Below are 72,089 nucleotides of genomic sequence, written 5' to 3'. Positions count from 1 at the left end.
GGGATTGCTCGTTGCAACCGAGTTACCTTGTTTGCTGTTATTAAAATTTTTATTGACAAACGGATATTAGTATGGCTGAGTTTCTAATATTTGTAATAAGTCCCTGAAAGCTGAAATAATTTCCTTTTTCTGTCCGGTGAGAACGGAAAGTCGTAATGGGCGCGGAAGTTTCGAGATGTATAATTGTATGAGCGCAGATTGACTATACGGTTCGGTCAGGTACCGGTTTCGTTGAACCATATATTCAAATAACTGGGTGACAGTTGGAAAACTGGAGTGTTCAGAATTGGGTAAACTAATTGGCTGGTCATTAAAGCCTCGCTGAGTCTCTTCCGAACAATATGTAGATAGAAAAGTATTTTGAAACTCTTCGACGGAGTGACATTGTCTCGCTATGGGTCTCATACGCATCGAATTTTCCTCCTCTAAAAAGCTACAGATAAATTCGTGCTTGTGTGTCACTGCCCAGTTTAGTGCCAGTGAAAATGAAAATTGCTGCACCCAATCAAGGAGATGCACATCCGTGCGGTTATTTCTGATTACCTTTAATTTCTTTACACATAGGAAATGTTTATTGACGAATCCTTCGCGTTGTAGGTTTCGAAAGGGTTCAGCGGCGTAAAAGAACTGATTGTGAGATGACTGGCTTGCATGAATGTCATGCACTCTTTACAGTATGCTCATGTTAATGTGAGGCTGAAAAGTAGGTGACCGTTGCTGCTGCAAGTTAGATTGAAAGTGATTACGTGGAGAAAATTTTCTGATAGTGTCTACTTCCTGATGTAAACTGTTAACTTTCCTATGTAGCGAACTGTTATGTCAAGCAACCTGGTTTAATGTTTGCTGCATGTACTAATATTCTTGGGATTCGGTGAACGGAATGGGAGCTGTGTCGTCTGTTTCAATTTCGGTTTGATTTTCAAGTTATAACACTACTGTGCGCTATAGCTATACCATAACCTTAAAGTTGGAGTCGGGTCGTGAAATAAAACTATATTATTAAAGCAGTTATGGTACAAAGCAGTGTTACCCTCTGAGAGGAATATTGTTATGTTGATCGTGTTGTACCTAACGGAAACTGCAGGACACATGAACATCGACGTTTCTAACGCACATTGCGGTCTATGGATTCCGTTCGCGGGCCACGTCTGGCTGAGGGTCGGCTACGTATATTGAAGCGCGCGGCGTTTGCCCCGCTTCGGAGACCTGGGAGTGTCGTGGCCACCTGTGGGGCTGGCCGCATCTCCTTAAACGTGCGATGCGCGCCCGTCTCGTGGCGGTAAAAGAACGGAAGTGGCTTATCGGAAGTGAAAGTCAGAATTACGTAAATATTTAAACAGTAAGAAACAATATTTTACCTAGCTGCGCTGTTCAAAGAATAAAGAAAACGGTCGCCAGTCTAATTAGGCAAGAGAATGAGTGACATTCTTGTTCAAGAAAACAGGTAGCAGTAACTTTAACCGACAAACACAGCCTGTACTTTGCCACACGCGAGTGCAATGAACTCTGGCACCTGAGTACAGTATGTTCACGTTAAGGTTTGAGTTAACACATCAGAACAAACTATTTGCATAAATATAACAGATAACAAAACACCTTATTACCTTGAGGACTTAGTCAAACTGAATGGTCTCAATAACGCTATTATTAATATTCACTGTAGAATCGTATATTGGACATAGTTTTAGTATTACTTTTCAAACAAATTCCTGTCCGACATGAAACATGGATATGGTTCACAGCAAATTTAGTTACTGTTTTGGATTACGTCTTTGACTACTAAACACCTTTCTACTTAGAATGAAAATTAAATGGAATTAACTAACATATTACTTCTCACTGTCTTTTGAATAAAGGAGTTACTGTTTTCATAGATAGTTGTCTTTCTGTTAATCGTTATGTAGCATGAGCACAATAGACAAACTGTGGATCCTGTTACGACATTAATATGCACTTTTAATACACATGAGGAACCCAATAATGTACAGAATTTGACTTGAATAGCAAGAGTAATTGAAACTTTCTATAAGCAAGTATTTTTGTGCATTTGAACTACTTTCAGTAGAGGGGGGCCTTAATCTTGACCATTGTACCAGAGCAAAATTAAACACACTTCCATTACATTAGTGAAACAAGCACTTAGCAAGCATGAACATATAACTCTCAACAGTTGCAGTTACGGTCTTTTACTGCATTGAAACATAAAATTGAGATATTTGTAAGATCCTTTCAAGAAACAATATTATGATAGCACCCTGTATTGCCATATTAATTTTAATACGCTTTTAATAAAGGACACTCGTTAATCACTTTAGTTCAAACGGAGAGGAACCTGAGAGGTGTTATGATAAGGAAAAAATGAAGGTAGGTACATAAATTCATTTATATATTACCTTATATTTCAGTACACTGTAACATCCTATGAGCTGATCCTTCACTGCACATTACTTTAGTGTACCATAACAGTGATTGAGTAATGTGGTGGCAATTGCATGTTGGTAGGTGGATCTGCAGGTAGAATTGTTGGTCTCTGGCATTTCTTGGTGATGATGATAGATACCAATTCCAGAATAGTTCCAGCTATTTGTCCATCCATCCGAGGCACTGGAAAGCGTCAGGAAAAGCCTCTCTCGGAACCAGCACAAGACACAACTTTTACTTGAGCAGTTGATGATATGAGACATCCGCAGTTTTATATGAAACATTTTTGCATTCAGTAAGAGCACAATAATTTCTAATTTTGTTCATATTATGAGAATTCGAGCAACAAGAAGAATAGCTAATATGAACTTCATTCTATAAATTTTAATGGGGGAATTTGAGAATTTGCGTGCATTAACATCGCAAGTGTAGCGTTCTCGCCACTCGCTTCTCGTTTCCAGTATTGCGGACGACTTCACGCCGTTTCGTCCAGGGTCAATGATATTTACGAGACCGGCACCGAACTTGTGACGTCACACTAGTCAGCTAATCCGCCACACTTCGTGAACGCGAGGCTCCGTGCAGGGCCGATGGGAAATCAATATTAAATTGAACATTTGTCCAACACAGGTGTTAATTTTTTCGTATGGTATCGAGAACTTCCAAGCACATAACGACGCATTCAGGAATTACTAAATTCGTCTGAAATATTTACTCGCTTCCCGCTGGAGATGGCTGCTGGCAGTCATAAGACCTGTAGTGTCACGTGCTGTGACACACGCCGCACGGCCTGTCTTTGTTGTGGGCCTCAGTTTCGCCAGCAGACTGCGCGAGTAGCCACTATGGCATGCACTGGGTCCCGGCAGCTTATCGGTGTGACGTGTGACGCTAGTTGCATAGCCGCTAGGAGATACTACTGGAGACCTCAGTGTGTTAATTGAACCATTCATTTCGTAGTGTTTGTGAGTGTGTGTCATTCAGTACAAAGTGGAACGCGCAAGTAAAGTGTTGAAATAAACGCGGTCGAAAAAAAAAAACAACTGAAAATCAGACGTTCAGAGCATGGAGACCGAGTAAATGCACCTCAAGGATGAAACACATGGATTAAAAACACTGGAAGTCACCAATGAAGATGATTTATAAACAAAAAAAGCGAAACTAGTACTGCAAAAATCTAACTGACCCCATTTATTCGTAAAAACAGAACATCTTTCCACGATGTTTGAAGCAATTGAGGAACGACGGAAAACGAAATAAATGACAGTTTCTGTACCTTTATATAGCTGTAAGTTAATGTTTGCTGTCTCATTGCTAGAAGGCGATATAACACACACTTAAAATGTTTGAAATGTACCTGTATCTGTGTACTAAACACACCAGAACTGTGTATTAAATTCCGGATATATGTGTTACCGGCCAAACCTGATTTTAGGGTGAACTCGTTCATCCTGCTACCAAGAGGATAAAACAGTTTAGCCTAGGTCGAATCGGTTTATCCTGTTTAGGATTTATATGCTTTGGATAATCTGGTACGTCCTACTCTGAACTAATTTTGCCTAGTCGGAACGCATGTCGCTACCTGTACGAACGGAGAATCCCCCAGTTATTTTCGGCTTGCCCTCGCTCTTCTGAACCGCTCTTCGCTCGCACTGTTCTTTTGTTTTAAACGGTCTGTTACATCGATGAGTGCGGGTGTTAAGTTACTGTTTGCGTTTAAAACATTTTATTACAATCCTAGTATAATTGTTTTGGGGCGTTTCATCATGGATGAGCCTTCGTGTAGTAGACAAGCCAATCAAAAGGTGTGGAGAGGAATGGTTATGGAGGAAATTTTGCAGAGCGAAAACAAAAAGGCTTCTCATTATAGTGTGTTATCAGTGGACGGATATGCGGATTTGTTTAAACAAGTAGAAGACGCGGGAAATTTGGAAAAAGAACATCATTACATAAAAGAAGACTGAAACTATTTTCTGTTTTGAAAATTGGTGATGTGAAAAAAAAATAATTGCCCGGTGTGAAGGGAATATATAATATTTTTGTTCTAGCTGATGAACTTCATGATGTGATTGACGCAGGTCATATAGCTGTAGGTCATGGTGGTCGCGATAGAATGTTAGTCGAGACATCAAAAAAATATGCCAATATCACAAAGGAAATGATATGCCTCTATTTATCAAAGTGTGATGTTTGTCAACAAAAGAAGACAAAAAAGAAAAGAGGACTAATTTCAAAGCGAATTTTCCATTCAGAAATGAACAGCAGATGCCAAGTCGATTTGACTGATTTTCAAAGACAACCAGACGGGAATTTTAAATTCATTCGAGTTTACTAAGACCATCTCACAAAATTTATTGTCCTTCGTGCGTTAACATCAAAGAGGGCTGAATAAGTGGCTTATCATTTGAATGACATACTCCTAACTGTAGGGGCATCGTGCATTCTTCAGTCTGATAATGGCAGAGAATTTGTCAATAATGTTACAACTGAACTCGCAAATCTTTGGTCAGAACTGAAAATTGTGCATGGAAAACCAAGGCACAGCCAACGTCCGGGTTTTGTTGAGCGTGCCAACCAAGACATAGAAAATACGATAGGTTTTTAGTTAATGGACAACAATTCGACGAAGTGGTAGGAAGGTTTAAGGTATGTCCAATTCATGAAAAATCGAGCTTACAGCACTGGCATAAAACAATCACCTTACAAAGCATTATTCGGAATGAAACGTAGAGTAGGACTTTCCACTCACTCCCTCGTTGCCTCAAGATATCATCTATGATATTGAGGATGAAGATGACCTAAAGAAGACAATCGAAGATGTCAGCGATGCTGAACAGTACGAAGAAAGTGATGATAATAACATTGTGAAAACTGACACAATTGCATTCAAAATGATAGAAAAACTGCGACAGGAAACTTAAAAAAACAAGCTAAAAGAATGAAAGCTTTCTCTGACAAATCCCATCCACCAGCTGACATTGGATACAACGTAACCATACCTATTCCATATGTAGATAAGGGCAGAGCTGACCTTGGAAACATAATTGGAGTAATACTTCAAAAGCCTGATGAGGGCCGCTACAAAGTTGGCACCAAACATGGCGTACTTCAAAAACGTTGCAGGTGTTATTTTATTACAATTTTCCATTTTTTCCTAATAGAAGATTAAAATATGTTTGTTTTAACTTCTTCTTTATGTTTGTAGAAGTGATTTCGACGTCTGAATTCTGAAGTCTTTCGATATGGGAGATATTAACCAGGATATTGAAATATCTTACGAACTACAGCCACAAAACATTCTGCTGGATCAGGACAAGACTTCGTGAAATGCAGCTGCATGAAAATCTCTACAACAAACAAATGCAGCTGTAAGAAAACCAAAGTACTTTGCAGTTTCAAGTGCCACCAAAAAAAACCTTTCAAAAATAAGTAAACAAGCAAATTGCATATAAGGTGATTTCGGTGGATGGATATATATAATTTGAACTAGTGATAGATGTGAAATTACTGATTAGTTAATTAATAACTTTAATGAATCATATTGACTGTTTTATTTCTATTCCTTTATTTAGTTTACTTTGAAAAGCTTATAGAAGATAAAAACAAGGTGAAACTAGTTCATACAAGGATGTGCCAGTTTATCCTAAAGCATGTAAATTCCAGCTAGGATAAACCGATTCGACCTAGGTTTAACTATTTTATCCTATCAGTAACAGGCTGAACGAGTCTGAGCTAGCCGAAACTAGTTCATCCTAAAATCGGGTTTGGTCAGTAAAATATGCACTTAAATATCGTAAATTAAAAATACATTAACCATACGCTTTAAAGCAACTTATTCGTATTATTCTTATGTTAGATTGGGAAAAGCAATGCAATATGGCTATAGTTTAAGAGAAAACTTAGTTAATATACATGTCATTCCGTTTTCGCTTCCGCTCTCTCACTCAGCGGTTAAATGTCATTCGGATCCTGACTAATCAGCCTAAATAAGAGTGAATTTATAGATTCCACATTAACCCTTGGGTGGGCGCGCTTGAGGCAGATAACCGCAAGATTTAGTTTTCTGTTAGTATCACAGATAGCGTTACAATTACGTCCACGTCCCGACACGGATTTGTTGTTCTCAACGGATGTCACCACTTGTTACATTTGCGCGATTCATGCTTTCAGCAGTTTAGTCGCTAATGTTGTTTGAAACGTGAGAGTTGCGTTTGCAGTGTGTGTACAGTTACGTGTCTTGCGATGTAAGTATTTTCTATACTCGTGTTTTTCTTTCGCCTCAACGCAACCTTTCTTTTATATTAGTATATAATAAATATTCGAATCGAATCAAAGTTTCAATATGCAATGTTTATTACTTTTTACAGTCTTGGAAATTGATTTTCTACAATATATTACTTTTAGAAATACATGTGTTTCCTTAGATCTCATAAAAGCGTGGAAATGAAGAAAAAGGTGGCATTTGACAGCCACCGTCTACTTGTGCGTCCTGAAGACTATGACAAAGTACTACGAGAATTGTCAGAAGAAGAATTACAAGAATTGTCAGGTTCATGTGAATCTGAGTCTGAAGGTGATGTTATGAAGAAGAAAACCACAACAGTGACTCCGAACCATCAACAGAGGAAACAGATGACCACCTGGTTGAAGAGGGGAGACAACAAACAGAGGATTACCGATTTTAAGTAGGAAAAGATGAAACACTTTGTACAAGTGAACCGCTTCCTTCATCTTCTGAAACCAAGGCCAAGAACATCCTAAATGTTTTGTCAGGTCCAAAAGCATGTGCTGAAATTACGGAAAAAGAAATTGTCGCATTTTACCTATCTATTACTGTTGGGATGATAATTTTTCCTTAGGTTAAAAATATTAAACTAAATGTGGTGCAAAAGCCGAAACGCACCCATTCATGGAAGTATGAAAGGCGTGCCCACCGAAGGGTTAATATAGGTCGTTTTCAATTATGTTTACAATTAAAATTATTCAGAATACCACCCAACCTCAAAAGTTGGTAAGGATGTCTACATTTTTCGAGACAAGTCAAATATGTATCAGGCTGCTAGAGGCGTTAAAGAGCTATCCTTACATGTCATCATGTTCTCACCACCAGCGCCACAAATGAGAATGGTAACGGTGTTTTATTCTCATGAGAAGTATCTCCTGGTACTAACACATATAGGTACCAAGTTTTATTGGCATTGCTAGAGTTGTTGCAGAATTATGCGCTACAAGACACACACTAATTTAAAATTAAAATTGTGGATGTATACTTTATTAGCTGTTTTACTGCAAATGGAAACCAAAGAAGTATTAGTATGGTTTACTGATGACTGATTTCGTTCTTTACATTGCGAAGTCTTGGTCACACTTCAGGTTGACGAGTTTTGTGGAATTTTTTTAGAAATTTGCATGGCTTTAGGTTTGTACAACCTGCCATGGTCGCTTCAGTATTTCTTCGACCAGGGTGACATTTATTGGAGCGTATGAAATGAAATCGTCATAAATTCTAAACGGTTCACGTTATGACGTTCAAACTGCACAGATGACTGCGGGGCATGATGAGAATTAGTATGTGCATACCTAAGGTTTGGTTTAGCAACGAAGCCCACTTCCATTTAGATGGATTCGTCAATAAGCATACCTGGCGCTTTTGGGGGACTGAGAATCCGCATTTCGAAATCGAGAAGTCTCTTCGCAATCAGTGTCCAGTCACGGAATAATCGGTGCGTTATTACTTGATGGCACGGTGATTACCAAACGTTACATGAAGGTTTTGGAAGATGATTTCATCCTCATTATGCAAAGTGATCCTAATATCCACAAGATGTGGTTGATGAAAGACCTCATCCAAGCAGGAGAGTGTTGATGTCCTGGAGGAGCACTCTGGGGACCGCATACTGTCTCTGGGGTGCACAAAGGCCTCGATTTCCCGCCATGTTCTCCGGATCTGAACACATGTGAATCCTTTTTATTGGGCTATATTAAAGACAAAGTATTCAGCAATAACTCCAAAACCATTGCTGAGCTGATAAGAGTCATACACGAGGTCATTGACAGCATCGATGTTCCGACACTTCAGCGGATCTTGCAGAATATCGCTATTCGTCTGCACCACAACATTCCCAATGATGGCAGGCATATAGAACATGTCATAACCTAAATCTGATTATATTTGGTAACGTTTACATGTTGATTAAAGTGTGTGCACACCGTACTTACTATCTAATTTACGTTTCTATTCATTTAGTTTAATAATTGTCAGCCTATACTGCTAGAAAAGTATCCCTGTCACGTTTTCCAAGTTTCCACGTAACAGCATCTGCTTGATCAGTTTTACTCTTGAAGGGGCTTAAACGCATTGCAGAACTGGCTTCAGGATTCAGGAACTTGAAGTCTTTCACTACTGTGCCACACAAATTAGGTGCTCTAATTTGAATTAGAAATACCATCAACACTGACAAATACAGCCGGTCCGGTATCTACCAACATACTTGCAACTGCTGTCAATATGTATATGCGGGTCAAACATACAGGAATGTCAGAACCAGGTATATAGAACATCTCAGAGCACTGAAAAGCAATAGCCCACACTCAACATTCGCAGACCACCTGATAGCACACAATCACCACCCAACAAACATTGAACCTGTCTTACACATCCTAAAACTACTAGCAGCTTATACCAAAAATTAACTATAGAAGGAAACTATCACATCCAGGAATCAGTAGACCAAGGAAAGAAAGTACTAAATGAATACGCATTACTGTGCAATGAAACCTTCAGTGTTGTAATTGAAGAACTATACAAATAATACCCACACCAAAACAACTCATGAGAAAATAGAAGTCTCTCTCTCTCTCTCTCTCTCTCTCTCTCTCTCTCTCTCTCTCTCTCTGCCCCAGTCCTGATCACACACACGCACAAGCACACGCACGCACACACACACACACACACACACACACACACACACACACACACACACACACATCCATGTTGCATAACTTTTCACCCCAGAATTCCCTCTCCCTCTCTCTCTCTCTCTCTCCCTCTGCCTCTCTCTCTCTTCCGGTTTGTACTTCACTAAACTAATATTTATGTCAAATCCTGTTCTACTTTTTCAGTAAATTTCATCTCACAAGGGAACACACACCAGCATAAATCACGCAAAGGTGTAAAGTACAAAAATATTTATGTCACAGACCATACTGCCTTTTTTGTAAATTTCATCCCTGTCATGTCAGCTACAGTATTACAGCTAATCACAGTAACAAAGATGCAGTCTGAATTACTTTTCCACAATGGTCAACTACTGGAAGAGAGCCGGTACTGCTTAACTAACAACTGACGCCTAAACATGATTGTGAGCCCTTAAATTAAATGTCACAATACCTAATATTGTTGGCAATTTGATCTCAGCCATACTTGAAGCTATTTTACACGTGGTACACTGATCAAACTATAATCACCCGACATTTCCAGTAATGCAGCACCTCACCAGCAGAATTTGGGGGAAGGAGGGGTGAGGAGAAGATAGTACATCATGATCTACAGTAGAAAAACATAACTGACGTTATTGCCTTACTAAGATAATTTTTTGAATTGGTTTTATATACCTGCAGTTACGTACCACTGGTGTTCTATACACCAGCATTACAGTTTCTGACCCTTTAGCAAATCAATGCATAACAAATGTGACACATTTAGAAAAGATCGTTCAGTCATCATACACTTGAACGTTATATATTCACAATATCCAAGAGGAACTTCATAATGCGTGAAATGGGAAATACATACCGGATGATTGTAATTAAACTTTTCTTATTTAACACATTTAACAAGGAAAATATGGGTACCAAACTTGGTAGCATTTATTTCCAGAGTATGGGGTGCATGATTCCTATGCGTCACAGCTCTGTCGTAAGTTCTAACTATGGTCACCAGCTGCCGCTATCAGCCAACGTGACTCATAGTTGCACACACGTAACCAGTCGCAATGCATTTGTTGACGTGTCAACATGAGGTTCAACAAAAAGAGCAGGGCCTTACTGGTGAAGCCTTATTATCAAAAGCCGGCCGGTGTGGCCGTGCGGTTAAAGGCGCTTCAGTTTGGAACCGCGTGACCGCTACGGTCGCAGGTTCGAATCCTGCCTCGGGCATGGATGTGTGTGATGTCCTTAGGTTAGTTAGGTTTAATTAGGTCTAAGTTCTAGGCGACTGATGACCTCAGCAGTTGAGTCGCATAGTGCTCAGAGCCATTTGAACCATATTATCAAAACAACAGCAGTACGGCAGCTGTACTTCGTGAATATCGCCGGCTGAAAGGATTACGGAATTGTCCTCTTTCACCACCTGATGTGCGGAGAGTCATGAAGTTCGAATCAACTGTAGAACTGGGCGTCGCTCCAGGAAGAGACCGACGACCGATAGCGTCACAGGTTGTTGATGCAATAGCTGTTGCAATGGCAGGCAACGGTGCGGACAATTCCCAATCGTTAGGCAGTGCGCGTGCTGTGTCACGACAGTTGAACATCACGTGGTCCAAGGTACAGGAGGTGCTTCGAACCATTCTCAAATTGTATCCATACAAGATCCATATCGTGCAGCAATTTGCACCACACCACGTACAACGACGTGTTGACTTCGCTCTCCTGTTTCTCGCAAGGATTGAAATTAACGAGGGCTGGCCCTGGATAATCCTTTGGACAACGAAGCTGATTTTTCTGTCACGGGAGACGTGAACACACAGAATTGCGTATTTCGGGGAACTTGGCGCGACTGCTACGGTCGCAGGTTTGAATCCTGCCTCGAGCATGGATGTGCGTGATGTCCTTAGGTTAGTTAGGTTTAAGTGGTTCTAAGTTCTAGGGGACTGATGACCTCAGATGTTAAGTTCCATAGTGCTCAGAACCATTTGAACCATTTTGGGGATCTTCACCTCCAGTCAAAGTTCCTCTGTATGATGAACTTGCCACCGTATGGTGTGGCTTCACGGTTACGCTCATTATTCGCCCATTATATTTTTGTACAGGTTGGTACTCAAGACCAAAGACGTGCAATATTACTGGCCAGCGTTACTGCTATATACTTCGCCAGCATGTCATACCCACCCTAAAGGAGAGAGAAACATAGAACTCAACAGTTTTCATGCAAGATGGAGCCCAACAGCACATCAGTCGTGGAGTTCACCTGCTTCTCCGAAACATATTTGGAAACGATCGAATTACCAGCCGATCGTTTCCAAATGCTTGACATGCACAATCACCTGACCTCACTTCCTGTGGTTTCTGGTTGTGGGGCTACCAGGAGGACAGGGTGTACCATGGGATAATTGGTTGGTTTAAAAGAGAGGGGCGTGGGGGGGGGGGGGGGGAAGGCACCAATCTGCTAGGTCGTGGGATCCATGTTTTGAATAAAACAATGCTACAAGGATGAGAATAAAACAAGAGAGATTGACAACACAAAACGGAGAGAAAGGAAAAACCACAAGAACAACAGAAGGGCAACAAACACTTAAATGGACTAAAGGGGAGAAGAAAACCACAGAAACGCAAGAATCGGGTAAAAGAGATGAAAACGACAAAACAGAGTACCATAGCTGACTGACCATGAGAAGAAAAAGGAGAAGCCAGCCACTCTGCAACCCATTAAACCTCCACCCTAAAAGCTCTAGGCTGGAGAATACAGGGGGACCAAGGACATGCGCTAAAACTTAGATCAAGTGATAAAACCCTCCCTCACGAATGAAACGTAAAACTGGATCACCTGATGAGGCTTTGTGAGGTAAAATTAGCGGCAACGAGACCGGTAACCGAAGATTTCGTCGCAGGGCACTCAAAGTGCACCAGAATACGGGGCACTGTGAACCGATCGCCGCATCGACACTGAGGCTGATCTTCACAGCGCAGGAGGTAGCCGTGGGTCGCCAAAACGTGGCCAATGTGAAGCCGGCAGAGAACCACAAAGTCCCTGCAAGAGGTCTGCATGGAGGACTGCTACACATTCGTAGTCTCCTTAATGGCACGCAGTTTGTTGTGCGTACTGTGAGGTAATGGGCGAGTTGTGGCGCCCGAAAAATATTCTAAGTTCAGAGTTGGCGAGGCCGCGCGGCAGCCTCTCAGCGGCCACGGCTCGTCGGTGCCGTATGGTGCTGAACGTTAGCGGGGGCAAGAGGGGTAGCCCCAGCGCGTGGTCCAGGCCAACACATGGCTGCGAATTCCATGTTGACGCTGTGATGGGGATTGTGCTTTGTGTTGCTGAAGGAGATGTGTATGTTGGGACTGCCAAAGCTTTCTGAAACCACAATGGCAGACGTTACACAGCTCATGTAGAAATCAATAATGGCCAGAGGGATCATGTAACCTTAAAAAGTAACATGTACATTACCATTATTTGCATGACGATATAAATATCCCTTGGGCAAATACCGGATTTGTGAAATGTTACACCGATGATGGAAGATATCACTCAGTAAGATTCTTGGCAGCGTGTAGGGACACATTTGTTCACGGCATGTCAGACGAAGCGAAAATAAAATACGTTAAATGGTATTTGGAGGGAGACCCACGGTATTGGGCAAATGTTAAATGCAGTTCGTGCGAATCGTAAGAAGAGTTCGAAATGTGTTTTTTGAATAAATTTTGGAGCAAGGCAAAACAGACGAGGAACCAAAATGAATTTTTAAGTGGTACGAGTATCAGGTACGGTAATGGGACAATGAGAGATTTTTGCAAGCGCAAACTTGGCAAGCTTATGCATGTGAAACATCCGTCGGGGGTTTTAACGGATATCACCACGTTGAAAAGGCGATTACCCGAAACTTTGCAGTTGGATCTTGTCCATAGTCCATGTGATTCCATTGACGAATTTCTAGAATTTGTAGAAATATTAGAGAGGGCTTTGAAGTTCAAACCTCAGATCAAAGCGGGTCGTAGTTATCACCAAAATAATAATAGTGAGAGAAATCAGAGGAATTCACATGGAGGTAGTAGCTGGAATGAGCAGAAATGGTCGGAGAACTAACGGGAGTGATAACTTCCGTGAACGGGACCCAAGTAAAGAACTCAGTTTTGACGGGGGAAACTCGCGCGAAGTGCAGTAGCTTAGCAGCCGGTCGGGAAACTGATGTTCGCCACATCTTAGGTCCGCGGATGGTGAACTGAACAGGTGATGAAAAGAACTGGAGATAGTAGTAATGGTAGAAATGTTGATAGTTATGGAGAAAGGCAACAAATATGTAATATGGAGTATGTTAAAGAGGAAGGGTATATAGGTGGCTCTTTCAATAAAAGCAGGCGCTGACGGCGGAAGCATAGATTTGTGAGAGATTTAAGTAAAAGTAATGAGAATAGATTTGCGGGGAACGATGTAAGTTATGGATGTGTAATGAATGTGTGTGTGAATGGCGATGAATGGAAAGATGCAGTGGTTCAAAAAGAAGTAAAAAAGGAGATCAATTATGTGAAAGCAAATTGTGTGGAGAGTTCTGAAGAGGTTTCAGCAAATAGTAGCAATTGCAGTAAGGAAGGTGTCATAGTAGCAAGTATTTGAGAATCGGTGAAAAGCGTCGATGTTAGTGAAGGCGGCGTAGCTTTGGTCTCGCCAGCTGCAAGAGAGGGTGATTGTGTTCCGGCGGAAAGAATTAATATTACTAAGGGAGGCTTATCATTGGTCTCACCAGCAGTTGAAGTTAAAAATGTACTGGCGGAGGTAGATGATTTCAGTTTAAAGGAACAGAGTATTGGTAATTTATGTAACGATGAAAAGGTACTAGTATCGATACTTCGGAGGAAGGAATTTACTCGTTTCTAGTCACGAATAAAGGCGAAACGAAACTTACTGATGAATGTGTGGATCTAAGACATTTGTCAGAGTGTGAATGTGGGAATGTATGTAAAGTAGGATCTGGGGTTAATCTGGATGTAAAGTGTGTAAAAATGGCAGTGTGTGCTGATTTTTGTCCGATCACAGCGGAATGTAACAAGTGTGGAAGTCCCAAAATTGTACGACAAGGTAGCAGCACTTTGTGTAATATAGCGGCAGAGGATAAAGTCGTGTACGATTCAAGTAAAGTTAATTTGTCGACGGAGGAAAGTAAGGTTTCTGATGTGAATTTTTGTTGTGATTTAAATGGTGTATCAGCAGATAGGGTTGCTGAGATGAATATTTACGGTGATGATGGCTTAGGCATCGATGTCTTATTTCAGGAACATAAAGTGTTTAACGGTGAATTGATGTGTAATTTCGTTGAAGCTGCTAGTGTCAATATTTTGGAGCGGAGAAACAGTAAAGTTGTGCATCCTGTGGGCAGTGAATCGGTGAAAGGTGTGGAAGAACTAACAGAAAATTTAGAGAGGGCTGAAGTAAATAGTGTGCAGGAGGGTATGAAACTTTCTGGCAGATTAAAACTGTGTTTTAATCTGTCAGAAAGTTTCATATCAGGGAACACTCCGCTGTAGAGTGAAAATCTTATCTGGAAACATCCCCCAGGCTGTGGCTAAGCCATGTCTCCTCATATCCTTACTTTCAGGAGTGCTAATTCTGCAAGGTTCGCAGGAGAGCTTCTGTAATGTTTGGAAGGTAGGAGACAAGGTACTGGCAGAAGTAAGGCTGTGAGGACAGACCGTGAGTCGTACTTGGGTAGCTCAGTTGGTAGAGCACTTGCCCGCGACAGGCAGTTTCGAGTCTCGGTCCGGCACACGGTTTTCATCTGCAGAAAGTTTCATATCAGCGCACACTCCGCTGCAGAGTGAAAATCTCACTCTGGATGAGGGTAGTTTGTGTAATGAAGTACTTACGAATTGGTTTATGAAGGAGGAGTGTGATTTTACTGTGGCTGATTTACATTGGTACGGTAGAAAATTACTGTCGTTACCGCCGTATATGTGGAAACGAGAGAAGTTTAAAATTGCTCGAGTTTTAGAAAAGGGAGGGAATGAATTTGGGGTGAAGGAAATATTTAGTAAATTATTTTGGGATGAACATGTGACTGAGGGATGAATAGAACGGGGTGTGTGTACGCTAGAATGGGAAGACAAGGGACGAGATGTAGAAAATGATTTATTGAGGGAGAAATATTTTGAACGAAAGGGAATGGTAAATGTACGCAAAATGGTAGATGCACTTCTAGATTCAAGTAGTAATTTGTCTGCAGTGTGGTAAAGGAAAGGACTCCAGTTAGGAAAGAAGGGGTGGGACACGAACTGCATCTGGAAGCCCTAACCTGGGCCGCCAGTGTAAGAGATGAACGGCCATAGGTGGGAGATGGATATGGTAATTTCAATGCGCAGGAGAATTACGATAGTGTGCAATGTAAACTGGCCAGCAGTTGTGCAAGCCTATCCTGCAATGGAAAGACTCTGGCTTCCAGCAGGACGCTGGTGACTGGACTCTTCTTAAAGGCTCCTGTCTCTAGGCGAACACAACAGTGGTGCACTGATTCGAGTAAACGCTGAAACATAAACCAGACTCTGTAGAGTTGCAGCAGCGTGGAGCGAGCTGCACCCCAGCTGGTGGTCCTCAGGCAGCGCCTATGAGACGGTGGGAGTCCGACAGCCGATCAGTTCCAGTCATTTCAGCAGGAAGGAAGTACACAGCTCGTGTTGCCTCTAGTTCAACCATTACTAGACGGTCAATACCGCGGTTAGATCGCGTCCGTATTTTCACTTTGTGCCACGAAGGGCTCTCAACAAGGGAAGTGTCCAGGAGTCTCGGAGTGAACCAAAGCGATCTTGTTGGGACATGGAGGAGATACAGAGAGGCAGAAACTGTCGATTACATTCCTCGCTCAGGCCGCCCAAGGGCTACTACTGCAGTAAATGGACGCTGCCTACGGATTATGGCTCTGAGGTACCGTGACAGCAACGCCACCACGCTGAATAAGGCTTTTCTTACAGCCACAGGATATCTTTTTATGACTGAGACTGTGCGCAACAGGCTGCATGATGCGCAACTTTACTCCCAACGTCCACGGCGAGGTTCACCGTTGCAACCACAACACCATGAAAAGCGGTACAGATGGGTCCAACAACATGCCGAATGGATTGAATTGGCATCACGTTCTCTACACCGATAGGTGTGACGTCGCATATGCCTTCAAGCAGACAATCGTTGGAGACGTGTTTTAGGCAACCCATCAGGCTGAACGGCTTAGACACACTGTCCAGCGAGTGCATCAATGTGGAGGTTACCTGCTGTTTGGGGGTGGCATTATGTGGGGCAGACGCACACCGCTGGTGGTATGGAAGGCACCGTAACGGCTTTACGATACGTGAATGCCATCCCCCGACAGTGCAACCATATTGGCAGCATATTGGCAAGGCATTTGTCTTCATGGACGCAATTCGCGCCCCCATCGAGCGCACCATGTGAATGACTTCCTTCAGGATAGCGACATCGCTCGACTAGTTTCATCAGCATGTTCTCCAGACATGAACCCTATTCAAAATGCCTGGGATAGACTGAAAACGGCTGTTTATGGATGACGTGACCCACCAAACACACTGAGGGATCTACGCCGAATCGCCATTGAGGAGTGGGACAATCTGGACCAACAGTGCCTTGATGAACTTGTGGATAGCATGCCACGGCGAATGCAGGCATGCATAAATGCGAGAGGACGTGTTACTGGGTATTAGAAGCACCGGTGTGTACAGCAATCTAGACCACCACCTCTCAAGGTCTCGCTGTACGGTGGTACAACATGCAATTTGTAGTTTTCATGAGCTGTAAAAAGGGCCGATATGATGTTTATGTTGATCTCTATTCCAATTTTCTGTACAGGCTCCGGAACTCTCGGAACCGATGTGATGCAAAACGTTTTTGACGTGTGTATGTGAGCACCGCGTAACGAGCATACCCAGAATGTTTGTACCTGCGAAGTATACAGGAAGCACTACAGCACTCTGAATGCTCTCAGTTCTATTATACGTACCCAATATCTTTGAAAATAAACAATTATATTGTATACGTTCAGTAATTATAATACGTTTGTGAGAGTGCATGTGTCTGTACAGTTCACGCCAAACTGTCAAACACATAAATGTGTGTGATCGTTATGGACGAGTGTTCTTGTGTCCTATGAAACAAGTAAATGCAATGTAAATACATTTGTTGGCACTGTGTATTTTGAATAATTACTATCCGTGGACACAATATTTAAAACATCTGTTTACTTAAATTAGGAAATGTAAGAACGTAATACTAAGAATTTCATGTAGAAGTGCTTGATTTTAAGTTTTACACTTTGAACAGTTAATGACTCTCCTCTAAGCGATGATAGCAAATGCTGACATAAACAAGTCTACTACATAAATGGATAAACTGCGATTCCTCGCTCAATTTATTTAAGTCTGTAGCCAATTGTTTTCACATCCGTGATGAAGTCACACCTTAAGTTCACACGAGTTATCCCTTTCGCGGGCTGTGGGAGATATACTTTCCACTAATGGTGTTCCTTTGCTGCATTCATGGGAATACGTGTTCCCACTTCCCTGCGCTCCTGGCCTCTAGTGGTAGTCGGCTGCACTAACTCTGGTTTCTGTTTGTTGCTAAACATAGCTTTTAGGGCTGTGGGAAGTATATATTCCACCAAATAATGGAGTTCCCAGGGTTCTTGGGAAGTGTGCTTACCACCAAAAGTCGTTTCTGAAAGGTGCTCGGGAAATACATATACCACAATGTCTTTTGTGGTCCTTGGGATGTATACTTACCACATAGGTCGAGGTACCACAATTCTTCTGCGAATACGTCTCACCACCGCTGTATTTGCCTGACATCTTGTGGTATTACACTGTATCAGGTGTATGAAAACTGCTACAACAATCAGTTTGTGTGTAACGTGGGGTCGCTACTGTTGTCGGAAGAGTTTGCTTCTCTTCTGAAGTATATGTCTGTGCTACAATCATCAGTTCATAGCTTTAATGTTTTCACATTGTGGTAAGTAAGTTTTAATATTGGTGGCAAACATAATTGGAATGTCATTTTATCACTTATCGTTCGCCTCACAATCTTTCTGTGCTTTTCGTATCAAAAATGCCAAAGAAGCACGCCTATACTAAGAAATACACACCAGAAGAAGAATTGGAGTTGCTATTTTCACTACCTAGCGAACTTTAGGATTCTGAAATAGGAAGTGATGAAGCATCAAAAGATGAATTTGTTCCTGACGTTGTAACGTTGTTGCTTTAATTTTCTATGAAAGCGGTGCTGATAGACAATAAAAGCGGGTTAAAAGCTGTGAGCTGTTTGGGGCAGTTAACCTTTCATACTGCACTACTGTTTCACCAGGTATCCAGTCTAGCTAACCAAATTCCCAACCAGATTAACATTAATTATAATCTTTTTATAGTCATACGACAAATATATATATATATATATATATATATATATATGTATATATATATTTATATATATATATAAGGGAATTTAAATAACAAGAAATAAATCAGTTTATATTTCAAAATTTATTTTAAAATTGATCATTGAAATTTCAGCATATTAAACGTGAGTCATAACTAAGCTGGTGCCTTATTGAGGACTGTGAAAATGTGAGTTTGTAATCTTACGGAACACATCAAATATGGAGCCAAAATTGGGAGACTGCATACAACACTGCATTCATAAAATAACACACGAAGAACGTTGAAACATATGCAAGAGGAAATTAACCACAAGCAACCGATTCAATTTTCACCCAAGGAAGTTACGTTCGTAGCGCAATCCTGTCCATCATGAAATTACCACACACTGGTATACTAAATTCATACTAACTCTCTGCGAAATCTTCCCGAAAAGAATAGCTGAGGGCTATTTGATGCTTACACCACATGCTTCACGTGGTCAACTTGGTTTACATAATAACTTTGATAATTAAAATTTACTAAAGAAAAACATCGAACTGGTTACTATCGTCTTACTATTAACCTGATGGGTCAAACACTGTATAAGCACGTGGTACTGGTCTCACAAAGTACACACCACGTGGGTTGAACATGAAGAAAAGTTGCTATATTGAAAAATATTGCCAAGACGAGACGTTATAATCTCACGCACATTCGCATTGAAGATTGATGATGCTAGTTACAGTTACTGATCAACATGTGGTTCCACTTTACTCATAAAGTAGTGACAAAGCAACTACTGGAATATATTCTGAACTTCACACTCGAATTACACTGCGTTGCAATTTAAGATAACATTAGATATTTTAGAGCTAAACCTGAAGTACAGGTGATTAAATTTTCAGTTAGGCTGAACTTAAGTAATCCATTGTCCTACGGACTTAGCAGACACGTGCTTAGCCAGAGATCTTACCACTTCAGACGCTCGCCACGGACAGACTGACCTGGTCCCTTCCTGAGGGTGGCTCACAAATACAAACGGAAGTGGCCAGAGGGGCAGCTTCCTATACCAACATGACAAGGGACAGACAGGACCATGCTAAGGATAGAAACCTCTTTGCTTTTAGAAAGCGTAGCTACCTGTTCTGACGTTGGTCCTACCGTTCTCTAGCAGACAGGCTTGTCTGCTACCCTCAAGCATGCAACTGGATATACATTTGTTCATTCATCCTCTCACACAGAGGGGAAGGGGGATGACAGTATTTTATCATATACAGTATATAAAGGATAGCGGATGTAGGTTCCGTATGAGACTGTGTGACATGAATTACATATAAACTGTGTTTTAAAGTGTAGTAGTGTGACAGATCGTTCTTCTTTATGTGTAAAAGTAACACGTTCCACTACTCAGTCCGCTCCCAGATAGTCAGAAACGCCACAGTAAATTTAGAAGTGGAATTTATGCCGTAAATGACAACAGATTTAAGAAATTAACATGAAAGGAATCCAGCAGAGACCTTTCATAACCCCAACGTTCCGAGAAAAGACTGTGCAGGGAATTTTCTGGCCATGCTAGGACATTCCCAAGCAGGCTTCTCACACCCTACTTAAACCAAAAGTGTAAAGAAAAGGCAAAAGGTCACCAGCTACTTGCTAAAATACAATAATTTCAACACATCTTTAGCATCCACCGATTTCAAAGAGAAAAAAACAATTTGTGACACCTATTTAAATGATAGTGTAGACCTAATTCGATCAGCAAGTAAAAACAATGGTTCCTGTGTCATTAATATGAAAACAATTTCTGGTTGTTACCCTTCTGGAATTCACCATTATTTGCTCATTGCAAGAGCCAACTGCTCACCAGAAAATTTATGACTGTTTATTAACAAGTGAAATTTATGAAAACAGCAAAGGTGCCACAGCAATTAAAAAAGGAACATGAAAATAACATCAGTATTGTAAAGCAGAACATTACAATGCACAATCTGCAAAAGCAAAAAAAGTGATAGAAGAAAAAAAAACATGTTTTACCAAATAGTTATCGCAAAAAAATTCTGTATCTTATAAAACTAATAATTTGTAGAATTAAAATAATTTTGTGGCACAAATTTAATCAATTTACTATATTGCAGTTAGTTAGCGAACAATGATCACTGTGTCATTATACTGAAACTACAATTAATTATGTGATTATTACCCTTAAGGGGTTCCTTTCAATAAATATGCCCCATGCAAAGGCTAATCGATCACAGTCCAATGAGAATGAATAGCTATCTGACTGATAAACGAAGCAATGCCACAGGAATGAATTTACAAAACAAACTATCACAAATCTAATACATCACACAAGAACAGACCTTGATCAATAAAACAGCTCTGAAAGTGCAATAGTCAACATCTAAAAAAAACACCAATAAATAAAACACCTGCAAAACACAAGAGTCAAAGTCTAAAAAAAACAATAAATAGAACACCTGCAAAATACAAGAGTCAGTCTAATAAACACCAATAAATCGAACCCCTGCAAAACACACGACTCAAAGTTTCTCTGACAGAAACACACGTATATGCATTGAACTAAGAATCGTATAATCACTGTTCACTGACACACTCAGTAGTTCCACTGTTCCGTGGCACAATATAAGGGGAGGGGGGGGGCTTCCTCGCTGCGGCTGTCAGTAGGGATTTTTGTCCATCTGTTGCGTGCAATCCCGCCATCTCTGCCCTCTCATGAAGTTTCTCTTGGTGGCCCGTGTCACGTACATCTCGATTTGGTTCCATGTTCGTGTTGTCAAATTCGTGCGGTATCCTCGTTTGACACGCCAGGTTGATATTCCTGGGCAAGGATGACACTTAATGGCTCTTCTTTGTGCCACCCTTAGCTACGAGAGAACATTGAACTATGATTTACTATCACTTGACAGTGGGAATCCGCCAGGAAATGTTGATAGGCGTTGTTGAAGTCTGCCAGTTTCTCTGGACAGTATGTGTCAAAAGGCTCCACGCCCCTTGTGGTGTTACATTCTTGAGTTATCCTCAATTGGCTCGCTGGTTTGATGTTCCTGGGGAAGGATGACAATTAATGGATCTTCGTTGTGCCACCCTTAGCGACCAGAGAACATCGAACCATGATTTACTGTCGCTTGACAGTGGGAATCCGTCAGGAAATGTTGATAGGCGTCGTTGAAGTCTGTCAATTTCTCTTGACAGTACGTGTCAAAAGGCTCCACGCCACTTGTGTTGTTACATTCTTGGGTTATCCTCAATTGGCTCGCCGGTTTGATATTCCTGGGCAAGGATGACACTTAATGGCTCTTCTTTGGGCCACCCTCAGCGACCAGAGAACATCGAACCATGATTTACTGTCACTTGACAGTGGGCATAAGTCAGGAAATGCTGATGGGCGTCGTTGACGTCTGCAAGTTTCTCTGGACAGTACCTGCCAAAAGGCTCCACACCCCTTTATCCCCTGTCTTCTGTCGTTTCACCGTGACCGTCTCGTCACGGTCGCGTACGTGTGGTGCGTTGCCAGCAGATGGATTTCCGTGCGGTGTACCGCTCGGCCATCTCAGGTCATCGCCTCCATGAAGGGTCGCACTGGTGCGGCCGGCCATTAGCTCTGGGCTCAAAGGAAAGTGTTTGTCCCGTACCCTTCTTTTGTTGTGACCATGCTCCCAAAGTGGCCCAGTTGACAGTGTGTCCTGCTGGGAAACCCGACAGTTTACAACTAGCCCTCCTCCTCGCTGCTCCCACTGTCACGTAAGAGTTTAGCCGGTTCACTTTCACGTTCTCAACTGCATTCGCAGAAATTGTTCATCATAGTTATGTGATTACAAAATGTCATACATAATACCACTTAGTATTGTCTTTCACAATTTTTAAGAACAAAAGTGAGACTTAATTTTTTTTAAATAAAAAAAGTTAGATGAATCGACAATATAAAATTAAAATTTAAATGACTTGACAATATAAAAAATAAAAGTGAAATGACTTGACAGTATAAAAATAAAAATTAAATGAACTGACAATATAATATCTAAATCCATATCACTAATGTGCTTCACTTGCGTTTTAATAAATCAAATGCTACTTATTAATTCACTAAAATGAATAGGATTATGCCTTGTGGAAGTATAGGTCAGGACAGCATAGGGTTCACATGTTATTTACACACACACACATGCACACCTGTTGTCTATTCTACAAACTAACTACCCATAAACATGCATTACTCAAAATTCTACTTCTATCCACTACTAGTTAATCCAACAAGCTACTTCAATGCTACTTCAACAAAGTGTTTACACCACTACAACATTGTTCTAATTCGTCCTCTTCCTGACACTCGCCGCATATGTCTTATCACATGATAAATATGGAGAACTTTCCTTAAACATATACAGTAAAAAGAACAATGGTTATTTAGACGCCAAAACATTTATACCAGTTGACACACCTGATAAGAGACTCGCAATTATACATTTATCATACTCATGTGTTTATACATAAAACAGCAAGACAATTTCATCTAAAATTACGTTATCAACAGAATTAATCACGCAGATGACAATGAGAACGGTGAAAATATCTGAATCATACAGGTTATACTACATTTTCTGACCCATTTTGCTGCGATTTCGTTCCTTCTTTAAGTTACCTTTCGCTTCCATATCAGTTATTTCGCCTGTGGTGGTTATTCTGGATTCATTTCTCATGAATGGCAAAATTGCGGTCTCCTCTATTCTGTAAAACAGTTTCATCTTAACATATTGAGCTTACAACAGACACAAAAGTTCCGAATCCTCCTGTAGTTTAAATGACAAGTGTTTTGCTTCATCCTTATTACCTTAAACTAAGCTTTCCTTCGGTCCCATAATCAAAATTATTTAATCTTCCTCTACCTTCAAGAAGGAAATTTCCTCAGTACAAATCATATAGGCTGCAGTGCATCCCGCACCAGCGAAAACAGTAAGCTGTAATGCTCACAGCATCAGCAAAACACATAAACGTCACTTTTCTAGGACAAGTATTAACGCAGAATAATTTTTCAGGCTCTGGCTCAACATCAATGAAGGCTACAAAAAGGATCCATATTTCAGTTCCACTCTCCATTTGCTGGAAAACTGCTCGTCGTTTGACTACTACAGTAATATTTCAGGGCCACGTAAATTACAAAAGCCACAATTCTTCTTTCACCTTGAAGGGAATCAATATACTGACGAAATCCACATACAGCACTTTACCTACTCAGCTATAAAGAACAAAAAAAAAGATATATAATCAATATTAACATATTAGCCCATATGGGAAGCCATTTGTTAAACAATCGTATTATCTCATCCTGTTTTCAAGATTCCAAACTTACTCATTCCTTTCTCAGAGTTCTCCTATCTTAAAATATTCATACAGCACGCATACTATAGTAAGAGATCCTCATTTATACTGACAGATATAGAATAGTAATAGATAGATAGTAGCACTGAAAGCAGAAAATCGGAAACAAGGCTACTAACAGCTGGGGACCTGGGTTTGCCAGACCCATAATACCCACAGATCGGATATTCCCCTGAGTTTTGCATTAATTCAACACATATCTTGCTTCTCTCAGGAGCGACTCTTTTCAATTTATACAAAAAAACCATAAACAGCAATTTTCTCGTTCACAAAGAAACCTTTTATCTTCACATTTGAACCAACCTAAATCCTAATTGCACAAGGAAAGAAAAAAAACTAAAAACATCACTTCAATCAATCACATAGAAACATCTTTATCATTATTTTTACCAACATATTATTCAAAATGCCTTTATCACAAACGTAAACTAATCAATTGTTTCTCTTCCCCGTACTCTCTACTCCTCACTGTCCTCTCTACTCAACGTATGGTTTTACGTTTGACACATGGTGTAGCCCTTTTGATCCATTCGATCGAAGAGTTTCCACTTCTATGGCGTTTTCATGGGGAATCTTCCTTATCCGATACGGGCCGTTAAAGAGATTAAAAAATTTCTTGCTGACACCTGACCGTTTGTTAGACAGCTTGTGTGATTTAATAAGAACTTTTTGTCCTACATGAAACACTGTTTTTCTCACGTTTTTCTTATACGCCTTGACTCTGGCTTATGCTGCACGGTTGATGTTACGTAAAGCAAAGTCAACAATTGCGTTCCGGCGTAGTCTCGGCTCTAGTGGTCAAGTCACCACCTCTTTGATTTTGCTCGGGGGCTCCTTGTTTCTTATCACAGTGATTGGCAGAAGCTTTGTTGACGTATTAGGCAACTCATTAATTATGTTCTGAAATCCTTTTAGGTGTATGTCCCACGATCGGTGATCACGACTGCAGTATAACCTACATAATTTTCCTAATTCACGCATTATACGCTACTGGGGTTCGAGCTGGGGTGAAATATATATATATATATATATATATATATGTGTGTGTGTGTGTGTGTGTGTGTAGGTTTAATTCTTCTCCTTCAAAGCATCAGCTGCCAGTATCGCGATCTAAATTGTGGTCCATTATCCGAGATAACCCTTTTCACGCTCCCAACTTCATGCAGAAACTGGTTTGCAAATGCAGTTGCCACTGCCCTTCCTGTGGCTCGCTTCAACGGAGTCAGACACACAAACTTGGAGGTTAGCTCCACCGCTACGAAAACATATGCAAAACCTGCTTTAGATCGTAGTAGTAGCCCAAATAGATCCACGGCCGCGAGATCACAAAGTTTGCTTGGTATTATCGGGTGCAATGATGCAGCATAAGTCACTGTGGCCGCCTTCGCTAGCTGACAAGGTCCGCACACTCTAAGTACACAACGAATACGCCGTAGCATGTTATTAAAATAGCATGTCTCTTTCAGTTTTTCACAACATTTCTGTGCTCCGAAGTGACCATAACTCAAATGTATGTACCATATAATTTTGTTTACGAGTTCCCCGGAATCACCAACACCCATCTGGAGTCGTCCGGGGCTCGTTTCTTGAATAGTATTCTATTGCGCACTAAGTAGTACTGGCGTATTCCTACATTCTCCTTGTCCTCCCACTTCTTCTTTATATCTTTCAATGCAGCGTCCTTATCCTTTTCGTCCGCTATACTCCCTAAAGAGGTGGTAACAAAATTCTCGAACGCTACATTCTGTAAGTATAGGATGCTAAAATTATTTTCACCGAGTTCCCCTTCTTCTGTGTGAACCAAACCTATAGGAATGCGCGATAAAGCGTCAGCAATTACATTTTTCTGTCCAGGAATGTATTCTACAGTGAAATTATATTCCTGTAGGTATAGTGCCCAGCGTCACAGTCTCCCATGCTTGATTTTTGTGCTTATAAGAAATTGGAGTGCACGATGGTCAGTGTACACCCTGGTGGTCCTCCCAAATAAGAAATACCTAAATTTTGAGAATGCCCAAACTATCGCGAGTGCTTCGAGTTCCGTTAAGGAATAATTTTTTTCACATCGAAAGAGCACCCTGCTCCCAAACGAGATTGTTTTCCAAGTTGTAATATCATCATTTCCTTCCGTTTGAAACAGTGCCGCACCTAATCCTGATAAGGAACTTTCCGTCATTAAACAGAATTCTTGTGTCAGGTCGGGATGCACGAGGATGGGAGCCTCTACCAATGCTTTTTCAATTTATAAAATTCATCCTGTGCCTCTTGATCCCAGACCCACAAAGCGTTCTTCCCTGTTAGTCCACATAGACGGGGTGTACCAAGTACACTAAAATTTATAAATCGCTTATAAAAATTACACAGTCCTAAGAATGTTCGCAACTGTTTTTTATTTGTCGGCACTGCACACTTCTCTATCGCCGCAATTTTCTCCGGGTCAGGTTGTATTCCATTTGCTGAGACAATATGGCCTAAGAATTTTATGTTCTCTCGTCCGAACTGTGAATTATCTAAGTTGACTGTTACACCCGCCTTCTCAAAAACATCCAGTAGTCTGATCAGAACGTCATTATGATCCCCCCACGACTTTTTCGCAATTAATATGTCATCCACGTAAATTGCCACTCGCTGTTTCAAATCATCAGGCAAAATGCTATTTAATCCCCTTATAAAAGCAGCTGATGAGGCGTTTAGTCCTAACGGTAGACGCCGGAATTGGAAACAATTTCCATAACACAGGAACGCCGTATATAATCTGCAAGATGGGTGTAGCACGATTTGCCAAAAACTCGAACGGAGGTCGACAGACGATAGTACCCTTACCCCGTGGAAACGTTGTAAGAGTTCCTCAAGGCTCTCAGGCCTGTCTGTTTCCGACATAATAATTGTGTTTATCTGTCTCGAGTCTAGAACCAAACGAACCGAGTTGTCGCGTTTTGGTACGACAAGCAAGGGTGAGTTGTACGAGCTTACTGCCCGCTCAATTATTCCTTGTTCTAACATCTTGTTTATTTCCTTCTCCACCTGGGCTTTATACGCCACGGAAATAGGGTATGGTCTAACAGAAAACTTCTGATGGTCACGTACTCTGAATTGGTAAGTAAAACCCTTAATCGCCCCCGGAGTCTCAGAAAATACCCGTTCATGATTCCTAAGTAGGCAATACAATTTCTCCTTTTCCCTGTCCGTGGTTCTGACACCCGCGATGCTCTTTCTCAGTGCATCAGCAAAAACAACATCATTTCCCTGCTCACAAGACGCAGAGCACAACTCACTTACATAGTCCACGAGTAGCTCCAGTCTGGGTTGCGACTCGGTTTGACCTTGAAATTTTAGGCAACGAATTTCTGACTCGGCACGTAATATGCATTTATCAAATACTAAATTCATTGGCTGATCCCCAACTTGAGCTGTCATTACTCCTTCACCCATGTCAATTACTGCATGGTGGGCATTCATGAAATCATTTCCTAAAATCATTGCCACATTCAGCATTGGGAGCACAAAGAAGTTGTACTCAAACTCTCTTCCCTGGCAGGTAAAATTAAGCCGTGTCTGCCTCCGGATTTCTACGCTCTTACCGTAGATTGCGCCCTTCACCTTTATTCCTCGCACTTGAAAAACGGGCCACGTCCCAGTCCCTTCGCATTTTTGAAATGCTGCCTCGCTCACTATGGAGAAAGGGCTTCCAGTGTCAATGACACATCTAAAACATATTTCGTATACTGCAACCGTCACGACTGGATTTATTTCCGAAATTTTAGCACTCGTAGCTTCTTGCAACAAATCCTCCATAATATCTTCGCTCTCTATATACCGTATGCACTCATTTGCCATGTCGCTCATTTGTTCCGATTGGGCGCCTTCTGCGCTGATCGTTTGTCATTGCCAGTTTTGTTCATTTCCATTTGCTGGATTATGTCTAGGGTTAGCCGGCCGAATTTCAACATCATGAGGTGCTCCGCCTACAGTCCTATTCCCACCGTGTTCACCGTAGTATCGATTCTGGTTGCCGTAACTGTTGCGTTCACGATCCTTTCCACGTCCTCGATCATTTCCGTTGTTCTACCTGTGTTCGCGACTGTTACCCCAGTTTCTATACGGCCGGTCCCGATTATTGTTCCGTTCGCGTCGCTACGACCAGTCACGCCGTTGATTAGTACTACGGCCACGACTGCGATCGCGCTGCTGTGCCCCGTAATAACTTTGTGCCTGATTAGGCGGGCATTCTGCTGTATTATATTCCAACCCTTGGAGAAGTGTCTTAAACGTTTCATGTCCTCTTTGCATCGTCCCGCAAGAATGACGTGGCGCAAGTGCATCGGCAATTTGGTGATCCATATCCTAATTAGTTCCGCAGGTCCGTATGGATCGTATAGAAATTGATTCGCCAGCAGCATGTGGTCGAATAGGCGTGCTGGGCTGCTGAAACCAGACTGGTTCAAATTTGGAAGCATAATTATGCCATGCTTGACCCTATCTTGTGCCGCTTCCGACCAATAGGCGGAGAGAAAGGCTTGTCGAAACTCCCGAGTGGAGTTGCAGTGACGCGCTGCCTACCTCATGGGAATCGCCGGTTCGCCTTCCAAATAGCCACACATATATTCTATCTTACGTGAACTTGCCCAGTTGGGGGGAAGACAGATCTCAAATTGCTCGAGCCATGCTCGTGCATGTATTCCTTTTTGCGAATTTCGAAATGTCTCAAACTTTCTCACCGTAAGGAAATGTTTGAAATCAAATCCCCGCATTTCCTCCCGGCGAGGCCCTTGAATGTTTCTATTTTTCTCATGTCTGCCCCTCAAAATACATTCTTCCCTGTCACCAAAATCTCCCTCGTGGCCGGAGTCCCTCTCTGCACTGTTCATATGGCTATTTTTAGTGCTATTGGCGAGTTCGTAATCACACGCCATGCGGTTTTCGAGATACGCCACGCGTTCTTGTAATTCGCCTGTTACAGCTTTGTGCCGCCTGTTCAGTTCGAACTGTCCCCTCCGAAATCTAAGAAGCGAACACACTTCTTCGGTCTCTGCGGCCGCTACCGGTTTAGTATTATTCTCGCTTTTCGTCACCTTCATCGTGCCTACGATGTCCTCTAATGCCGCAATCTTATCATGTATTTGTCTGTTGTCCTCAGCCCCAGTCTGCTTCAATTGTTCTACTTGCTGTTCCAGTGCATGAATCGCTTGACTGTTGTCCGCTACTATGTTGCTAACGGACGTGGGACAATGCGTTTCCGCCTCTTGGACCATCGAGAGTACCTGATGGTGTTCTCTTTGGCATTCTTCTCTCAGCGCTTGGAAATTCCTAAGTAGCTGTTCTTCACTCTTTTTAGATTCCGCATCGCGACTCCGCTTGCCCTGTTCTAAGGCTTGCAGACGGTCATCGATTTGTTCAAATGTACGGCCTAAGTCTTTCATAATATCACTTTTTATTTCACTTACCAGATTGTTTATTCTTTGTGAGATATCATCGGACACTCTCTGCATCGACTTGTCGATTTTATTTGTCTGCTGGATTAGTTTTTCGTCTAATGTTCAGTTTGTGTGTATCGTGGGGTCACTACTGTTGTCGGAAGAGTTTGCTTCTCTTCTGAAGTATATGTCTGTGTTACTATCATCAGTTCATAGCTTTACTTTTTTCACATTGTGGTGAGTAAGTTTTAATATTGCTGGCAAACATAATTGCAATATCATATTATCACTTATCGTTCGCCTCACAATCTTTCTGTGCTTTTCGTATCAAAAATGTCAAAGAAGGACGCCTATACTAAGAAATACACACCAGAAGAAGAATTGGAGTTGCTATTTTCACTACCTAGCGATCCTCAGGATTCTGAAATAGGAAGTGATGAAGCACCAAAAGATGAATTTGTTCCTGACGTTGTAACGTTGTTGCTTTAATTTTCTATGAAAGCGGTGCTGATAGACAATAAAAGTGGGTTAAAAGCTGTGAGCTGTCTGGGACAGTTAACCTTGCATACAGCACTACTGTTTCACCAGGTATCCAGTCTAGCTAACCAAATTCCCAACCAGACTAACATTAATTATAATCTTTTAATAGTCATATGACAACTGGTGATATATATATATATATATATATATATATATATATATATATATATATATATAAGAGAATTTAAATAACAAGAAATAAATCAGTTTATATTTCGAAATTTATTTTAACATAGATCATTGAAATTTCAGCATATTAAACGTGAGTCATAACTAAGCTGGTGCCTTATTTAGGACTGTGAAAACGTGAGTTTGTAATCTTATGGAACACATCAAATACGGAGCCAAAATTGGGAGACTGCAGACAACACTGCATTCATAAAATAACACACGAAGAACGTTGAAACACATGCAAGAGGAAATTAACCACAACCAACTGATTCAATTTTCCCCCAAAGAAGTTATGTTCGTAGCCCAATCCTGTCCGTCATGAAATTTCCACACACTGGTATACTAAATTCATAATAACTCTCTGCGAAATCTTCCCGAAAAGAATAGCTGAGGGCTAATTGATGCTTACACCACACGCTTCACGTAGTCAACTTGGTTTACACAATAATGTTGATAATTAAAATAAATTACATCGAAACGCAATTTACTAAAGAAAAACCTCGAACTGGTTACTATCGTCTTACTATTAACCTGATGGGTGAAACACTGTATAAGCACGTGGTACTGGTCTCACAAAGTACACCCCACGTGGGTTGAACATAAGGAAAAGTTGCTATATTGAAAAATTTTGTCAAGACGAGACGTTATAATCTCACGCACATTCGCATTGAAGATTGATGATGCTAGTTACAGTTACTGATCAACACGTGGTTCCACTTTACTCATGAAGTAGTGACAAAGCAACTACCGGAATATATTCTGAACTTCACACTCGAATTACACTGCGTTGCAATTTAAGATAACATTGGATATTTTAGAGCTAAACCTGAAATGAAGGTGATTAAATTTTCAGTTAGGCTGAACTTAAGAAATCCATTGTCCTACGGACTTAGCAGACACACGCTTAGCCGGAGATCTTACCACTTCAGACGCTCGCCACGGACAGACTGACCTGGTCCCTTCCTGAGGGTGGCTCACAAATACAAACGGAAGTGGCCAGAGGGGCAGCTTCCTATACCAACATGACAAGGGACGGACAGGACCATACTAAGGATAGAAATCTCTTTGCTTTTAGAAAGCGTAGCTACCTGTTCCGTCGTTGGTCCTACTGTTCTCTAGCAGACAGGTCTGCTACCCTCAAGCATGCAACTAGAAATACATTTGCTCATTCATCCTCTCACACAGAAGGGAAGGGGGATGACAGTATCTTATCATATACAGTATATAAAGGAAAGCGGATGTAGGTTCCGTATGAGACTGTGTGACATGAATTACATATAAGCTGTGTTTTAAAGTGCAGTAGTGTGACAGATCGTTCTTATTTATGTGTAAAAGTAACACTTCCCACTAATCAGTCTCCTCCCAGATAGTCAGAAACGCCACAGTAAATTTTGAAGAGGAATTTATGCCGCAAATGACAACAAATTTAAGAAATTAACATGAAAGGAATCCAGCAGAGACCTTTCAACGTTGATACGTGTTTGGTTCCACAACCTAATATCAATAACAGTGCAAACAATTCTTGCTCCATGGACGTCGATATTTCTAGTGACGGTCTTCGCTCAAGCAGTATATGCCTCTCAAGCCAGTAAAACGAGGATACACGGTATGGCGTTTAGCAGATTCAAAGACTGGCTATGTCATAAAATTTTAGAAGAAGGCAGCCAATCGCACGATGACCAGCCCCCTTCCAGGACGACAACGAGACAGCACCGTCCCCTATGTGAAGACAAGCGCTTCGCCCGACTGGTGGCTGTCAGTTCGATAGAAGCGTCAACGTTAGCGAGTTCAATAGCAGATTCAAGATTAGCTACTTGGATAGCAGCTTCAATGATAGCGACTTCGAAAGCAGTTCAGGACAGACTTGTAAGTTTCAGATCATCAGTCTCTGCAAAGACTTATTATTTAGTAAGTTGCCCTTTGCTTGCCACACATATGTGTAATTGCCAAAGCTAAGTACTGCATTTGATTACTTGTAATAAAAGTCATTAATATGACTTGTCTGATTGTTTGACTAGCGAAACGAGTACGCAGAAATCCTAGACACAAAAGATTGACGACGAGGCTCGTCCAAAAAGTTTCTTCAAACAAAACGCGAGCAATTGTTGTTCCGCGCACTGTCATTGATAAAAATTTCATCATTGTGTGGAACATTAAGTCCAATAACGGCTGCAAATGATCCCTAAGTAGCCGTACACAACCAGGATAAAGCCCTTTCCATGCAAACACAGCTCACACCGTTATGGAGCCACCACCAGTATGCACAGTGCTTTGTTGATGACTTAGGTCCATGGCTTCGCAGGGTCTTCACCATATTCGAACCCTATCGTCACCTCTTACCAACTGAAACCTGGACTCGCCTGACCAGGTCACGGTTTTCCAGCATCTATGGTTCAACCGATATGGTCACGAGCCCAGAAGAGACGCTGCAGGCCACGTCGTGCTGTTAGTGAAAGCACTGGTGTCGGTAGTCTGCTGCCATAGCCCATGAACGCCAGATTTCGTCGCACTGTACTAAAGCATACGTTCGTCGTACGTCCCACGCTGATTTTTATGGTTATTTGACGCAGTGTTTCTTGTATGTTAGCACTGACAACTCTAAGCAAATGCAGCTCTCGGTTGTTAAGAGGGAACTATCAGTGGTGAGAGATAATGCCTGAAATTTGTGTCGAGAATACCAGTCTTGACACTGTGAATCTCGGAATACTGAGTTTCCTAACGAGTTCAGAAATGGAATGTCCCATGACTCTAGCTCCAACCACGTTTCCACGTTCAAAGTATGTTAACTCCGATCGTGTGGTCTTAATCACGTCGGAAACCAATTCACTTCAGTGACACGTGTACAAATGACAACTGACAAATGACAACGTGCAAATCTGCCTTCAGTCATATGAAACCACACCCCATACCGTTACTCCAGGTGTCGTGCAGGCAGACTGGTTGGTTGCAGGTAATCAAGTGGCCCCCTTCTGATCAACATACGGCCATCACTGGTACAGTGGTGGAATCAGCTTTCATTAGAAAGTACAACAGACTTCCACTCTGCCCTCCGATGGCTTCTCGCTTGACACCAATGACGTCACAAATGGTGGTATTTCAAGGTCAGTGGCCGGCCGAAGTGGCCGTGCGGTTAAAGGCGCTGCAGTCTGGAACCGCAAGACCGCTACGGTCGCAGGTTCGAATCCTGCCTCGGGCATGGATGTTTGTGATGTCCTTAGGTTAGTTAGGTTTAACTAGTTCTAAGTTCTAGGGGACTAATGACCTCAGCAGTTGAGTCCCATAGTGCTCAGAGCCATTTGAACCATTCAAGGTCAGTGGAACGTAAGATACTGGGCGTCTCGCTCGGAGCTATCCACGGTGTGACCAATTTGTAGCAGTTCGTTGTCACTGTGATGCCAGCTGCTGCTTATATTTCTGCTCCAGATATATTTGATGCGCCAGAGGCATAAACCGAACACGTTGGTCTTTCACCTCATGCTGCATTGTCGTCCGTAGCCAACCTTGCGGTCGTTAATTCCCGTGATCACCACTGCCAATAATCATGCACAGTGACTACATTACTGTTCCTCTTTCTGTAGTATTGCAGAAGGAACTTCCAGCTTCTTGTAGCCCTATTGCACGACCCCATTCAGACTGACTAAGGAGTTAACAAAGTCGTCTTTGTCACCTTAAAGGCATTTTTGACTTACATAAACTCACACGTCCGGTCTCGAAAGTACTCGCTGTAATGGTTCTGAGAGTTAAATCAAACCTTATTTGCATTCTTACAGTGGCGCTACTAGCGCCACTCTTATGCGACTGGCGCAAAATTGAGTGGACATCAACTTTTAGATGTAGGTAACACGCGTCCCAACTTTCGTCTATGTTGGACAACTGCTTCTTGCTGTTGTGATTGTTTCCTGTCAGTGTATGTGTTCATAAGACTTGTACTACTAAACACTCTACCACAGGTGTCACATCAAGAGTTATTGATACAAATGTACCACTGTTTCTTGTTGTCCATATCTGATGACCTCTCTCCTTGAAATGACAGCAACCTATCTTGATGTCCGTAACATTCTACCACATCACTGGTTTGGCTGACCGTATCGCTTCCTCTCTACAATTGATTCTGCGTCAACGATCGACATTTCTTTTCTACCGGGAATCCAGTTAATCCCGTCTCAGCAAGGAAGATCACGTCAACAATTACAGTTCGAAAAGTCCAAACTTTTCAAAGCCACTGTTATAAATCACATATTAACCTGTGTGTCTCTTTTACCAACGTTGACAGAAGTCCATGATTCTTGTAAAAACCCAACTCATCTTTTCTATCGGCCAAGAAAAAAATTTTCCCTTCACACCATGTGTACGCGAGATGCTTTTGGAAAGGCTGTTATGACACAGTAAATTCCATGAAATTTATTTATTTTATTCCAGACATAACACGTTGGGCTCAGCAGTATGTCCACTGCTTAGGGAGAAAATTCAAGTTTTGTTGGATGTTGTATACGCCAGAATACCTTCACTTTTACTAATCCTGTTTGAATTACATGAAGTACGTCTAAAATCCATACACTTAAACCATTTTTCAAAGATCTGAAATTCGGTGTACTACAAGTAAATTCCAAACGTTCTGTGACAAGCACCTTCTGATCCATACTATTTGTTATCATGAACTACGCTATTGTCAGAAGGCCCTGTCCCGCATTTTAGCTCTGGTTTCTTCGCCTGAATAGAGGGATAAACATGTAAAATATGATTGTAAGCATTGGTAAAGTAATCTATATTCTAACCATTCGCTATCATCTCTAATTATCCAGCGTAAACCTGATCAGATCTATAACTATCTAATGAGGTGAATACTATGCCGTGGAAGGACTGTAATAATAAAGTCTGTTTAGCAAAGCCACATTCTGACAACAGCCAGTATTGTCCAGGAAAATCATTCTCTTACCACGAACACTAATCAATTACAGTAGCCAAGTGACTAATATTTTCTGTGCCGTTCCAAACATTTTCGTAAAACTTGAAGCGAATATTATCCAGTTCAATGCTGATACACAGGTTACAGTAATGAACACTGCCCTTATCAATAGAGGATGCTGTATAACATACCTGAAACCACTGTGTAATATTCCTGTTTATGGACTCATGTAATAACCCCTGATGTTATTTAAGAAAAGTGTTACAAAACTATGGCAGCTGAATCGAATGGACAGTAAGGAACCACTGCTTTTAAATGGATTATAAAAAAGGCATACTCTTTGGAAGGGATAACGTTTGTAAATCCCTTATATGATATCAAACTTTGTTCTGGCAAGTTTTAATTACTATATTTACAAAGATAGCGACATTACAATGTTTCCTTATTCGCTTTATGGCAGCGGCACTATACAGATATAAGTGAATTCATTGTACATTTTGTCATTATTAACTGGACCACTGTATTTTAAACTTGGTTTTATTTTCCAAAATGATCTACCTCGCAGATTTCCTGTTTTAATTATATAATGCAAGTAACTTCTGGCTGGAAGTGACTAGCTTGGTGATGGAACGATCAAGCGCCATATGCGTTCTGTCCATATTTACTTCACTTTTTGAAAGTGGAACCTGCATCTGAATATGAAGTCTGATTAAATTTATACAAAATAATATATTTCGCATGAACATTAATTGTGTACCAAAAAAATACAGTTTTAAAACTCGTAATGATACTGCTACATGAGGAGTTTCGGTTGATTTAATACACATACACTACATAAACAAGGTTCATGTACTCTATCGAAATTATTGCCATCGTGAGGGTGATGAATTCTTGACTGAAGATGATGGTCAGTTTAAAATTTCACATGGTGATATAGACTCTTGCTCCGTAATGACCATTCGAATGGGTGACGAAGCTAATTTCACAGTGTTCTCTGATATTTTCCATGTTGTTGTGGTCTTCAGTCAATAGACTGATTTGATGCAGCTCTCCATGCTACCCTATCCCGTGCAAGCTTCTTCATCTCCCAGTACCTACTGCAAAATACATCGTTCTGAATCTGCTTAGTGTATTTATCTCTTGATCTCCCACTACGATTTTCACCCTCCATGCTGCCCTCCAATACTAAATTGGTGATTCCTTGATGCCTCAGAACATGTCCTACCAACCGATAGCTTCCTCTAGTCAAGTTGTGCCACAAATTTCTCTTCTCCCCAATTCTATTCAATACCTCCTCATTAGTTATGTGATCTACGCATCTAATTTTCAGCATTCTTGTATGGCACCACATTTCGAAAGCTTCTATTCTCTTCTTGTCCAAACTATTTATCGTCTACGTTTCACGTCCATACATGGCTACTCTCCATACAAATACTTTCAGAAACGACTTCCTGACACTTAAATCTATACTCGATATAACAAATTTATCTTCTTCAGAAACGCATTCCTTGCCATTGCCATTGCCAATCTACATTTTATATCCCCTCTACTTCGACCATCATCAGTTATTTTGCTCCCCAAATAGCAAAACTCCTTTACTACTTTAAGCGTCTTATAATGAATTCTACTCTGCTTTTGTAAATGATGAAAGTCTATGTGAATGCAGCTTGCCGCTAACTTGGTGTAATGTTTTGTCTGTACAGAAGTGTATCTGTCGCCTTTATCGCTCTTTCCCTCTCACACATAAATAGGTACAATAAAGTCAGGGCTTCGTGTTTTCTAGTTAGGCTGATCCGTGAAAAGACAGAGAAACAATTATGCTAGTGGAGGATTCTCTCACTCTCTCTCTCTCTCTCTCTCTCTCTCTCTCTGTCCTTTATCTGTGTACAGTTTAAATATATTATTTACGTGAAATTAGCCTAGTAGAATCTCTGGTGGAGCCCTTTGTCTTAATAGTCAGCGGCTGGCTTGCTAGAAAAGATCTTTACATTTGTTATTATTATTAAGCTCTGCATTCAGTTGGGAAAATCGATCGTTTGAACAATTCGTTCAGTTTACGACAGATCTAAAACTTCAGATGTGGACGAAGCCTTTTTGGACGATTTCAAAAAAACTCAGAGAGTGCAGGCTCTCTTCGTCACAGCTGAAACTTCCCAATTAATTACAGGGCCCAGACAATCATCAATGGTTCAGACAGAGAACTCATTCGTCATTCACTCTAGAATAAAATGGTCACAAACCTTATTTCTGAGGAAAATTGTATATTGAATCCATTTCCGTACATGTTCCGTTTTCTGTTGGTTCCAAGTCTCATGTAATTTTCTCTTACAGGTTTTTCTTTCTCTTTATCTATCACGCTAGCGGCACAAACTTTCCTAGCTCGCTTTAGCGCGAAGAAGAGTACATAAATCTCCTTTAGCAATCCGACAATCTTCCAACCGATACTTCCGAAGCTGTTCCTCTCTCACTCTATATAATAACCAGGGAGCATACATTTCTGTACCTCTGTTGTTCCAAGGAATAAACGTACTAGAAAAATACCTTGGCGTCGACGAGCTGTCGGCGCATATATTACTAGAAAATCTGATCAGATACTTTTCAAACGTAAATACATGTGGATGATTTGGTTGACCATTATTAATTATTGCGTGGTATAGGGTAATTTTCCGTGGGGAGATTACAATGCCCCTCGCAGCGAGCGAAGTTTGTGAGCTCAATTTTGATTCACCGAACACACTTCGCGAGCTATCTATTAGCGTGGATAACCCGGAAGTGATGATTGTCAGTCCTCCGACTGAAAAAGAATATTATATTTGAGACAGACGAAGAAAAGAAATGTTGAAGACAGAAGAAATGAAGAGACCGGTACCGCGGCTGTATTGCTTTTACGTGCATCTAGGTGTTATATTTGCTGTGCACAACCAAGGAAGATGATCTTTCATGAACTGATGTCAGGGTCTACCCATTCGGGAACTTTCTTAAGCAGGGAAACCTTGGAAAATCTCTTAAGCCTAGACCCCCAGCCTATGGTACATAGAAGATAAGAAAGCCTATAGAAGAAAAAAAAATACAATTTTGAAATAGATCTCTAAAGGAAAGACAGGCATCAATTTGTATCACGATTTGGAGAAGAGTGGTTTGTGCCTCTAGCAAAAAAAACGTTTTACAATAAATAACGTGAATTCTCGTTTTACAATCTTGCTCCTGGTACAATATCTTGCGGTGCTAAACTCCCCCGGGTCTTGCATGTCCCCGACGTCCACATTTGTAGTCGGTCTTCTACGCGGCCCCCTCTGTAGTTGATCTTCTACGCGGCCCACAATGGGAAGAGTAGAAGGAACAGGGATACTCGAATTCACATGCAACATTCATTCCAAAAGAATTAGCAATGACCAAAAGGAAAACTCTTCCTGTAAGAGAACTGATTAGGTTGCACCGTCCAAGATTCTCCTTTTTGAAAGCAAAATCCTTATGGCTTCATGGATCCTTTTTGTTACGATGTACTTCAAGGAATTCAACCATTAACTAATGATGTTGCCAAAAGCATCATCCGATTTACTCCCTTTTGAATACTCCTTTTGATTTTGCCTCCCCACTTGTGCTTATAAGTCCAAAAGTTCTAACACATTTTCTATCACTGATTTGTTCTTCGTAATTTAAAGGATTCATGTAAGTTACTATAGATTTTGGATTCAAATCATCGAATAATGGAAAGTGTAGTTCATTTTATACCAAGACATCATCCATATTTCCTTGATAAGTCATATAATTTAGCTATACTCAAAACTTTTTATTCTAAATACATATATTTCTTCGCTTGAGTGCTGAAATGTAAAAGTTATTAGCATTGAGGAATGGGGATTCGCTTCTTTCAATTACTCTCTGATTCATATGGTGTTCATCCATGCTCATATATGGAAATGGATGTTTCACACAAAATTCCCAAACGAACACGAACCATTAAATTACTACTGAATCTACGAATATTCCTTTCTTTAATCATTCATTAATAAATTAAAAACTCTTAACTTCTAATTATAACACCTATTCCTTTTAGAGTTCAACGTGAATCAGTTTATCCTCGCGTTTGGTGCGAGTCTCTTACAAAGCATATCTGTATCGTCTATATCGATTTTAATTCTCGCGCCGACGTCAACTGTTTTGCGCGGGAAATTATCTTTGCGGCGTTAACCGTCACTCACGATTCACTACCACAACACATCCCTTCACACGTTTACACATGTAAGCGTTCACATGAGATTATATATGAATATTCACTCGGAACCTCTTTTGATTTTTCCGCGTCACTTGCGGGAAACATTTCATTCTTCTTGAAGGTCAGTTAGATCCTTAATCACTCTTGATGACATTAGCAATGCTAAAGTTCTATGTTCACCCAAACCACAGGTGAAGCCTATCTCCACTATCTTCTTTACAACACTCGATAATAATAGTTAGTCACTATTTCTATACTCTATGTCACTGATTAACTATTTCAATTTAAAGGTTTCTATCACTACACACACAGTTTATTGTTATGTTTTTTACGAGCGTTCATTTCTGTCACTCGGAACACCATTCCTCCCTATCTTCTAATCTTCATTATACTTTTTTAAGTTGTTATGAGAAAATAACCCTTTTATTTTGTTCGATCCCGGGTATGCTAACAGATAAGCCCCCGGATTCGGAATTTGTAGGATAATGTATGGTCCAGTATATAGTAACTCCCATTTCTTTATACTTTTCTTTATTACGGATGATTTGGTATGTCGTTTAACTAGTACCTTCTCTCCGACATGGTATGTCTGTACCCTTTTGATTAATTTGTCATATCGTTGTTTTCTTTGATCAGCCTTCTTCGTCATATTTATGATAGCTTGTCTTATTTTTTCTTCCCAAGGCATCTCAGTTTCCTGCGTTTTGGGGATATGGTCAGTCCCGAAGTTTTCCTCTTTTGCTCCGAACATCAATTCACAAGGTGTATATCCAGTTGAGGAGTGGGGCATGTTATTGTATATCTGCTCAAACTCTTCCACATAATTTGCCCACGCAGTTTGCTTATTATGGCAATACGTCCTCATAAATCGATTGAATTCTCTAAAAATCCTCTCAACCAAATTGCCTTGTGGGTGGTAAAATGATGTTAGTATATGTTTCACACCGACTTGAGACAAAGTCTGCTTCCATCGGAGTCCCGTGAATATTTTAGCATTGTCTGTTATGATCGCCTTAGGTGTACCAACATGTGGAAGATAATCCCTTATCAATCATAATACAATTACTTTGGCTGTAGCCGCCTTTATCGGGTATAGCTTTACGTATTTCGCACGCACATCGAGAAATGCCAACACATATTTAACACCACCTCTTGAAGTAGGTAACGGTCCACACAGATCGCATGAAATTAATTCACTTGGTTCTTGTACTAATATTGAGCATAATGGGTGCTTAGTCCCTTTTGAATCCGGCATTGTTTTTTGACATATTATGCATCTCTTTAAGACCTCATGCACTCTGCGCTTTATGTTGGGAAAATAACAGTACCCACTTATTTTGTCTGCACATTTTGTCGCACCGAAATGTCCCCAGGTTAAATGAGTGAACCATACAAGTTTCTCTATTTGTGCCTCAGGTATACAAACACACCAACGGACTTTGTTTGGCCTTCCACAGCGGAAAAATAATACGCCATTTACCAGCTTGTAATAGTTTGCCATCTGATCCGAAGGTTGCTGTTGTAACCTTTGAATGACACTTCCCCATTGAGCATCCTTTTTCTGTAACTGGGCCATATGCACACACAAATTGACGTAGTACGTCTTAAATGGATTTTCCTGCAGCAGCAATACAGGGAATTCTGAGGAATTATTTACTTCAATCTCTTTTGTTAAACCCTGCGGTGACCTTGATAGAGCGTCAGCAATAATGTTTTGCTGCCCTGTGACATGTACGATCTTAAACTGGTATTGTTGCAGAGCGAGCGTCCATCTAGCCAGCCTGGGGTGTAACAGTTTACATGTTTGTAAAAACGTTAATGATTGGTGATCGCAATATACGATAGTCTTCGACCCATATAAATAATAACGAAATTTTTTAAATCCCCAGACGACCGCAAGAGCCTCTAATTCTGTCGTCGTGTACGTTCGTTCACAGTTGGACAAAACACGACTAGCAAACGCAATAGGACAAAAGGTAAGCTGTCCATTTATCTTGCGTACTTGGAAAAGGCACACTCCAAGACCCACATTTGACGAATCTGTTGACAAGTAAAATTCCTCTTGCATGTCCGGATGGTACAAAAGCGGTGCATTTACTAATTGCTTCTTTATCTCTTCAAATGCTTCTTGACACTCTAATGTCCAGAGCCAGGGCACATCCTTCTTCAGCAAACTATTTAGAGCTGCTGCATTCATGGCCTGATTCGTTATAAATCTTCTAAAAAATGAGGCAAGACCCATAAACCCTTTTAATTGCCTCCTATTTCTCGGTGTTGGAAACTTACTAATCGCAATTAGCTTCTCCTTGGTCGGTAAAATTCCCTTTGCGTCAACTATATGCCCCAGGAACTTAATTCTGTTTAGTGCAAAATGAGATTTCTGTAGGTTAGCAGTTATTCTCATGGTTTTGAACACGTCCAACACCCGACTCAGTAAGGTAATATGCTCCTCCCAGGTCTTCGATGCAATAAGCATATCATCAACAAATACTGTTATCCTGCTTCTTAGTTCTGGGCCTAGAGCATAATCTAGAGCTGCTATAAAGATTCCAGCACTAATGTTGAGTCCGAAAGGAACTACAGTAAATTTGTAACTTCTTCCGGCATAAATGAAAGCTGTATATTTCCTTGATAACTCATCCAGCTTGACCTGCTAATACGAACTCCGCAAATCGATGCTCGTCAAATATTGGACATCCTGGAACCGTTGTATCAGTTCGTCTATGTTTTCCGCATGTGTTCTCACTGGAATTATGATTTTATTTATTTCCCTGGCGTCGAGTACCAGTCTCACAGTTCCATTTGCTTTTGGCACGACCAACAATGGGGAGCAGTATGGGCTTGTAGAGGGTACGATCAAACCCCATTTCAACATGCGATCTATTTCTTTTTGAACTTGAGCCTTTAACCTCCAGGGAACAGGATAGAAAGTTCTACAATACGTTTCGTGTGGCTTAACGTAGAGATGGCATATGTATCCCTTAATAACTCCTGGCCTTTCGTCAAACACGTTTTCATACACTAATAATAATTCTTTGAGCTGCTTCTTCTGCTCTTCAATAATGCAGTCGGATTCCTTTAACTTCTCATACACTAATTGACCGAAGTCTCCTTTGACTTGGAACTCATTATTTACGTGCTGTTTAGAATTTTGTGCAGTCCTGATTACTTGCACACTGATCCCACTATTATATTTTCTGGTAAGGCTTTCCTTTTTCAACAAGTCCAACTCAATTTCTTGTTTATTTACATTTACCCAAATTTTTCCTGATTTAAAATCTATTCTGCATCCGTATTGACGTAGGCTGTCGACTCCTATAATGCAGTCTACCACCAAATATTTTACAACAAGGAATGTGCTTAATATTGCTACATTTCCGACTTCTACACTAAGTAGTGACTGCACTTTTACATTAGCCGATCTAGCCCCAACGGCGCCTATTATTCTGCAATTTTGAACTGGAAAAATTGGTACTCGTCTTATATTTCTGATCTTGTTGAATAGAGCCTCCGAAATAACATTCGTGGTTGCAGCTGTGTCCAAAACCGCCACTATAGGTACAGTCTCCAAAATGACTTGCACTTCGGCTACTGCCACCTGTTCCTTATCCTCATCTTGGAGTTCTAAGTCCTCGGTCAATTCATCTGCCAGTAATCGTCCATCATTATACGTTAGCATGGGTACACATATCCTGTTGCCCCTCAATCAATTGTTGACCGCTCCTCCGGGGCACGAGTGGATCCTTACAAGTTTGTTGGATTTTGATTCGCCTGGTGGTTGACATCGTCGGTCACTTCGGTAATTACCGGTTGATTCGTAGATGTCCGTCCCCACTGATGTTGGTTATTTGAATCTATTCCCCCCGGTTGATTCCACTTTCTATTACTGTTATTGTTCCAGGCTTGCGGTCTGAAATTCCTTTCGTTCCCCCATACGGGATTGTATCGTTTCCCATTCCTGTTGTTCCTTGGATAGCCCCTCGCAAGACTATTGCCAGTATTATTATTGAGATTTTGAGGGGTTTCTCCACCATTTATCGATCTCTGTGCGTTCCCTTGCCTACCATTTGGCGGAGGTTCTATCTCCCTATATTGGAATCTGTTGTTACGGGCTTTCTGGTTGCTCTCTTCTATAATGTCTATATGATCTAACGTCGTGAGGAACGACTCCAAGTCTTTATCGTTCCCGTAAATTAATTGATTCCGGATGTTAGTTGGTAATCTTGCATTAAGTATGTTTATTATGTCTGGCAAAGGCATAGGTCTGTCCCAATATCTAGTTTTGTTTATATATTTTTCAAAATACTTCCTAAGGCTTCCTTTTGAAAAAGAGAAAGGCTCTGGGTAGAGCACCTCCTGCCTTATGCGTTCCTGTACCCCTTCTGACCAGAATTTTGCTAAAAACGCTTTCTCAAAATCGTCATATGTCGAGCAAACAGAAGTCATGTCCGAGGCCCAGATCGCCCCCGAACCTTGTATATACCCAGTCACGAAACGGATTTTCTGCCACTCCGACCAATTTCCGGGTAGCACTCCTCTAAAACTTCAGATAAAAGCAATCGGATGGACCCCTCTTTTGTCAGTGTTAAAAATCTGGAATTGCCGATGCTTTATAATTTTTTCTTCGGCATGGCAAAGGCTTTCGTAATCTCCGTCAGATAAAACTTCACGCGAAAAACTAGCTCGTGGCAATTTAATATTCGAGTTACTCACACAAGTCGGTATCGTGTGCGAATGTGCAGTAACTGGCTCTACAGACGCTGCCAACTTCACGCGAAAAACTAGCTCGTGGCAATTTAATATTCGAGTTACTCACACAAGTCGGTATCGTGTGCGAATGTGCAGTAACTGGCTCTACAGACGCTGCCAACTTCTGCTGCTGGCCGGTATTCATTTGTTCTGAGCCTTGTTGTGAAACGCGTATCGACTCTTCTATCGTTTGTTTCCAATGCTCGATATCAGCACCTAACTGCTGTCGCACTTCCTCAAGTCCTTTCGCAAACAAATTCTCTTCCTGTTTGCCGCATAGACTCTGGAATGCTGCTTTAACATTTTGCTCAACGTTTTCACACATAAGCCTTTTGTTTTCTAATGTGATTTCGGATAATTTACCCGTTAATACATTAATTTGGTGGTCTATAACGTCTTGACGTTCGGTCAGATGTTCAACACTTTCCTTTAGGTTCGTCTGCGTACGTGCCAATTCAGGAAGTTGCGCAATTGCACATGACATGGCATCTTGCTTTTGTACTAATTGCGGAACCATTTCCACCTGTTCCCGTACGGTATCTATCTTAATAGCCACATACTCCTTCATTTCTACACGTACGCGTTGAGTAGATTCCTCACATTGAGCTTTAAACAATTCTATTTGTGCAGTTAATTTTCGTTCCGTCTCTTAGGCCTGATCTTTAAGTTCCTTTGTCTTCGCTGCTCTAATTCGGAAAAACTGTCATGTAACTGCTGCTTAATCTCAGCTTTCAGATTTTCCTGCCCCTCAGTAACTGAGGCTAATTTCGCATTCAAATCATTTTGCCCCTCGGTAACTGAGGCTAACTTCGCATTAATGTTGGTTTTCATATTATTCATGCTCTCGGTTATCATCTGCATCTGTCTCATGATAATTACTAATGGATCTAATCCATGTTGCGTACTTGCTGTTACATCTCCAGCCGTGTCTACCGGGCGTTCTATTGAACTATCTGTAGCGATCGGTTCTACAACACTTCTTACTACATCACTATTATCCGTGCTCACAGCTGAAGGCTGTTGCGTGTTGCTCTGCTCTGCTTGACTCATCTTAAACATTGCCCTAGTTCAAACCATATAAATGTTCTACAGTCAATATGTATATATCTCCCTTCACACAACAATACTTCTGTGGCTACTTTCTTATAGTATTTATACAGGTAAATGCAACTAGGGCAGGTCAATCAAACTACGTCTGGCATGAACACAATTAGTAAATGTTCAAATCTACGTCTACTTCCTCAATACTAGCAAGCTTTAATAAAAAATTATAGATCTGGCCTTTTTTCTGCGCCGAGCGTGCTGCTTTTATTTGTAGAACCACTTCATTTGCCTGCGAGTATTTCTTCTCTTTTCCAAGTTAAGTTGTCTCGTCGTAGTTCACATGAAACAGAGAACAAAATTATTTTAACAACGTCCAAAAACGTGTCCTGTCACGGATTGGCCATTATAATGAATTCTACTCTGCTTTTGTAAATGATGAAAGTCTATGTGAATGCAGCTTGCCGCTAACTTGGTGTAATGTTTTGTCTGTACAGAAGTGTATCTGTCGCCTTTATCGCTCTTTCCCTCTCACACATAAATCGGTACAATAAAGTCAGGGCTACGTGTTTTCTAGTTAGGCTGATCCGTGAAAAGACAGAGAAACAATTATGCTAGTGGAGGATTCTCTCACTCTCTCTCTCTCTCTCTCTCTCTCTCTCTCTGTCCTTTATCTGTGTACAGTTTAAATATATTATTTACGTGAAATTAGCCTAGTAGAATCTCTGGTGGAGCCCTTTGTCTTAATAGTCAGCGGCTGGCTTGCTAGAAAAGATCTTTACATTTGTTATTATTATTAAGCTCTGCATTCAGTTGGGAAAATCGATCGTTTGAACAATTCGTTCAGTTTACGACAGATCTAAAACTTCAGATGTGGACGAAGCCTTTTTGGACGATTTCAAAAAAACTCAGAGATTGCAGGCTCTCTTCGTCACAGCTGAAACTTCCCAATTAATTACAGGGCCCAGACAATCATCAATGGTTCAGACAGAGAACTCATTCGTCATTCACTCTAGAATAAAATGGTCACAAACCTTATTTCTGAGGAAAATTGTATATTGAATCCATTTCCGTACATGTTCCGTTTTCTGTTGGTTCCAAGTCTCATGTAATTTTCTCTTACAGGTTTTTCTTTCTCTTTATCTATCACGCTAGCGGCACAAACTTTCCTAGCTCGCTTTAGCGCGAAGAAGAGTACATAAATCTCCTTTAGCAATCCGACAATCTTCCAACCGATACTTCCGAAGCTGTTCCTCTCTCACTCTATATAATAACCAGGGAGCATACATTTCTGTACCTCTGTTGTTCCAAGGAATAAACGTACTAGAAAAATACCTTGGCGTCGACGAGCTGTCGGCGCATATATTACTAGAAAATCTGATCAGATACTTTTCAAATGTAAATACATGTGGATGATTTGGTTGACCATTATTAATTATTGCGTGGTATAGGGTAATTTTCCGTGGGGAGATTACAGTCTCATTTCCTAATCTAATTCCCTCGGCATCACCCGATTTAATTGGACTACTTTCCATCATCAGCGTTTTGTTTTTACTGATGTTCATCTTATATCCTGCACTGAAGGCACTGTCCGTTCCGTTCAGCTGTTCTTCCAGGAACTTTGCTGTCTCTGATAGAATTACAATGTCATCGGCGAACCGCAAAGTTTTTCTTTCTTCTCCATGGCTTTTAAATCCTACTCCAAATTTTTCTTTTCTTTCCTTTACTTCTTGCACAATATACAGATTGAATAACATCGGGGAGACGCTACAACCCTATCTAACTCCCTTCCCAACCACTGCTTCCCTTTTATGTCCCTCGACTCTTATAACTGCCATCTCGTTTCTGTACAAATTGTAAATGGCCCTCCGCTCCCTGTATTTCATCCCTGCCACATTCAGAATTTGAAAGAGAGTATTCCAATCAACATCGTCAAAAGCTTTCTCTACGTTTACAAATGCTGTAAACGTAGGTTTGGTTTTCCTTAATCTATTTTCTAAAATAAGTTGTAGGGTCAGTATTGCCTCACGTATTCCACTATTTCTACGGAAACCAAACTGATCTTCCCCGAGGTCGGCTTCTACCAGTTTTTCCAGTCGTCAGTAAAGAATTCATGTTAATATTTTGCATCCGTGGCTTATTAAACTGATAGTTCGGTAATTTTCACATCTGTCAACAACTACTTTCTTTGGGATTGGATTTACTACATTCTTCTTGAAGTCTGTGGGGATTTTGCCTGTCTCATACATCTTGCTCACCAGATGATAGAGTTTTGTCAGGGCTGGCTCTCCCAAGGCCAACAGTAGTTCTAATGGAATGTTGTCTACTCCCCGGGTCTTGTATCGGCTTAGGTCTTTCAACGCTTTGTCAAACCTTTCACGCAGTATCATATCTATATTTTCCATGTGTTTCCATATGTTTGCGTTATTCATAACTTCATAAAATCCTTTTGAAAGTCATAAATGACAGGAGCCACATTTCGGTATTTAGAACAATGTATTCCTTCGATCCGGAACGCTGTTGGCGGATTTAATGCGGGTGACTCTGTCCAGTTGCAGACTCAAGCTTAAGATATTGCTGGAGGTATTGATATTGTATAATGTACCTCGTTACTGCAGGGTCTTCTCAAACAACCAACCACTACTGGAAATCTGAAGTACTATCTTGGATGTCAAATTTCTCACAACCTTTAACCTAGGCCGGATGTGCTGTGTTGTAATGTGGGAGATCACTGATTGCGGTCTCTATTTCAATTCTTGTAGTGGAGTTGACAGCACGTATTCGGTGCTGCAGTCTACTTCCATATCTAATGGTGCATCATCTTGGATTCTATACTTCGAGTAATTGATCTACTTTTAATTGGCACTCATAGGGCAGAAGCTCATTTTTTTTAAATTTCCCACCAGTTTACACTTAGGACATTTACGACATTTGGGCTATTTTAACAATTCGCTTGAAACTAACTCTCTTCCGCAGATATTAGCTTTTTACTTCTTGTGTTGTACACTCATGACAGTTGTTTGTGAGAAAAAATCTGCGGAATTAGAGTGAAGTATGTTTTGTTCTTATGTTGAGGAATTTAATAATGCATTTACTTTCATCGAAGCCCGAATGAGAGTAACTGTTATCCAAAAGTAAGAAAATACAGACTCTCTGACTGTGAGATACGTTTCTTTTAACTGTTCAATTTATATGGACTTAGGTATCATTTTGGGTAAAGCACAGTCGAAATGGGGAAGTACCTGTTTCTGGACAAACTAAAGAACCAACGAACCCATAGAAATTCCTAAAACTTCTGGTAAGGGCTTTATGCCTTTGTAACGTCCACGCCACGTGGGCGCGTTATTTCAACCATCATCAACACAGCCGAAAGGCGCAGCATCACCTGGATTACTCTGCTGTTGTTTTTGTTTTCCTTTTTTTCTTTTAGTCTGATGCTTGCCATACATATTTGATGCACTGTATTTTGTAGAAGGAGTTTTCTTCTATTTATTTTATGTATCAGCTATATATATGCTAGTATTTGTCCTATTTTACTTCTGGTTTGGAAGAAACTTTCTATCTCTGTGATTCTTATAATTTCTCGCTATTTTATATGAAAGTAGGCAGTTAAATGATGTAATATGGTACAAGATGTATGTTTGATTTTGAAAATCTCCTCCTTCAGTTTTAACACCACCTCGATCTGCCTTACTACAGAAGTAAGTTGTTACTCTGTTAAAAGTTTTTTTTGTTTGCAATTCATTTGCACTGTTCACTGCTATATAATGCGATTTTAGTGTGGAAATGCATCCACCGATTAAGCAGTCTCAAAACTCTGCAAAGCGTAAAACTTAGAGCTATAAATTACTGTGGCCTTATATCACATGAGTTGTTGCTAGCTTTGTGTCTTTTTTTTCCCGAAGACTGCTAAATGGTAATATTGCTGACGAATGGTAAATAATATTCACTATTTATTTCAGGATTATCCTGTTTCGTAAACTGGCATATGGCCAGGAGAGCGGTCTGCTGACCACATGTCCTTCATGCCCGCATCAAGTGACGCCTGTGGATGAGGATGACACGGCGGTCAATTGGCACCGTTGGGCCTTCATGACCTGTTCTGGCGAAGTTTAGATTATTTTTTTTAAGGATTTATTACATCTTTGGTTTCCTGAAGTCAATGCAGCTGAAGTACATGCCAAACTCTCAATCGATCATTGCTTAAGCCATTTGAAAGGTGTTATAATCAGTATGCGTCACAATGTAGCGACTCGTTACGAAGTGTTGAGAATTTACACATACGGTTATGGATGTAATACCTGTAAACGTAGATATGTGTAAAAGTAAATATTTATTGATTGAATGTGGAAAAAAAATGGGACCAGCTGAAATGGAAAATTTATCTAGTCACTCTGACTTTTTTAGATTCAGTATACTAAAAGATAACTATAATTTAAAATAAATTCAACTGAGTTCTTATGTACTTGATTAACAGTTCTGTGGACTTCACTTCGTGACTCATGATCGCACTAGCGGGGAAGTCCGTGATAAACTTGGGAAGGAGGAATACTGCCCTCCACTACGCAGTTGTGACACATCGCCAGTGAGTCAGCTGCCGACCATTCAGCAGTGAGTGCAGAGAGTAAGGCTTATTCGGTTGTCAGTTGCCGTGCAGTGCGTACATCATCGCAGCGGAGGAGTTCTCAGCTAAAATGAAATCATTCGTTTGGATCGTCGCCTTTCTTCTTGTCAACAGTAAGTCTCTTTACAACATTACAGCTATAATTTTTTTTATTCCCGTTTGATCAGGTATGTTATAAAGTGTTTCAATGCTGATACGGATGCTTATCATCACTCAATATATCTTTGTCTAAAGCTGAGATTCTTCAGTTACTGAGGCTCGAACAGATTTCCTTCCACATTGATATCTACAGTAGTTAGTGGTCTAACACATATAAATTTGACATCGATGGCATGTTAAATTGTCTAACTTATTCGTAGCTTCCAGAAATGATGAGGAATTTGAAGTCATTGCCAACCAAATCACCGGAGCATGTCTCTCACTAGATTAATACTATAAGAAACGATAGTAACTTGTAACGAGGTACATGAATGCTTCAGCTTGAACAACTATTTACGTACCAACCGTCTCTTTGTGTACAATTGTCTTTCTGGCGACATAAATGAAATACATTACAAGGTATCCTTTTAACCTGATTACAATATGTGGCACTAGATGTTTCGTTTCTTCCATCCCTATTGGATTAAGGTACTGGCCATCATATTTAGATGTTGATATTAAATCTGAGAGAACAACTGTTCAGTAACGGTGTGTCACTATAGTCCAGTTTTCATTTAACCGTTTTCATACATTCGATATATTCACGAGACATATAACTTTATCATTCTACGATGCGATCATTTCCGGAAAGTAAGTTCAGAACTCACTTCCCAATCTACAACGAAATAATTATACGGGGCACAAAGTCGGATTGGGCATGGCTGCGGAAAGGAACATTGTGTGGCCTTTTCAAAGAAACTATCCTACCAGTTCTCTGTAACATTTTGCGGATACCATGGGAACCAGAAACACGCATGAGCGGACGGGTATTTGATTTCAACTACTCATCAATACGTTTTCACTGCCACTCGTATGAATTCATCTTGTATGTACGATACGATAGTTGCAGGACACGCATGCGAATCGGTCAGGCCTTGCTGTAGAGGGAAATAGAAATACTTCCATCTTCTCCTGAGGCAATATGGCGCTCAACTGTTGTAACTGGTACTTGATTTCGTGGATATTGGCTCTGAGAAGGAGTTGACATCTGAGCTGGGTCCCCAAATGTTCCATCGCTGACTGACGTAAGGATCTTGTGAACTGTGGGAGTACCTCCACATCTTGCAAACTGTTCATAGAGATAGGTGACAAGTGAAGGTGAGTGTTCAAAAATGGCACCACGATACTGTTTCATGAGCGGTAACACATTAGAACGCAGGATGCACGTGTCGTACCGTTGCGCCGTCAGAGTTCGTCCAGTCACTACAATTCTACCAGCCGTGACATAAAGATGTACCTGACGGCTCCCCCACACCATGACGCCAGGAATAACACCTCTGTGCCTCTGAAAAACACTGAAAGAATTAGGTCACCGTCATAATTAAGATCGACATCTTGGGAAGCTGACAACATGATTCATCGCATGTTACAGAGAAATGCCATTCTACAGCTCTTAGTGCTTCCCGGCTAAGGCACCACTTGAAAAGCAGCTGTATGTGTTGTGTTGTTTACAGCAGCTCACGCTTGTCCATTTGCAGCTAGATTACGTGTAATGGTCCGGTATGCAACAGAATGATGCAAGGAGTACGTTACTTGCTCTCGGATGGTGGGCACAGATGTGAAGGGGTTCGATGTGCTTGACGTGCAGCGCGGTGTGCTTTCATTGTACTGGTCAGACGTCGTCAACCAGAAACATGACAAGTATGCGTCCCATCCCGTTGCCATACAGCTCAACATCTAGCCACTGCCACATCCGAAAACTCCACAAATCTTGATGAATGTTGCACGATACGAACACTCGGCCAAATGAGGGCTCAACATGTGACCACTTTTAAACTCTGTCAGATGCTGATAATGCCGCATCAATGGCTACGCGGCACCTCCGTGTCCTTCACAGTGATCATTCAACGTCTGAGGCTGTTAATGACCTTATATATCCTACCTAAACAAGTGCTACACATGTTTACGTGTTGAAATCTCGACTAAATTACGATCATTCTTACCAGTAAAAGTTTCGAAATGAAGGGAACTCCTTTAGATCTGACGATAATTTTCACTATTGCCGATAATCTTGTTGGCTGTTAATATACTTCAGTCAGAACTTGTCCTCTTCTTCCACTCACTCGTCTACTATTTCTACGGGAAGGCTGAGTATACTATTGCAGATTTGTAAGATGCTAGTCCTACTTACGCACAATTGCTCTGACGACTCATCCTGTATTCATTAACTTTCTGATCAAAACCATACGGGCAACCCCATATAATACGGAACTGATCACTAGCTATCACGAGAGGCTGACCCGCCAGTACGAAAGGAGGCATGAGTATTGTGTTTTCAGTACAGCAACAGTAACAGCAGAATAAGTCGGTCCGATAGCTTAGTGACTTTGAAACTGGACTAGTCATTGGATATAATCTGAGCTACAAATCCATCAGTCACATTTCAAAAGTTCTAAAGCTGCCCAAGTCTACTGCTTATGCTATGACTTTGAAGTGGAAACATGAAGAAACAGTCGCAGATAAATCAATCTGGGGTAGACCGTATATGTCGACGTATAGCTACCATCGAGAATTGTGGATAGTGGTTGTGAGAAATCGCCTGAAATCAGCGGAAGTGATTTTAGCAATCGGTGTAGCGCAGTGATTGTGAGCAGAGAGTTAACAAATTGGTCGAGGTACCTCTCACAAGCCACACATTTCTGTATGAAGATGGTATCTATTCTTTCGGACATGTCCGAAAGAACAGATAGCATTGGTGACCATGCAGCTCTCTTAGAATGAAATGATAATTAAATCAAGACCCTGAGCTGTCGACAGGCGTTGATATACAACAACGAGGACAGTTCAAAATGTGTGCCCTGATCGGGACTCGAACCCGGGACCTCCTGCTTACATGGCAGACGCTCTATCCATCTGAGCCACCGAAGGCACAGAGGATAGTGGAACTGCAGGGTTTTAGCCCTTGTACGATCCCCGTGAGATCCACATTCCCAGCCTAATGTCCACACACTACACTCTTAGTGTCCCTTCCCATTACACTCATTACTCGCGGCAGACAATCTTACCGAGCCCGGTAAGAGTTCGGGCAAGGCGTGTGCATCCAGCACAGAAGAAGAAGTTTGGTGGCCAGTTAGCCTTAACTGTATGAAGACGGTATATGTTCTTTCGGACATGTCCAAAAAAACAGATACCATCTTCATATAGTTAAGGCTAACTGGCCATTAACCTTATTCTTCTGTGCTGGATGCACACGCCTTGCCCGAACTCTTACGGGACTCGTTAAGATTGTCTGCCTCGAGTAATGAGTGTAATTGGCAGGGGAATTACGAATGTAGTGTGTGGTGTGGACGTTAAGTTGGGAATGTGGGTCTCACAAGGAGCTTGAAAGGGATAAATCCCTGCAGTCGCAGTATTCTCTGTGTCCTCGGTGACTCAGTTGGATAGAGCGTCTGACATGTAAGCAGGAGATCCTGGGTTCGAGTCCCGGTCGAGGCACACATTTTCAACTGTCCCCGTTGATGTATATCGCCTGTCGATGGCTTTGGGTCTCGATTTCATTACCGTTTTACAAATTTCTGTAGTCAGAGCTAAGCGACGCTTGAGGTGGTGTTATGATCGATGCCACTGGACAGTTGACGACTGAAACGAATTATCTGAAGTAATAAATGACGATATGCTTTGTGGCCGTCCGATTCAAGGGTTTGGGTTTGGCTAATGTCAGACGAACGTTACCATCCATCAAGAACAGTGCCAAAAGTGAGGTAAAAAGGATGTGGTGTGCCAGTGTTGTACTTTTTTTTATACGATTAGGTTGTTGCCCTATTTTTGGACTTAAGAAATTTCTGAATGCAGATGCAGTTTAACACCACTTACAACGTTGTATATTACGTAAAGCAGGGGAACAACTTGGGACAGTAACCGTTTGTAGCAGCATGACACTGTAAGCTGTCATAAAGAAGCAGCTGGGGGGATATGGTTTGTGGACAATGACGTTCCTGAAATAGACTGGCTCTTCAAGAAACTCATCCAGAACCCAATGGAATACTTTTGGTATGAGCTATAATGTCGACTTCTCTCCAGACCCTAGTGTCCCGTATAGCCATGTTCTCTGGTTTCGTCTCTTCAGTATGAATGGACTGCCATTCCCCCACAGACACTTAGTCACCTCACTGAAGGTGTCCCCAGCGGACATAAAGCAGTCATAAAGATGAAGGGTGGACACACCGCGAACTATGTCCACTAATTTGTATATTTTTGATAAAATAATATAGGTGAATCATACTGCGGTGGTTTTTCCTTAGCTGTTTGTAATGTTATGTCGTTCCGAATCCAGGTTTGATGTGACACTGTTGTAAACGCCTAATACTCAACCTATGGAAATGTGCCCCTATGTTGACTCGTTACTGGACAGTTCCGTGATAACTAACAGGAAACAAAGGAAGTACTGGTGTTGGGCAATTAATTATTAGGAATTATCTAAATCATTTGTTTGTCTCAAGAAGTTCATACCCAAAAGGTCACTTCCTTCAGGAAACGCGTTTACCTCCTGGCAGTATATAGGCCTCCCGTGGGTCCTACAGACATACTTCTGAGCATTTTTCATAGATACTTGCTGAGTGTTTCAATACAAGCGACTTACGGGCTCCACACACTCGTTATGCAATAACCAAATTTCCTTATGTATCTTTTACTCCATCTGTCCATTTACTTGGAGAAGACAAAATTTACTCATGACCTTCACTGTTCCCTCGTCGTCCGTAGCCACGACCTTGGATTTACTCTCTCGTGACATTTTTGGACTATAGAACCTGAAAGTCTACCCCTTGTTTGTTAAGCTGATTAATTTTCATGTTAGAAGTATCTCCGTTTAATATAAGCGGACGCAGTGCTCCATGGTTCCCATTCCTACCGCTATGTGTCTAATTCTTTCACTTAGGCCGGATAAATTGAGATATGGGTAATCAAACCCGCTAGAAAAGATAGTATTCTAATTTTAAAATGAAACAGCGGATAAAGCAACATTAGCGAAGGTAGCTCAGTTCTATCGTCCAATTTGTTTATAATGTGTCATATATCTAAGTTTGTCATATGCTGGACGGTGTTGATCTTGTGTAGTTAAGTGATGTGTTTGTGACGTTATCGAATGCTATTGGAATGAAGGAAGAAGATAAGTTACCGTGCTTACACATACTTTACTACTTTCCCAAGGCACCTAAGATGCAGTAGCACTTAACGTCAAATAATCCTAAAAATATATGATTTCCTCAACCCATATGTCACTAAGGGTTTGTCTCAAAAAATTTAATTGAGGGTACTGATGAGCAATATGATGAACAGGAGTTGTGTGTCAGTATAACTCTTCCTCTTGCCTACAAAATATAGTTGGTGAAACTATCTTCAGTCATCAAATTGTAACAATCTAATTTCGTTCTGGCTGTCACCATGCTCCATTGCTACGTAGCCTTCCCACTGGTGGTGGTATAGTTAATGTTATAACTCCACTTGGTGAGAAGATTACCGTCGCTTGTCATGTCCTACAGCTCCTGCAAGCTATCATCTGTAGTAATGGTTTAACAAATTCGTGTGGTCAGCGAAATTACGGGCACCTGAGAATTATTGTCGGGTATTAATAAATTCTGGCCGGAGGGTTTAACCAATCGGTAAAAATTTGAAGGCAACGGATAACGTAATATATTTTTTTTACTACTACAGAAGGCACTTATGCAGGCCCTTATCGGAAGCATAGAGCCATAATTTACTTTCATAACCAAGCATTCAACTGTGGTACTGACTTTTTCCTATTCTTTATGATGAAGGGAGGAAACAATTGATGTTTATTCAATACCTATTGGCTTTCAATAACTGTGTCTGTTGGAATATACACCATCACAACCGGTCTCTCTAGTTAACATTATTCACTTCGCCACATAATTACGGAATGGGCGAGGGGAGCGCGGACCTGGTTTCAATGTAATTTTATGCAGGCACACAATTATACCTAAACACATGCTTATTACAATCATTTGCTTAAGGTCACGCAGAACAAGCTCAGCAAAGACACTACAAGCGAACTCGGTCAGGACAGAAGAGTATTAACCTAAATATTTAAATTTTCGTTATAACGTACTGTAACTGAACTATGACTGCCAATTTTGGTTTAATCTTGCTTACAGAAACAACTCCACGTTACTGAGCTGGGTGGAAGAACATTTACTACCATATGGCGGGAAAATTTTGCAAATCTTTATTCCATCAACGTCCATTAAAACCACAACTTTCTTAGATTCAAGAGTTAAAACCGTGTTTTTTACCTAACGCACTTCATTGTAGGCGAAGCAAATAGTTATGGGGGCACAAGAAACATTAAATACATCAGTACTATTCCTCACACGTGGCCAAGTAGCAGGAGCCAACAGAAATGCAAAAAATACGGACACACAAATTTATTCGTTCTCTGTCTCACACTCACCCACTACCATATGGTTATTCAGTCGACTACTATACATTTTCAGACCGAAACTGCAGTCTACCAATGTGGCGGTTGCTACAATCGAGCACGTGACGGGAAAGCAAGTACACAAAGCAAACATGTTGTTTGTTGTGGTCTTCAGTCCTAAGACTGGTTTGATGCAATTCTCAATGCTACTCTATCCTGAGCAAGCTTCTTCATCTCCCAGTACCTACGGCAACCCACATCCTTCTGTATCTGTTTAATGTATTCATCTCTTGGTCTTCCTCTACGATTGTTACCCTCCAGGCTGCCCTCCAATACTAAACTGGTGATCCCTTGATGCCTCAGAACTTGTCCTACCAACGGCTCCCTTCTTCTAGTCAAGTTGTGCCACAAATTTCTCTTCTCCCCAATACTATTCAGTAACTCCTCATTAGTTATATGATCTACCCATCTAATCCTCAGCATTCTTCTGTAGCAGTACATTTCGAAAGCTTCAATTCTCTTCTTGTCCAAACTAATTATCGTCCATGTTTCACTTCCATACATAGCTACACTCCATACAAATACTTTCAGAAACGACTTCACGACACTTAAATCTATACTCGATGTTAACAAATTTCTCTTTTTCAAAAACGCTTTCCTTGCCATTGCCAGTCTACGTTTTATATCCTCCCTACTTCGACCATCATCAATTATTTTGCTCCCCAAATAGCAAAACTCCTTTACTACTTTAAGTGTCTCATTTCCTAATCTAATTCCCTCAGCATCACCCGACTTAATTCGACTAGATTCCATTATCCTCGTCTTGCTTTTGTTGATATTCATCTCATATCCTCGTTTGAAGACACCATCCATTCCGTTCAACTGCTCTTCAAAGTCCTTCGCTGTCTCTGACAGAATTACAATGTCATCGGCGAACCTCAAAGTTCTTATTTCTTCCCCATGGATTTTAATACCTACTCTGAATTTTTCTTTTGTTTCCTTCACTGCTTGCATAATATACAGATTGAATAACATCGGGGAGAGGCTACAACCCTGTCTCACTCCCTTCCCAATCACAGCTTCCCTTTCATGTCCCTCGACTCTTATAACTGAGATCTGGTAGCTGTACAAACTGTAAATAGCCTTTCGCTCCCTGTATTTTACCCCTGCCACCTTCAGAATTTGAAAGAGTGTATTCCAGTCAACATTGTCAAAAGCTTTCTCTAAGTCTACAAATGTTATAAACGTAGGTTTACCTTTCCTTATTATTTTTTCTAAGATAAGTCTTAGGGTCAGTATTGCCTCACGTGTTCCAATACTTCTGCGGAATCCAAACTGATCTTTCCCGAGGTCGGCTTCTACCAGTTTTTCCATTTGTCCGTAAATAATTCTCGTTATTTTTTATGCATCCGTCACTTATTAAACTGATAGTTCGGTAATTTTCGCATCTGTCAGAACCATCTTTCTTTGGGATTCGAATTATTCTATTCTTCTTGAAGTTCGAGGGTATTTCGTCTGCCTCATACATCTTGCTGACCAGATGGTAGAGTTTTGTCAGGACTGGCTCTCCCAACGCCGTCAGTAGTTCTAATGGAATGTTGTCTACTCCCTGGACCTTGTTTCGACTCAAGTCTTTCAGTGCTCTGTCAAACTCTTCACGATGTGTGGTATCTCCCATTTCATCTTCATCGTCTTCCATTTCCTTTATATTGTCCTCAAGTGTATCGCCCTTGTATAGACCCTATATTTACTCCTTCCACCTTCCTGCTTTCCCTTCTTTGCTTAGAACTTTGTACCCAACTGAGCAATTGATATTCATACAAGTGGTACTCTTTTCTCCAAAGGTCTCTTTATTTTCCTGTAGGCTGTATCTATCTTACCCGTAGTGAGATAAGCCTCTGCATCCTTACATTTGTCCTCTAGCCATCCCTGCTTAACCATTTTGCACTTCCTGTCGATCTCATTTTTGAGACGTTTGTATTCCTTTCTGCCTGCTCCATTTACTCCATTTTTATATTTCCTCCTTTCATCAATGAAATTCAATATTTCTTCAGTTACCCAAGGATTTCTACTAGCCCTCGTCTTTTTACCTCCTTGATCCTCTGCTGCCTTCACTACATCATCTCTCAAAGTAACCCATTCTTCTTCTACTGTATTTCTTTCCCCCATTCCTGTCTATTGTTCCCTTATGATGTCCCTGAATCTCTGTACAACCTCTGGTTTAGTCAGTTTATCCAGGTCCCATCTCGTTAAATTCCCACCTTTTTGCTGTTTCTTCAGTTTTTATCTACGGCTCATAACCTATAGATAGTGGTCAGAGTCGACTTCCGCCCCTGGAAATGACTTACAATTTAAAACCTGGTTCCTATATCTCTGTCTTACCATTATATAATCCATCTGAAACCTGTTAGTATCTCCATGCTTCTTTCATGTATACAACCTTCAGCTATGATTAAGTTATGCTCTGTGCAAAATTCTACCAGGCGGCTTCCTCTATCATTCCTTACTCCCATTCCATATTCACCTACTATGTTTCCTTCTCTCACTTTTCCTACTACCGAATTCCAATCACCCATGACTATTGAATTTTCGTCTCTCTTCACTATCTGAATGTTCTTTTATTTCATCATACATTTCTTCAATTTCTTCGTCATCTGCAGAGCTAGTTGGCATATAAACTTGTACTACAGTAGTAGGCGTGGGCTGTGTGTCTATCTTGGCCACAATAAGGCGTTCACTATGCTGTTTGTAGTAGCTTACCCGCACTCCTATTTTTTTATTCATTGTTAAACCGACTCCAGCATTACCCCTATCTGATTTTGTATTTATAATCCGGTATTCGCCTGACTAAATGTCCTGTTCCTCCTGCCACCGAAGATCACTAATTCCTACTATATCAAACTTTAACCTAATCATTTCCCTTTTTAAATTTTCTAACCTACCTGCTCGATTACGGGATCTGACATTCCTCGCTCCGATCCGTAGAACGCCAGTTTTCTTTCTCCTGATAACGACATCCTCCTCAGTAGTCCCCGCCCGGAGATTCCAATTTGGGACTATTTTACCTCCGGAAAATTTTGCCCAAGAGGACGCCATCATCATTTAACCATACAGTAAAGCTGCATGCCCTCGGGAAAAATTACGGCTGTAGTTTCCCCTTCGCAGTACCAGTACAGCAAGGCCGTTTTGGTTAGTGTTACAAGGCCAGATCAGTCAATCATCCAGACTATTGCCCCTGCAACTATTTAAAAGGCTGCTGCCCCTCTTCAGGAACCACACGTTTGTCGGGCCTCTCAACAGATACCCCTTCGTTGTGGTTGCACCCGTGGTACGGCTATCTGTATCGCTGAGGCACGCAAGCCTCCCCACCAACGGCTAGGTCCACGGTTCCTGGGGGGCAAAGAAAACATATGAAAAATAAATGAAAATCCCCCTAAATATTACTGTAAAACAAAGATCACATTAAAATACATTATATGAGTGAACGTCTGTTAAGCACAGAGCAATAATACGACCGTGAGCTTAAGGCCCATGGTGCGTGGCCTAACCAATTCACAAACGCAAAGTTCTAGTGAAATTTGACTAAATTATGAAAACAAACTCCCTTATGGAGGTTTCGTGGTATATCACACCTGATTTCAACATCTGGACCATATTAACAAGCAGGTTTGAGACACTCTAATACCTTTGTTAACATTACCAAAATCGAGAACTGCGTTTCCACGTCTGTCCAGCACCGCTACCCAGGAGCAAGTGGACTTTCAGACACCTCGCCTAAACATTGTTCCTTCAAAAGGTGGTGGAGGGGATGGTTCGCCAATACTCGTGCATTCGTGACCTCTCTGACCTGATTTGTACACTATCTTTGTCAAATTTGTTCGTGTTTTGGGGGTTGGTACTATCCTAACACATAACCACTCTACTCATGCAATGCTACGACCTCTTACGAACGCTTTCTGCTACTTTTCATAATATCTCATTCATACAGTCCAAGGTCGCATAAGGGAAAGGATTCAAGCAAACGTGGCACACACGAAATAAAAAATCAATGAATAAATAAATAAACACCGCTTGGTCCATTCTCTGCTGCTATTTACCCACGGATTTACTTCTGCAGAGTAAAAACATTCTTGCTATAATTCCCCTGTACCCGAATTTATTGAGAAAAATCTGGAACGGGACAACAAGTTCCGTTTCAACATCGTCATAATATTTAGCAACCTAGATGACGAACGCATGTTGACTCACATCAATCTTAGAACAGATTTCCAATCTTAAAAAAGGTCAGCACAAAAGACTCGCAGGAAACGTTACAACATTTTTATAAGAGCATTGTTTTTCGCAATATGTACAAATGTCAAGGCAGACTACTGAAAGTTATGAGAAACATCGCAAGAAAATTTAATTTTCCCATTGAGATATATTAATATATTTATCCGAAGAAACACATACCTTGGTTGAAAAATTACATAGAAGTTTATTGATTGCTCCTTCGATAAACCGGTACTGCGTTTTTCATGTAAAAACCTTTCCGAAAGAGTTGTATGGGCCAGATTTCATAAGTAAAACGTCTACAGTTTCCATTACTGCTAGAGGGACAATGCATTCATACTTAAACACTTCCTGTTTCATTTTAGCATCCTCATTTCTATATATGTACCACGTCTCAGCAGGAGGACACAAGCAGTGACCTAGTAACCGTCAGTAGATATTGTGTGAAAATCCATAGTGCACACTACTTTCATCATATTGTGCAAATCATTGCAGTTGTCACGTCATTCTCACTGTACTGAATTTGTCGTAGTTACAAAACGCATTTTTTGTTTTGTACCCAAACACACGTCTTCAAAATCAATAATATATTTACTGTGCAAATGTATTACCTTTGTTTACATTCTTGTTAAACAGTTCTTCTTATTTCATTATACGTCAGGAAGGAAATCGAAATGTTTCTTTGTTACGCCAACCAAAACAACGAAAACTGTGGTTATTTACAAAACACTTTGCAACCGTCTCAGAAACAAGATCAGAGATCAAATCGGCCGTTCGCTACAGTAAAACCACATACAACCTTGTAGAGCAGATAGTTACCAAAATAATATTGGCCACAGTAGCCAATGAAATTCGTGAAAAGGCAAACTGTAAATGTGTAAGACAAAGATGATAAAAACAAGTATAAATCGTTTACTCTAATATAATATATAAACGACACACATACAGATAAGAAAAAGTAAGGAAATTTTTTGTTATTTCAAAAGTAATTGCCATAGATGTTAATATATTTATCCCAAAGTGAGACAAAATGTTCAGTGCCTTCATGGAAAAATGATTGCGGTTGCCTACGGATGCATGACTGTACCCAAGTGTGCACCTCTTCGTCCGAAGCATATCGACGGCCACGACTGTCATTTTTCACGCTCCAAAAAAATGTAAATTGCATGAGGGGAAATGGGGACTGTGTGGAGGATGCGCAAGAGCTTCCCAACCAAACATATGCAGCGTACGTGATACAGCCATGGCAACGTGAAGCCGTGCTCACAGTTTTCTTACATGCCTTTTCTTTTACTGCACCTTATATATCTAAATTATCACGAGAGTCCATAAATTTCAACGAAATTAAGAATAAAGCTTTTTTATGTAATTAACTGCTCTGAGGTCACTTAAAATATTCGAAAGTCATATGGATACTTTATAACACTAGCCTGCCGCTACCTTCTGAGAGGATTTTGAAATATTGACCGCGGGTGAGTCTAACAGATAAAGGTATTGGACTGTAATTTTGAATATATTGCAGTTAACAGAAAAAGAAAACAGGCTCTAAGTCAGGGGTTTAATGAAAGCATTACAATACATATTTGAATAAAAAACGCATGGTAGCCAGCCTAATTAGGCTCATTAATTTGGAAATGTAAGTTTACGAAAACTGAGTGTCACTTATTGAAGCTACTTGTATTAATATTCCGTTTGAATAGCACACAGGATACAAAAGTACACAGGGCACTCTGAGCTGCGAGCAGCAGTAGTTACCAATAATGCACATACTAGTAATCATAGAAAGCAAACTTGTACCAAACTCACACTATAAGAGCAACACTCAGATGTTGTTATATGGATCAGTACTGATATGTTCGTGCCAGAAGTGGATAATTAAAATTGGCCACGAGGGACTTCTGACTTAACTGACATATAAATACCGCAATTGAAATAAATAATACCACAATCACACTGTTTATACTCGCATTTATAGAAATATATAAGATTTCCTTAGCAGTAATAATAGTCCATTAATCTTTTGAATATGTGAAGAATATGATGGGCTCTATAAACTAGTATGGTGTGACTATTCAAGCTCTAAGATTACTTCAGCAGCAAAGACTAAATTAAACAAAATTAACTCTCAACTTAACTTGGAAAAGTTTATATTTTTACTTTTTGACTTTTCAAGTCAAATTATTCAACAATAAGCTCAATTGACTTAAAAAAATCGTTCATGGCAGTAATCAACCCTAATTATGTTTCAAATAAATGCAACTGATGTACTGTTTTCATTATCTGTGAAGTAGGTAATTTAGACAGAACATTTACACAGTCTGGCACTGAATTATTGCAAAACTCTACTTTGCAATAAATTGAGAGCTCCTTAGCAAAATTCTAACTAACTTAAACTTTTGCTAATTCTTGCACATTTGACAAACATGAATAAATCACTAGTTCATTTGAAACATGATACTCGGTTTTATAAACACTTAGGAGAGCGCCCTGCATAGGTTCATGATGAGAATGGAAGATATGGTTGTAAACACAGGCTTATAGCACTTGGATTATTATTAAAATCACTCACACAAATTAACTGGTCCATGCTCTGATAATATATGTATGTATGAAGTTGGTGGAGCTGTGGCGTAGTGGTAGTGGCAAACGACATGGCCTCTCACTGTACTCACGGCACTTGATGTGTGAATGCTCTATAAGATTTCTTCTTAGCGACGGATTTTTAACGTATAAGAGCCATTCCTTATTGATGAGAGTACCATGCAACAGCGAAATCCATAACCGAGGCGAAGTTCCTTGCAAAGCGGATTCCAATTGCCTCCCTAGCCATTGACTGCGTACCGTTCACACCAAGGAGCTACCCAGGTCGACCGCCAAAACCGTCTTGTACATCGCGCCAAGCCACTTCCGTTGCGGAGGGACTTCCCTACGTCTTTTATTTTTACAATAGAAGTGCCTAAGCTTAAACCACTTTCCAGTAACATTTTTTTCTTTTGAATATACACATATTATAAAATGTCATTATTTTAAATATCATTTACCTTTTTCCATACATACCTGACAGCTTTGAATAGCCTGTCACGAATCAATGACATTAACTAACAAAGAATAAACACTTAATAATTACAGATACAAAGTTACGTAATATAAATCTACTTCTAACCGATATAAGTGTTACAACTTTTAGTTCAGAGTTTCAACGAAGATTTAATGCTTAGACCTTTTTCTCACTTGTTAATATGATGCTATATAAAGTCACTGTTTTACACAGTGGGTACTACATGACTTACGTCTCTTATGACTTCCAACATGACAACGTAGGAGTACATTTGAAATACGTGTAGAATCTTTCGGGAGATTATGCTCACATTAACATGAGTGATAAGTGTAAAATTACGACAAGAAATGTTGCTTTAGAAGCTAGATATAAAAACGTGCCGAAGAAACAGTACAACAGAGTTTACCTTGTTCGAACAATACAATGACCACTAAACCACTAGACATGTTCAGCAGTAATGGTCAATGACAAAAAAATATTACAAAGTCCTCCACCTGTTAAAATGGATCCAAGGATCTTCGAACATGACAATGTCACATAATTTAAAAATTTGGTTTTTACGATGCTTTCCTGAAGTTGTCCTCATTGTCACTCGGTGTCGCATTGTCACTCTCAGTGACCCCATATAGAGAAATTGGCTAAAGACGTCAAAATACTAAACATGACTGTTAACGATTGTACTCAGTACATCTAGCAGACAGCTAGAGCGCAGAGCGCGATTATGGAGAGAACAGTAGCAGTTTTCTCCACAGTGGATATTGAAAGTAAAGAATTCAACCACATATCAATTGACGCTATGCCATCTTCCGGTAATGTTTGTGTCAGTATGTCTTTCTTCAGATTCTTAATATGATGCCCACTGTTCTTTTTTACATAGAGTTATAGGTGATTTATTTGGCATTAAATGACTTTCCACTTAACTAACACGATTGATTTCACTAGGTAAGTATAAAATCGGAGAAATATCGGGTAAAGCCAAATAACTTTTTACAAACGTAGCTCTATTAACGTGTGATATTATAACAGTGCTATAACACTGCTATAAATGGCTGAAGAGAACTGTTTTGTTTTGTTTCCAGCACTCCAAGGTGCAGAACAGCTCCCTATCATTGACGATACTGCTCCATATTTTGATGACTTCCCAGGTGGCGAGTCCACAGATGCAGTTCCTTTGTGAGTATCCTCATGGTAGCACTCATCGGTGGCACAGTTCTGATTAGGTACCAGCAAACCGTGTATTCCAAGTGCCGTCATATGTTCTATGACAGTATGTAGCCATGGACACAGGCGAGGTACTGGGATGTTCTATTGAGTTCCTAGATGGTACTATAAACTTTCAGCAGCACATGTTAACGAAAACACATTTGTCTGTTTTAGCGATTTGGTAGAATCCGTGCAACTAGTAGGAACTAAACGAGTTTGTCCAACAATTAAGGACAATATTCAATGTCATATAACTCCTCAACCATGTGCAACAATTATAAAATGAATTAGGTACACGTCTGTAGTATCGTATCACACAACATTTTGCCCTGCACAAAAAATCGTAGTGTCGATCTACATATATATGGTGTCCTAAAAACGTTGCGACAAATTTCGAATGGTTGTAGAGAGTGTCTTGAGGGACAAGTTGATGATGGGCACTCGTGTCAGAAAGTCATTCAACGACGCTACAGAGCGTCGAAGTTAAAGGTGCCGGCGCCTGCAACTAGACCAGACTTCGCCAGCAAACGTGACTTTGTACGCTGACGGACCGTAGTCGGAGTGTCTCGCAATTTGGTTTGCAATTCAGCTATCGCGGCTCATTGTCACTATGACCTGTGGAGAAGATGGATCTAGATACTGCGAAGACAGGACTTATTTCCTGCGAATGCGATTGTCTTCTGCCTTGGTAGACGAGAGTTTCTGACACAGATTTTCATCTGAACTTTATTTCTCCACTGTATACCGAAAAACATTTGAGGTTTTAGAGGGTTCTAGAAGAAAAATTAAGTACCGATGGAAACCCGTGTCCAAAACCGTTATCTACGAGAGCAACACAGCATTCCATCAGTTGGAGATAAGGCCTTTCTACGCAGCAGCTAGCTATGCCTTGTACAATTTTCATCGTGACAGTCAAAGGACATTGCGAGATGTTCCGCCTACAGTCCGTCAGTGTACATGGCGTCTGCTGCCAAACGGGAGGCCCAGCAGCAGGTTCCGGTGCATGTAACTTCGATGCCCTGTAGCACCGTTGGACGACGTTTACAGACACGGGTTCCTGTTCTCGATTTGTTCCTCGAGGCAGCCTCTACTACCCTTCGAAGTCTGTTGCAATATTTCTGGGACATCATTACTCTGCAAATCCCTGTGAAGTGCGTGGCAGATGGTACGTCCCATTGTATCAGTTATTAAGACATCCTCTCATTCTATTCACGTATGGGAAGAGTGATTACTTAAACGTTTCTTTACGTTGGGTAATTCGTCTATTCTTGTCTAATTACTTAAAGTTCGTTCTAGAATTTTATGACTAGCTTTCCGCAGTTCTCAACAGGAAATAAATGAATTGGTGCTCTTCACAGTTATCTAGAATACATTAGCATAAATGCATTAAGTCATATTCATGATAAACGTTATGATGTGGAATGTGTAAACTGAGCATGTAGTAAAGAACGTATTTGATTACATGCTGGTCGTTTACAGGTATTTTACGCATAAATTACTAATTATTGACATTTTATGTCTGTGAAACACCATATTTCTATTCATGTACCAACAAAGAGTTTTATAGCTCTATATCTCCCCCCGTCCAGCGCCCAAGTCACAGACTGTGCAGATTGTGCTGATCAGTATTGTTCTTCTAGTGTTGTAGTTATGAATGTCTCTGTCACTCTCAAATTTATGTGGACTGTTGATAAGTTACATAGTTAATGAAAGTAGAATGAGCTTGTGATTAATATTAGCAGCTGTTTAAAGGGATGCCAGCAAAAAGAGAATGTCACCTTCAATTGTAGAGTATGCTATAAGGAAGGTCACTGCACGATGTTTATTGACATTTGTGGTGCCACTCTTCGCAAAGAGAGGCCTAACAGCGACATGTTTCAACACATCTTGGAAAACGTCTTGAATTAATTACGCATTCCATAGTAACATAATACGTGTTACTGGCCCACGAATTCGTATTGTTTTGTAGGTGAACTTAATCACCCAACAGGAGACTTTACTTTTCAGAGACATGTTGTAGTGCAGTCTCAAACACTGCGTTGACGAACAAAAGCGGTATTCGATTAAGAATGAAACTGCGTGTAAGGATCTGTAACTGTTGCAGCATATTTTAGAAGAAATAAAAATTTGTGCCAGACTAGGCCTCGAGCAGGGATTGAAGAAACCAGGACACCAGGACAAATGGAGATTTCGGCCGCTCTTGCTGGCGTTAGCCGAAGCAGCTAAGACAAATGCTGGTGACAAGCGGGGAATACGTGTTGGAGTCCCGGTCTGGCATAAATTTCCATTTCTTCTGAAGTATTCTACAATTGATGCGGAATGACACTCATAATTTGAGACCTGACTCTTTTAGGATCATAATAATATTCCAGATTACAGAGGAGAGAGTAGGATCACTTGTTATTTCACTAAATACCTTCTGTATCGTTTCTTTAACTAGCTTTCTCTTCTGAACTGTTTCCACGAGTAGCTCAAAAGTTATGATTAAAAATTTCTACTACACAAGATCTGTCTTTTCAGGAAAATGATGTCATGTTCCATGGGTTTCTTCCATGTCTCTTTTAACAATATTCCATACAGATTTGATTTAATTGTCTCGTCAGTCAACATCAGACAGCAGGCACATGCTCCAGGGTTTTACTACAACTTTTCTTAAAATGTTACAGTACTGTTTATAACATCAATCTCTTTTAGGAACACTATCAGTTCTTCCTATTTTTTCATTTGGAACATACTATGATACCTGTAGTACACTGAGGTCTCTTTAATGACTTCCCGATATTGCATTTAATTATCTTACCTCGAAAACTACATTCAGAGTTGGATACAGATTTATTAAGAAATATTTTATATTTAAATCTAGCATTAGGTTCATTGCAGACATCACTCCAGGTAATATTTTTATGTTTTCTTTAGAATATTTACTCGTTTTTCATATATCATCCTGTTTCTTAATTGTAGATGGCGTATGTTATGTAATGTGATTCACTGTACATTGTGATCTCATAATCCACTTACCACTTAAATTCCACTTGTTGTATGAATACATTATCTGTAACGGTACTATTATCTTCTACAAGTCGAGCAGGGAAGTTTATGACAAATTTACAAGTAGCTGTAAGCACCACTAGATCACTTTTCATGTCAGATTCCCTCGAGAAGTCGACTTTAAAGTCACAACAAATCAATAATACCGTCATTCTGTGTGACAAATATCACAATGAGCCATCAAAAACTTTTATCGGTAATTCACAGTTACGCAGACAAACACAAACATATCATTTCCCAACATTAACTCACAAGAACATGTTTCTGTACACTGATCTATATGTAATTCATTTATTTCTATATCCTTTTATTTATATTCCTGCTTCATGAATGTGACAGCTCTTCCTCTACCGATACTGTATCTACATAAGTGTGCAGCTAATTCATAACTACTTACATATAAATTCTCTGTCCTTCTCATTCTATAGTTTAGAGACGAATGACAACAATTTCTTTCCAAGTAATAGGACCATCCATATATCGTAAAAAATAGTTTTCTCTGTTTTTCACCAGCATGTATTCTGATGATACAGACTGATTTTACCTTTCACTCTATTTTTATAATATTAACTGACAGTTTCTATCGATTTAATTTAGGTTATTACTGTCTGTATTAACGCTGATGTTGACCTAAGCCTGGTGTCTCACATCTTCCCACAGCAACTACTGGAATAGCACTAATATGATACTCGACATCCGTCTAAAGGAGCATCCTCAGCACCATGTTTCCTCACGTGAGAGTAGAGAAAACACGGAACTCATCGTGGTACCGCAAAACTTCCACAAAAACCGTATTTCTGTCCACAGCAGCTGCTTCGATTTTTTCTCGGTCACCTTTACTATGAATTTTCCGCTTTTTACCAGGTTATTTCCTGACGCAATGGTGTAAGCTTTCTGTTACCTGGATGTGGTGTAATAGATGTAATGAAATACGAATTTATATTACTATTTTCATATGTTTCCTGTATGTAAAGTCAGACTTAATATTAGGAATGTAAGCGTAAGAAGAAAAAGTACTTTTCACACAGTTTTAACTTATCTGCGACGCCAATAACACTTACACTTACGTAACTACACTCCAATAATACTTATAACAACAACTAACGCTTAAAACTAGTTCCTAATATCTTATTTATTTAATTACTTACAAAAGTGGAATTCACTACGACCTCGCGGGCCCAATATTGCCCCTGCTTAGGCGACTTTCTTTTGGTAATTTATTCAGACCGGGAAGTGGTAACTGGACTGTAGATCATCGTCCACTTTCCAGTAAGTAGTGACTGCCATGGTTGGAAAGCAGTTAGTGGTTGTAACGAAGCATTCACTACTGGTGATGTTCCCTGGGACAAACAAGTGATCGTAGGAGATTGAAACTTCGAGGAAACATTTATCAAGACACGCAGAAGAGAAATAATGAGTAAACTATTGAGAACAGCAGATTTTAATATTCACATTAGATGGTAACATTTGTCAATTGCTTACCATGAAAACGTTACAGGTTGCAAACACTGCTCAGTGTTATGACAATCTGCGTCAACGACAGCCTGGAACCGCACTACAGATACCATTTCATAATTTTTCGCAGCACTTTTCTAACGGTGGAACATATAATGCACAACTCTCAGAACACCGCTAGTGCAATGCTTGTATATCGCACATTGTGCACTGCATTCTCGGTCATGGCAACAGGAACTCTTTCGACAGTTTGTTGCGCAAATGGCCGTCGACCTCTCCCAAGAACAATTCTGAAAACGCCAAATAGTTCGAACTTCCGAATCATGTTCTTCAACCCCTGAGCGGAGAGATGACCCCTCAGTATTGCTTCAACACTTCGACACTTGTGAAGAGCAGCAGCACTGTTACTGTTGTTTTGATAAAACAGCCGTACGAGCAAAGCCCTGGTCACCTTGTCCAGACTCATATTGACTGTCCGCAACTGTAACGCACACTGATGCTTGTGTTTCAAATTTATACTGGCGCATCGGTAAAGACGCCAAACGGCAGGACGTGACACTAACACTACTAACAACGCAAATGCTGCTGAGCACATTCTGAACATCATTCCTATAAAGTTTGGTAACCACACAGTAAATGATTTTCTGTTCACTCTGACCCAAGTAGTGGAAGTTTAATGATAACCCTATCCCCCTGAATTCTATAAATAAGATGCATACTCACTGTCACATTGATAGCAAATATTAATATATTTATGTGCTTATGATTCAGATATGTATCCACGTCAGATGAAACCACTGCAAGAAACACACTGGAACCGAAGTTCAGTGAACCTATCGATGGGTCAGATGTTTTGCAGAAGAGCGACTGTTCCCTGCCACCACCATGATGCAAGTCAACTGGTTCCGCATCTGAAGAGGTTGAGTTTTTTCGGGTTACTACTCAGAAACCTTCGAAGATTACCTCTCCGTCTGTTGAAACTGATGGTACAACGTATTTGCATCTACATACATACATAGAAATTTGTTTCTTTTTCCTAGGAACTGCTTTTGTGTATGATGCGGCCATATCAATAACGTACTTGATTTTTTATTTAAAGGATTGGTGTTATGGTGCAGATATTGAGAATGATTAATAAATCCAAGCAGTCTCTCATCTTTTGCATACAATATATGGTGCTGAGCACATATAAACACACACCACATTCTACTTTGGATTTATTGACAGAGTGTACACAGTTGGGAAAATGAGATTGGCCGTTATCGACAGGAATAAATATTAACCCATTAAAAATACTGATGAATAATTCCAGCTGACGATTCTGCAGTCGGTTTGGTTACTCTAGAACTTCATAACAATTGTAGCAAGCCACTGTTACTAAGGTTTCATTCATTTGCTCTGTTTTTTAAACACAAATACAGTCATAATGTACGTATTTTTAAATAAAAACTGAATGGAGAAAGAGAGAGAAAATGTGTTTCACTTTGTACCTTATTAATCTCAGTTTGCTCAAAAAGTATGATATGTTCCTCGGTTTTTTCCTTGATAATACCACATCCCCTTTGTAAATCACGTTTTCGTTTTGCATATTTTATTTTGTTGAAAGATTTCTTGATGCCTTGAGCTCCCATTCTGTTTATTTCATGTACGATTGTACAGTTTCGGCCTTCGGCCATTTTACATACATGACATAATTTACTACTAAAAAATTCACCTATAAAATACTTGATAATGGTCTCAGGCCGAAATTCTATAATCGTACATAAAATAAAGAGAGTGGCAACTGAAAGCATCAAGAAAACTTCCAAAAATTTCATCGCAGCTGCGGATCGTTTCGCAATGAGAGTAATTTTATTTTCATTGCACTGCACACATGCATGAATGTAAAATATTTCAGAACATGTAAAACATTAACAAAAAAATTAAACAGTAAACTGTGAAATGGAAATTTTAGTTAAATAATTGTTGACAACAAAAAACACCGCGAAAATTTTCTCCTTTATACAAACCTTAATAATGAGCAAGAAAAGGTAGTATTTCAGCCTTTGTCGATCAGTGTGAACAGTTCACTCACGCACCTGCACTGATTTATTAGTAGTTATCTTCAAACCTAAGTTACTGCTGATCAACGACAGGAAAATTGTGCTAGTCTTACTATAGCAGAAAACGATAGTTAGTTAGTAGGCAAACACAATTTACAGGGATAATAGTGGCAGAATACAGGAGCAAATGACAAAATTATTGCTGGTGTTACCTCTAGAACATTCTGTAGTGTTCTGATCATAAAACGTGGTACTCACGCATCTGTGTGACAGTGAATGAATTCATTAATGTTCTTTGGAATTATCATCTCTCAAAACATGGTGAAAACCCTGTGTATAATACAAGGCCCAAAGCAGCCTCTGTAATGGCTTCTAAGGTATGGCATTAGCACTGAAATAAGTCAGATACGGCTGTAAACATTAATTGCATACTGTGAGGCTATAGTTTTATTTAATCATTTGTCGCGGTCGTCGGCGATCGTATAGGGCTCAGGAGTTTATTTGCGCACCTTCAGTTTTGAGTCTACAGTCAGTAATTGAATTGAGCTTAATGGCAAACAGCGTTGACAGCAGTCATTTTTCAGCACTAACACACCCCACTGGCGACTGTCCCACAGCTTCAG

At 40.5% G+C, this 72,089-nt stretch overlaps 1 protein-coding gene and 1 non-coding gene across 2 annotated transcripts; one reads left to right on the top strand and one right to left on the bottom strand.

Annotated features, from left to right (window-relative positions):
• Positions 1-29,900: 29,900 nt before the first annotated feature.
• LOC124556176 lies at positions 29,901-70,712 on the top strand. Its single transcript, XM_047130173.1, has 5 exons — positions 29,901-30,038; positions 49,668-49,775; positions 49,837-49,927; positions 64,798-64,891; positions 70,196-70,712. Exons 1-5 carry the CDS (start codon positions 29,901-29,903, stop codon positions 70,311-70,313), a joined length of 549 nt encoding a protein of 182 aa, XP_046986129.1. The 3' UTR covers positions 70,314-70,712.
• Trnat-ugu lies at positions 52,807-52,881 on the bottom strand. Its single transcript has one exon. It is a non-coding gene; the product is annotated as a tRNA-Thr (tRNA).
• Positions 70,713-72,089: the final 1,377 nt, after the last annotated feature.

Source organism: Schistocerca americana, chromosome X (assembly GCF_021461395.2).
Source record: "Schistocerca americana isolate TAMUIC-IGC-003095 chromosome X, iqSchAmer2.1, whole genome shotgun sequence".
Lineage (NCBI taxonomy): Eukaryota > Metazoa > Arthropoda > Insecta > Orthoptera > Acrididae > Schistocerca > Schistocerca americana.
This window is presented reverse-complemented; position numbering and strand designations above follow the sequence as displayed.

Bases quoted from the DNA above. Each gene is read 5' to 3' on its own strand.
- LOC124556176 (XM_047130173.1), top strand. From the start codon at position 29,901: ATGTCAAAGAAGGACGCCTATACTAAGAAATACACACCAGAAGAAGAA. The intron at 49,776-49,836 runs GTGAGTCAGCTG...TTCGGTTGTCAG, and splicing joins GCAGTTGTGACACATCGCCA to TTGCCGTGCAGTGCGTACAT. The intron at 49,928-64,797 runs GTAAGTCTCTTT...TTTTGTTTCCAG, and splicing joins CGCCTTTCTTCTTGTCAACA to CACTCCAAGGTGCAGAACAG.